This window comes from Ambystoma mexicanum, chromosome 12 (genome assembly GCF_040938575.1).
Source record: "Ambystoma mexicanum isolate Mex_15411 chromosome 12, UKY_AmexF1_1, whole genome shotgun sequence".
Lineage (NCBI taxonomy): Eukaryota > Metazoa > Chordata > Amphibia > Caudata > Ambystomatidae > Ambystoma > Ambystoma mexicanum.
This window is the reverse complement of record NC_090936.1, coordinates 236,447,948-236,520,036: the sequence shown is the minus strand read 5'-3', so window position 1 is coordinate 236,520,036 and position 72,089 is coordinate 236,447,948.

Sequence of the window (72,089 nt, the reverse complement as noted above, 5' to 3'; positions counted from 1 at the left end):
GGAAGACATATTAGAAAACTATGACTGCTATGGAGATGCTTTCACAGCAAATGAAAGCGCTATCACCGATGTGAACTTTACGCAGTACAAAACAATGTTACACAATGAGCAGCAACAGGAAGAAGACCTTCAGGCCCAACTATATAAGTACTCTTCCGACAGTAGTCAACCTTCTGTAACCGGAAGTCAAGAACCACTAGGACAACCACTAATAGCAAATGAGGCTGAAGTAGCTATGGCAGAAGTAGAAAACACCATGTATCAGTATCAAGAAGATACAGAAGACTTAAATGTACAACAAGCAAAACTTAACAAAGATCACTGCACCATTTTTGAAGACGTAACAAAAAGAATTGTACATTGTGTTCACACACGAAAATAAAGAATGTACCTGCCAAAATTACAAACCTATACTGATGTACGTGAGTGGTGAGGGGAAAACATTCTTAATCAAAATCATCAGCAAGTTCCTTCAACAATTGACAAACAACAAACTGTCAGCTGTTGTAAAGGCCCCCACAGGTTTAGCTGCCTACAACATAGGCAGTGTCACTTTACACCGATTACTACTGCTTCCAGTGGAGCAACACAATAGATTAGACTATTACAAACTTTCTGCAGAAGCTGCAATGGAATTACGCAGAGTATTAAAACAAAAGAAAATGCTACTAATAGATGAAGTGAGCATGGTCTCCAACCTAATGTTGGCTTTGATTCACCTCAGATTACAAGAAGTACTTAAAAGTAACAACGAAGAAGTCTTTGCAGGGAAACACATTATAGTTTTCGGAGATCTTCTACAATTGACACCAGTGAAAGGTGAACCTATTTTTAAAACCTTAGGCCACAAACTCTGCTGGAGAACTGATGGTAGCATAGGTAGTGTCAACCTTTGGCAACATTTCCAATACAGAGAATTAACTGAGAACATGCGGCAATCTGCAGATCTCACTTATGCCAACATCTTAAAAAGTATTAGAGTTGGTGTACTATCGCAAGAAGCACAAGTTGTATTGAAAAACCGGCACATTCATGCACTTTATGGCGATAATGCATGTGCAACTGATGTTATGGAACAAATAGGGCACACAAATGTCAATTGTATGGCCTTAATGCCAACTCTTGCAAGCTGTTTCAAATTCAATGAAACAATGTTAAATAAAGAAATGCAACCAATAATGGAAATTAGCGCCACAGACAAACTAGACGTACATGATATGACAGTACCCATGTGTGAGCAAGCCACAACAAGACTAAGGTGTCGATTCATGGAATTAATGTGCGCTGAAAATTCCCGCGCAGAGGTGCCAAAACGTGCGATTCACAGTAAAAGTGCGAAAATTGCAGTGCAAGTGCAAAAATCGCAGGGAAACCAGCGCACATGGATTCATGGAAGGCCGTGCGGGAGAAAAATATCAGATGTGCGCTGAAAAAGTGCACAGCGCACGCCGGCACACAGGATATCTAAGGGCGTGCGCCACGGCCACAGTGAAATCGCACATAGCGCGGCGCACACAACAAAAGTAGGTGGAACACGGGGCGTAACACTCGGAATGGGGAACAACTCGTCAAAATGTGGGCGTCACGGGGGAAGTACAGGAGGCAAGTATTCATGGAATCCAATAGGGCAAACCAGCGCACGGTCAAACCAGCGCACAGGCCCAAACACGTCCACCACAAGAAAGCAGGCGGTAGTGTCCCTGCCCCTGAAATAAATGTGCGCCAAAATGTGCGCCAACAAAAAGCACTTATATACAGCTATGATGAATGTCACATACTGTGGCCCTCTAAGACAAATGACGTGCAAAGGGGTACGCGACAAACACGGACACCCGCTGTGTGAAAAATAGCGTGTGCATGTATTCTGTGCTGCGCGGAAAGTCCCACACGCGTTTTGCCTAGGTACGTGTATTCTGGGGTGCGTGGAAAGTCCCACACGCGATTTGCCTGCGTACGTGTATTCCGGGGTGCGCGGGAAGTCCCACACGCGATTGGCTGGGTACGTGTATTCCGGGGTGCGCGGGAAGTTCCACACGCGAATTGCCTGGGTCCATGTATTCCGGGGTGCGCGGAAAGTCCCACACACCGATTGGCCTGGGTACGTGTATTCTGGCCTGCGCGGGAAGTTCCACACGCGAATTGCCTGGGTCTGTGTATTCCGGGGTGCGCGGGAAGTCCCACACATGATTGGCCTGGGTACGTGTATTCCGGTGTGTGCTGGAAGTTCCACACGCGATTTCAGCAGGACACGTGGATTCCGGGGTGCGCGTGAAGTTCCACGTGCAAATTCTGCAGGGTACGTGTATACCGGGGTGCGCGGGAAGTTCCACACGCGATTTCAGCAGGGTAAGTGGATTCCGGGGTGCGCATGAAGTTCCACACGCTAATTCTGCAGGGTACGTGTATTCCGGGGTGCGCGGGAAGTTCCACACGCAATTTCAGCAGGGTACGTGTATTTCGGGGGCGCCGGATAGTACTACACGTGAATTGACCGTGTGGGTCCTCCCAGGTGTTCCCTCTACACCCTCCACGGCCCCTGCAGGCAGCCCACACCACAGGGGACTACCCTGCACCCCTGCTCGTGTCCCACAGGCAGCCCATCCACCATGGCCATGCCCTCCAGCCAACCCACATGTCACCTTGCACTACTGATCACCAACGCATGTCTCCCAGCACCCCCACCCCCCAGCAGTCAGGGGCAGCTTCCACCAGGCCCCCACTCATGTCCAACTCATGTCCCCCTGCACCCCCAACCCCCAGCAGTCAGGGGCACCCTCCACCAGGCCCCCACTCATGTCCCCCTGCACCCCCACCCCCCCAGCAGTCAGGGGCACCCTCCACCAGGCCCCCACTCATGTCCCCCTGCACCCCCATCCCCCAGCAGTCAGGGGCACCCTCCACCAGGCCCCCACTCATGTCTCCCCCCACCCCCACCCCTCAGCAGTCAGGGGCACCTGCCAGCAGGCCCACACACATGTCTCCCACCACCCCCACCCCCCAGCAGTCAGGGGCAGCCTCCACCAGGCCCCCACTCATGTCCAACTCATGTCCCCCTGCACCCCCACCCCCCAGCAGTCAGGGGCACCCTCCACCAGGCCCCCACTCATGTCCCCCTGCACCCACACACCCCAGCAGCCAGCAGCCAGGGGCACCCTCCACCAGGCCCCCACTCATGTCCCCCTGCACCCCCACCCCCCAGCAGTCAGGGGCACCCTCCATCAGGTCCCCACTCATGTCCCCCTGCACTCCCACCCCCCAGCAGTCAGGGGCACCCTCCACCAGGTCCCTACTCATGTCCCCCTGCATCCCCACCCACCAGCAGCCAGGGGCACCCTCCACCAGGCCCCCACTCATGTCCCCCTGCAACCCCCAGCAGTCAGGGGCAGCCTCCACCAGGCCCCCACTCATGTCCAACTCATGTCCCCCTGCACCCCCACCCCCCAGCAGTCAGGGGCACCCTCCACCAGGCCCCCACTCATGTCCCCCTGCATCTCCACACCCCAGCAGTCAGGGGCATCCTCCACCAGGCGCCACTCATGTCCACCTGCACCACACCCCCCAGCAGTGTAGGGCACCTGCCAGCAGGCCCCCACACATGTCCCCCTGCACCCCCACCCCCCAGCAGTCAGGTGCACCCTCCACCAGCCCTCCACTCATGTCCCCATGCACCCCCACCCCCCAGCAGTCAGGTGCACCCTCCACCAGGCCCCCACTCATGTCCCCCTGCACCCACACCCCCCAGCAGTGCGGGGCACCTGCCAGCAGGCCCCCACACATGTCCCCCTGCACCCCCACCCCCCAGCAGTCAGGGGCAGCTTCCACCAGGCCCCCACTCATGTCCCCCTGCACCCCCATCCCCCAGCAGTCAGGGGCAGCCTCCACCAGGCCCCCGTCATGTCCCCCTGCACCCCCACCCCCCAGCAGTCAGGGGCACCCTCCACCAGGCCCCCACTCATGTCCCCCTGCACCCCCACCCCCCAGCAGTCAGGGGCATCCTCCACCAGGCCCCCACACATGTCCCCCTGCACCCACACCCTCAGCAGTCAGGTGCACCCTCCACCAGGCCCCCACTCATGTCCCCCTGCACCCGCACCCCCCAGCAGTCAGGTGCACCCTCCACCAGGCCCCCACTCATGTCCCCCTGCACCCACACCCCCAGCAGTGCGGGGCACCTGCCAGCAGGCCCCCAGACATGTCCCCCAGCCAACACGTCATCACAATCCAGATCCCAGGCTCCTATGCCCACCCAAATCCCACCACACGCCACCCCAGTCCAAACACCCAACCAAGCTTTACATCCATTCAAAATGGAAATACCCATTACATGATAGATAACAAATAAGCAGTATGCGCATGAGTACAAGTCCGTCAGACCCACACAATGGCAACACATGACTGTGAAAACCCACATTGTGACAGGCATGAAACCATTGAGAGAAGTCCACACATTGAAGTAAGAAACAAAAATGTATTACAGTGTAAATGAAGTGAATGAAATCTAAACAAACAATAATGGCAACAAATATCAAAATGCAGCATGTCCACAAAAATAATAAATAACGAAAATGGGAATCCAAAATAAAGAAAGAAAGAAATTGTGTCCAAAGTCACTGTCCAAAAAAGCAAATCCAAAGGGAAAGTAAAGTGAAAATCCATTGCTCCATGGTGAAAAAAATAATAAAAGATGAAGGCCACAAATCCACTGTCAAACTATGTACAAAGAGCAAATCCATGGTCCATGATCCCAACGATGTAAATGAAACCTACAATAAAACCTACCTAACTAATAACTATATACAAAAAAGTGAGGCATAGTCCAAGCGGCCCAAATTAAAAAAAAGAAATAAAACCTAACACTAATTAAATATATACAAAGGCGGCGGGCTAGTCCAGCGGCTCACTCCGTGGTATCCCAGGCCAGGGCATCATCGAACTCCTGTTCGATGTCCCGGAGGCGGTCCTGTTCCATGGTCCCGAGGGTCCGCAGGGACGCCGACATGTCCTCCTCCAACTCCCTGCGGATTCCCTCGAGGCACTCGGCCCGCCTCACGGCCCTCCACATGGAGTTCTCCGCCCTGACCATCGTGAGCCGCGCCTCTTCCGCCCGCCGCCGCTCCGCACCTATCTGCTGGCCCAACCGCTGCCACACGGAAGACACTTCCTGTCCTGGGTCCTCCTGCCCTCCGGCCGATGCCTGCCCCTTTGATGTAGATTGCCCTGAGCCATGATGCCTCCCACGTTGACTCCGCTGCTGCCTCTGACGCAACTGCCTCTGCCAGCACGACGGCATCCAGGCTGATGGAATCCACTGACGCCGTCGTGCACGTGCCCTGCCCAATGATGCCGGCACATCCTCCATCTGCTGGGGTCCAGTTGCTGTGGTGTCCACCCCTGCTGGACCTCCGACTCCCGACTGTGGCAGGGATGGGATCCCCACCAAGCTGCCTGCGTTGGTCAGGGCAGGTCCACAGGGGGCCCTGGTGGCATCTGGGCCGGAAGACGGCATGGAGAACGACTGGCGTATAGTCTCCACAGAGGAGGAGAGGGCCGCCAGATTGGCCGACACATGTATGAAACCCCCGACCACGGCCGATCCCAACTGGGCCACGTCGGCACGGTGCTCTTCGTGAGGACGTGCAAGCTCCTCCCGGGAAGCATGCACGTCATCACAAATGACACCCGTGCGCAACGCGACGCCAATCAGGACCTTCTCCATACGGCCACGGGTCCCCTCGTCCGCAGGTGAAGGGGAGTTAGATGACATGGACATCCCCCCTACCTGTGAACGGGCCTGGGATGGGGCATCCCTGCTGGTGCATGGTGGTGCAGTCACAGTGTCAGGGACAGTGACATGCACAGGCCCCTCCATGGCGACCTGTGCTGCCTCCTGCCCCTGCCGCTGGACTGCACCACTTGCACCAGCAGGGATGCCCCCACCAGGCCCCATGTGCGCCTCAGTAGCGGCCTCCTCCTCCTCTGTGGAAACCACCAACCTGGATGGCTCCACACCGTCTTCCGCCGTTGCAAGCCCCTGTGGGGGCTCACCCACCCCTTCCGCTGCAGCCATGGGGGCATCCCCGCCGCTTTGCTCCACAGCGCCGTCTCCGCTCTCTTCTTCACTTGCCGCTGTGTAGAGGGAGACATATAACACAAGCATCAGGGTACTGTACAATGGTCCCCTAGACAGGAAGCAATAGCAGATGAGTGGCACTGTCAAAGATCACTTCCATCATGTCCCTCCACAACACATGGGTCAGTGCAGGCAAAACACACGCAGTAACAGGCATGGCACATGCTATGGACATTTGCATACATGTCCAAGGGACTCTCCAAACATACAATGTTGTTATGGAACTCACATGCATCATGGGTCATGCCTATCACATGCACACACATCACCGTAGTTTCATCCATCTGGCCTTGTACACCCCAGACACAGTTGATACAAGGATAACTAGGCTGCATATGTGAATCTGTACATTGTCACAGACATGTGTCATGCATCCATGGCATTCACAAGTCACAGACACGCAGGTCAGACACACAGACATGGATACCATACATGTACATGGCATCAGAACCCATCCCTCACCCCCACCCATGTCCAGGAACAGAGACTGGCATGCTCTCATGTGTCCAATCCGCATAGGGCTCCCCATGTTGCATTTAAACACATTCACCAACCGTGTGGTTCACACATTACTGGTCTCACATGCATGACCATCATGTCCCTGCACACATACATGCGTACATGGCCTATGTCACACATACAGGCAAGCATCAGACAACGAGCACACTGCAACATGCCCTGTCTCACACAGCAATGCTTGCCCACTTACCGCTCAACTCCGGACGGGTCTGCTTCGCAAGGATCTGGGCGTGGAGCACTGGGTCTACACGTTCCAGGACCCTCAGCTTGATGGTACTCATGCGGCCCCGTCCCCCCTCCACGAGGCGCCGGGCCTTCAAGAGGGTCCTGGACCTCAAGTCCTCCCAGCGCTTCTTGACTTTCTGGATGTTGCGGGTTGCCACCCCCTCCGCGTTGATGGCAACCACCAAGTCGTCGCAGATCCTGTCCCATCCTTCCTTGTTGGTGCGTGACGATCCGAAGAGGGCATCATACTGCCCCAGGACTTGCTCCACCAGGACACCAACTTCGGTGGCAGTGAAGCTGGTGCCCCTCTGCCTCTCTGGCCGGGGGTTGCCACTGGTGCCAGATGTTGCAGTGCCTGACATGGCAACCCCAGAGGCAGGAGTGGGTGGGCAACTGGGTCCTGGGGCTGGCTGTGGAGCAATGGTATACCAGTCGGGAGTCTTCTGTTCCAGCAGGGGTGGACACAGCAACTGGACCCCTGCAGATGGCAGATGTGCAGGCACAAAATGGCAGGGCACGGTGGCAGCAGGCAGGCAGGCAGCAGCAGATGGCTTGTGGGAGGCTGCTCAGGGCTCTGGGGGCAGTAATTCAGCCTTCTGGGCAGGAGCGTGGTCTTCTGTGTGCTTACGCGTGGCCAGCTTGATACGGAGTGAGTTGGCACGTGAAAATACTGCATGTCAACGTGAAATTCGAGGAAAGGGCCTTAGCGCGTAAGCACATCAGCACGCATACGCGATTCCATTGGACCAAAGGCCCTCAGCGCGTAAGCGTGTCTGTGACGTGACGCGCGCGGGTGTTTCCCTCATAGCACGTGATGACAGAGCACACGTGGAAACACTGCATGTCAGAGTATCATTGCGTGTAATTGGAGGGGTGCGCGGGAATTCTCCACCGATTTGCTTGGGTACGTGTATTACAGGGGTGCGCGGGAATTCTCACACGCGAATTGCTTGGGTACGTGTATTACAGGGGTGCGCGGGAATTCTCACACGCGATATGCTTGGGTACGTGTATTACAGGGGTGCGCGGGAATTCTCACACGCGATTTGCTTTGGTACGTGTATTACAGGGGTGCGCGGGAATTCTCACACGCGATTTGCTTGGGTACGTGTATTACAGGGGTACGCGGGAATTCTCACATGCAATTTGCTTGGGTACGTGTATTACAGGGGTGCGCGGGAATTCTCACACGCGATTTGCTTGGGTACGTGTATTACAGGGGTGCACGGGAATTCTCACACGCGATTTGCTTGGGTACGTGTATTACAGGGGTGCGCGGGAAGTTTTACACGCTCGCCAACAACACGTATCCATGGAATTGAACGGGGCTAAGCATGCACACAAAAAAATGTGCTAATCCGGAAACACGTATGCCAGCAGGAAGCAGGCGTACGTCGACCCGCGCAGCATAAAAGTGCACGCAAACAACAAACAAGCTCAGACGCCAGGATGAATATACTGTTCCTAGCAGCAGTGGCTGTGGGTTACCAAAGGAGGAGGAGGAGGATAGTGAGGGCCTGAATTTTCACACCCAGAACCAGCCTTTTTGGGATGCCTGATGACCAGGTGTATGGGAGGTACAGGTTTCCACCTCACATAATACTGGACCTGGTGAGTGAGTGGGAGGATGACCTCACATCACCCACCCTGTGCTCCCAAGCACTCAGCCCCCTGGAGAAGGTCCTTAATGTACTGCACTTCTTGGCCACTGGATCATTTCAGCGGACAAGTGCCATAGTGGGTGGGGTGTCACAGGCCACGCAATCACGCTGCCTACACCAGGTCTTGAACATCATCACTGCACGCCCATCAGTCCGCAGGCACATATAGCTGCCCAAAACACCTGCAGAAAGGCAGGCTGCCGCCCTGGATTTCTACGGTGTGGCACAATTCCCCAAAGTGCTAGGTGCCATTGACTGCACCCATGTGGCACTACGTCCCCCGAGCACATCTATAGGAACCGCAAGCACTGGCATTTCATCAACGTGCAGGTAGTATGTAATGCCAAGGGAATCATCACCTCAGTATATGCCAACTATCCAGGGTCCACTCACGACAGCTTCATTTAACGAATGTCTACCCTAAGCCGGGACCTAGAAGCTGGGCGCATGGCGATACATGGATGCTTGGTGAGTATGACTGTCACTGCACATGCATGCATGTCAGATGCAGAGTTATGTCACTACCCCACTAATGATACCCCTCACCTCCTCACCAGGGGACAGTGCCTACCCTCTGAGAACCCACATGATGACGCCAATTCGGAACCCCATCACGCCTCCCGAGGTAAGATACAACACAGCCCATATTGCAACCCGGGGCATAGTGGAGCACACATTCGGAGTGCTCAAGTCAAGCTTTCGCTCCCTTGACCGTTCTGGCAGGCAGCTGTTATATGCGCCCACAGTAGTATGCAGGATCATAGTGGCAGCATGTGTCCTGCACAATGTTGCAACACGCCGGGGTCTGGCTGTGGACATGGTGGTGCCCCCACATCCCCAACCACATGCACGCTTGCTGCGCATGGGAGGGGAAAGGGCACGGGGTGAGGCAGCCCGTATGCAGCTGGTGGCTAATTACTTCACATAGAAATCACACCCCTGTGGAGTTCACACAGCCCTGGCACATACCATCTGATAAGCAATGATGACTCGACCTGACAATTATGATGAACAAAGGGACAGTCAACTGTCAGAACCATAGCAGCCTGAGATTGTTCATGTGGAAGTGTCACAATGTGTGCATCCCTACCTACACAAACACCACCAATGCAGTGTCATCAAAAGACACACTTCCATGCAGCAAAAATGAATACCCACTTGCAAAATACTACATGAGAAAAGGGCCATGTCACCCAACCCCTCCCCAGCACGGCCACACAACACACCATGGCATGTCATGGAATGTGAGAGCAAACAAATTAATCCCCACAACATGCCCCAAGTGTCACCAACTGCAGTGTCCCTAATGGAAACTGGACACACATGAAATGCTCACAGTAATGCAGGACCAACAACACACATTACCAAATACTTACCAAGAATACCAATCACCTACACAACCTCCAACCTACCATAAACATGACAGTACAGACTTAAAAAATTGGTAGCCTCACTACCTGATAATGCCAGCACTTCGAACACTTCCAAGTATACAGTGTTAGCGCCACGCAAGAGTGTAGATGCACTGCTTACAACATGGACTCCAGTCCCAAAGTAGACCGCCTTGTGAAGACATGAGAAATGGACCTGCAAATTAGGAGGATGAGATGGATGCAGAGGCACATATCAATACACCATGCAGTGTACAATACAACAACAATATGCACTAGGAATGTATACACAGTATTGACTACAGACTGCCCACACATCAAATGGGAGTCCAACGTCACCGTGTACGTCAATGTCACTTGGGCACACCCTTTGCAAGCCCATGGAAACGGGAAGCAGGAGGGGTGTGTGTCACACAAACCCAAGCATCTGACCCAAATTCAGGACAAGCCTGCATGTGCCCAGCCACAATACAGCATATGCCCACGGGAGCCACACAAGGCAACACACTGTCGAAAAAATCGAAAATTCAAAAAGAAAAAAAAAGAAAAAAAACAAAAATGGCCATTAATTAGGCCCATGGGGGTGGGGGAGGCCACCCAGGAGGTTTTGAGGACAGGATGCACACCAAAACCCACCTGTGTGGATCTTGCGAAAAAAAAAAAAACACCTCCATGGGCTCATGGCCTGCACGGCTACCCTATTGTGAGATAATCACTGCTGTCACTCTCCCCAGACTCTGCAGCTGCCTCAGGAGGTGGTGGCACTATGGGAAGCATCCCACGCAAAGCCGTAGTCTGGTCCTCCATGGCAGCAAGCATGCGGGTCTGGAAGGTCTGGTTCTGGAGGATAATCGTGCGGAGGTCACCATGCAATAACTCACGGGATGACCGGACCTCCTCACGAGTTGCCTGCATCTCAGCTGAGAGCGTACGTGTGAGACGCTCCAGCTGCTGTTCTGTCCTTGTGTTTGTTGAAGCCTCAAGCTCAACAAGAGTCGTCCTGAGGTGACGGAGTTCCACCCTCAGGGCTTCCGTGTGGCCCTGGGACTCTATGGAAATGGCTTCCCGCAGAGTCGCCAGTGCCGCCCGCCTGTCCCTGTTGGACGCCAACATGTCCTCCCTGTGTGACTGGCAGATGGAGTAGTCGCTCCATCAGCCTTTCTGGGGGGACAATGGAAGTGGCCACCCTATCCATGGCCTGAGCCATCATCTCTGATGATGCTGCCTGTTGGGTTGCCATACCGTATATGGATTGCTCCCATGCGGTATTGACAGGTGGCATACGGCCACCACGTCGGCGGGCACCACACCTGTCTGGGGCAAGGCGAACTGCGCCTTGCTGTGCCGGCACTGCCTGAGGCTGCAGGACTGCATTCCCCCTCTGATCTGCTGGCCCAGGAACAGGATCAGATGTTGTGGAGTGTGACCCTGCATCCGTAACCTTCAAAGGCGTACCTGCCAACACTGACATCCCCATTGAGGGTTCTACCCCTGGTGCAGGTGGGTCGGACAGTACAGAATCCCTCCCAGGAACACTCACCTGCGACGGCACATAGGTCTCATCATCCGAATCGACACCTGAATACAGCTCGGGGGAGGTGCACCCAGAGACACCCCTTGAGAGCACGACCTGCAGCAGTTGTGGGTTCTCACCCACCACCACACCACCTCCCTCACTGGTGGTCGGTCGGCCCTGAGACCCCTCCTGGGTCTGCACCATCTCCACAACCCCAGCAGTATCAAGTGCGTCATCCCCTGCAAAGACATGAAAGAAAAGAAATGGAAACAGGTATTAGCACTATGGCACACAATTAGGGCTGAGAAGCTACAGAACCAGTACTTGATTGACACATGTCCCACGTGACTAAAACCCTCCCATGCATGCACCGTTACTGCGTATGAAGGGGAGGCAAATGGCACGCATTGATGACACCAAGATGGAAGATCAACACATTTGCTGGATGCTGCCTTGCAGTGGCATCACACATTGGCCTGTGATTGGCAGGTCAAATAGCCATGCCATCACACAGATGGCATGTACCCTAGCCATAAAGTGAAGAGGGAGAGGAGGGCACCACTTGTTCATTCAGTCTAGTTTGCTCATGAAATTGCTTTTTTAATTGAAATAGTTCAAATTTTTAAACTGGAGCTGCCAGTCCAAAATGGTCCTATAGCACAGGGACATGTCTAAACAAATGATATCCAGGAAACAAAGTCAGTCCACTTTACCATAGCCATGTCAGACATGTGACAATAGGACTGAGACATGCCTAGTAAAAGTGGTGGAATGCAAACAATCTGCCTGAATAAACAGAGAAAAATAAGCAACAATGTTGTGGCAAGATGACACTTCAAGGGCAACTGGAGTGGTGTTGGGCTAGATGTCTACTGTTGGCAGAAGGGATACTGCTATACCCAAATGCTGGTGCGCAGAATGTATTGGATGAGGCAAATGGGTGACCCAAACCACTCAGGCACACACACCCTCACCTGGCACCCAAACAGAAGCCCTCACACACACACCATGCACATGGATGACACACACATGCATGTGCACTCACCGGACAATGCCTCGTAATCTGCCAGTTCTCCCACGCCTTGGATCTGTTCCTCCGTGACGTAGGTCCCAGCAACATGCTCATGTGGAGTGAGTTCTATGTCCTCTGCTGGAGACCCACCTCCAGTCACTAGAGTAGCGGCATGACTTGAGGCCAGCTTATTCTTTGCCCTGCGCATCAGGTCATTCCACCGCTCGTAGCATTCAGTAGCTGTGCGCCTCACGATTTTAAGGGCACTTATGATGTCCGCGATGGTCTGGCAGTGTGCCAGACGTTGTGCAGGTGTGGTCTTGGATCCTGCAATAATCACCATTTCGCGGTCATGTGCTGACACATACTCTACAAGTGCATTCAGTTCGGCCTCATTGAAGCTGGGCTTCCTTGACGGGCCGGACTGTGTAGCCGTGTCTGGAGCATCAGCCTCTACTGGACGAGCACTCTTCCTCTTCCGCTTGGAAGGTGGTGGGGATCCTGAGTGTCCTATGCCGCTCTGGACACTAGGGGCAGGAACCCCGGTGGACTCTGTACTAGGAGTGTGGGATTGCACACTCAGCATGGGAGTTGGTGCAGGCATTAGCTCAAGTGGGGTGGATGGAGCCGCAACTGCCCCTGCAGCCTCCCCACCCTGTCTACTCGGGTAGCAGATGACCCAGCTGCCCCTGATCCACGTGGCCTGATGACACCAACGTGCACCGGCGCACGTGGCCTAGACCTGCTGACCTGGAAGTCAGCCATGGAGTCACCCTGTGCCAGGTCTGGTGCCACAGTGGGCTGGTCCAACAAGGACTGAGCATGGATGGTGTCAGCCACGTTACCCTCAACCAGGGGCGAGGGGGGCATGGGTGTCCCTGACTGGTCCTCCACACATGAGGGCATGGGGGGCTAGGGGCACCCTGCAAGTCATGGCCACATCCCGTACCGGATCCACCACGGCCACCACTTGGGGCTCGGCCACCTTTGCCACCCTTACGGCTTGGTCGCCTCCCAACCATGGCACTGATGTTATTGTGCGTATGGGAGTCGTTGTGAACTATTGTCCTGGGCTATTGGGGGTCAAAGGGGTTGGGTACCAGATGGTAATCGTACCCTAGTGCTCTAGCAAGGCTGTATGTCACCCCTGGGAAAAGATGACGGGTCACGCAATGCACAGGCACCCCAAAAAAGGGAAGTAAGGTGCACGCAACCCCTCCTAGACCACGTGTGTGGAAAAATAAACCTGCACTACGCTGTGGCACCCAAAAACACAAGAATGAACGTATGCGTGTCATACGCAGCCTAGAATGACCTCTGAAGGGGTACGCGACACACGGGGCAAGCACAGATGTTAAATACGTGCGCGACTCACCGTCTGCCAGGAAAAAAAGCGTGAAAAAGACGCAAGTGTGCATGTTGGCAACACCCCCGCAAAAAGAAGAATTGTACGCTGTCTGAGGAGACAGGACAACAGTAGAAGGGAACGCTGTTTGAGGAAACAGGCCCAGGAAAAAGAGGAAAAGAGAAAAAGCTGTCAGAGGTAACAGGGAGTACGAGCTTGAAACGCCGTGAAGTAAATCGCGTGTGAACCGACAAGAAGTACAGATTTAAACCACTCGCTCACCACGAAAAGCACGTACAAGGAAATGGTGTTCTACACATACCTTTTATACACACGTCACAGACGCGCATACGCGCTGAGGCCATTTCCACCAATTACACGCTTTGACACTCGGACGTGTATTTTTTTTTTACACGCGCCATTCTCAACGGCCATGTGCTTGACGTCATAGACGCACCTGGGGGCCTTTGGGCCAATGAATTAACATACATGTGCTGACGTGCTTACGCGCTAAGGGCCTTTCCTCGAATTACACGCAGACGTGCTGGATTTTCACGTGCCAAATCACTACGTATCAAGCTGGCCACGCATAACCACACGGAAGACCACGCTCCTGCCCAGAAGGCCGAATTACTGCCCCCCAGAGCCCCGAGTATGCTCCCACCTGCCATCTGCTGCTGCCTGACTGCCTGCTGCCCACGTGCCCTGCCATTTGCTGCCTGCACATCAGCCAGGGGTGCTGTTGCTGTGACCACCCCTGCTGGAACCGAAGACTCCCAACTGGGATACCATCGCTCCACAGCCCAGCCCCAAGACCCAGTTGCCCACCCACTCCTGCCTCTGGGGTTGCCATGTTGGGCATCTGGCTCCAGTGGCAACCCCCGGCCAGAGAGGCAGAGGGGCACCAGCTTCACTGCCACCGAAGTTGGTGTCCTGGTGGAGCATGTCCTGGGGCAGTATGATGCCCTCTTTGGAAGGTTGCGCGCCGACAAGGAAGGACGGACTCGGATCTGGACGGACATCGTGACTGCCATCAACGCGGAGGGGGTGGCAGTCCGACTATTCCATCATGTGAAGAAGCGCTGGGAGGACTTCAGGTCCAGGACCATCAAGAAGGCCCGGCGCCTCCTGAAAGAGGAGGATGCTAAGGGGCGCCGGGGCCACTTGTCGGAAGATCAGATGAGGGTCCTGGAACGCATATCCCCAGCGCTCCACGTCCAGGTCCTTGAGAGGCAGACCTGTCTGGAGTCGAGCGGTAAGTGTACATGCATACTGATTGTAAGCTGTGCGTGTGGTGGTGTGGCAGGAGTGTGCAGGTTGCACATGTGGTTTATGTGGCCAAGTATGGGGGGGTACAGGGCCATGAGGCTGACACATGCGAGGGCTCTCATGTGTGACACATGGATGGTGCTTGTGTGTGTAGGCTTGCATGGCAAAGGATGTGGAAGAATGATTGGCAGGTGTGACATGGATGCCGATCTGAACACTGCGACAGTTGGCAGAGGTGTACACATGCATGCAAGTGTGGTGGTGTGTGTGCATGTGTAGTGCACTCCCTGTGTCGCATGTGATATCTGGTTCACCTTTGCCTGCTCATGCTGTTGTATGTGTATGGATGGTGCTGGCTGTTGCGATATGGCTGTGGTATAGCTCATGTGTGCAAGTTGAAATGACATGTGTGTTGGGGATTGTGATGCCATGTCTGAGGTTTGCCAATGCCACTCATGTACAACTGTCATGTGTTTATGAGTCCATTATACAGTGCCCTGATGCCTGTGTTTCCTTTCTCCCTGTCTGCAGCGTCAACTGATGAAGAGGGCGGAGAAGGTGCTGTGGAGCACAGCGGCAGGGGTCGCACCACCAGCCGGAGACGCAAGGCCCGGCTCCCCTCCCATGTTGTGATCTCATCGGGGAGTGAGGAGTCCGGTGCCGCGTCCGAGGCCGCAGCTGCCGAGGGGAGGTCCAGGAGGCGGAGGATGGAGTTGGACTCTTCAGCAGCAGAAGGGGTAGCTGGGACCCCACAGTGCCCAACGGAGGAAGATGGCACGGAGTCATCCAGGTTGGTGGGGGGTTTGGTGGAGGAGGAGGCCGTGCAAGCAACAAAGGGCGGGGTGTGGAGGTGGGGATTCCACTGGTGCTAGTGGTGCAGTGCAGGACCAGGGACGGGTGGCAGCACAGGCCGCCGCGGAGGTGCCTGTGTGCAATCCTGTCCCTGCTCCTGTCACTGCATAATCTTGCACCAGCAGGGATGCCTACCTCCAGACCCGTTCTCAGGGAGGGGATTGGCTTACACCAACTGGCCTTCCTCTCCCTGTGAATGTGGCTATCCTGCAACAGGTTGAGCCTGTCCAGGGTGGGGTGGCATTGCGTCAATGGGCCATGCGAGCTGACCTGCAGTCTTTCCATGATGAGACTGCATGTCTTCTCGCATGGCTCGTTGACCGCGTTGACCCACTGGGATAGCGCACCATGGCCGGATTCCTCCATTTCCTGGACCTTGTTCCGACCCCGTCCTCAACGGAACCCCCTATGCCCCAGTCGTCCTCCATGCCATCTTCCCACACATGTTTCACCTGGGTGCCCTGTGGAGCTGCCTCTGCCCGTGCGGCCAGGCTGGTGGACAACAGATCCCTGCCACAGTCGGGAGTCGGACATCCAGCAGGGGTGGCCACATCAACATCTGCACCCCAGCTGGAGGAGGATGTGCAGGCACCATCGGACAGGGCACATGGACAGCAGCAGCAGCAGCAGGAGGCTGTAGGTGTGAGCCACGATGGCTCGGGGCCTTCGACATCGGAGGGGCAGGCATCGGCCGGAGGGCAGGAGGACCCAGGACGGGAAGTGTTGAACGTGTGGCAGCGGTTGGGCCATGCCATAGATGCGGAGCGGCAGCGGGCAGCAGAGGCACGGCTCACGATGGTCAGGGCGGAGAACTCCATGCAGAGGGCCCTGAGGCGGGCCGAGTGCCTCGAGGCAATCCGCAGGGAGTTGGAGGAGAACATGTCATCGTCCCTGCGGACCCTCGGGGCCATTGAACAGGACTGCCTCCGGGACATTGAGCAGGAGTTCGATGATGCCCTGGCCCGCAACATCCAGAAGTGAGCCGTTGGACTAGCCCGCTGCCATTGTATATAGTTAATTAGTGTTAGGTTTTATTTATTTTTTTTAATTTGGGGCGTTTGGACTATGCCCCACTTTTTTGTATATAGTTATTAGTTAGGTGGGTTTTATTGTAGGTTTCATTTACATCGTTTGGATCATGGACCATGGATTTGCTCGTTGTACATAGTTTGACAGTGGATTTGTGGCCTTCATCTTTTATTATTTTTTCACCATGGAGCAATGGATTTTCACTTTACTTTCCCTTTGGATTTGCTTTGTTGGACGGTGAGTTTGGACACAATTTCATTACGGTTATTTTGGATTCCCATTTTCATTATTTATTATTTTTGTGGACATGCTGCATTTTGATTTTTGTTGCCGTTATTGTTTGTTTTAATTTCATCCACTTCATTTACACTGTAATACATTTTTGTTTCTTACTTCAATGTGTGGACTTCTCTCATTGGTTTCATCCCTGCCACAATGTGGGTTTTCACAGTCATGTGTTGCCATTGTGTGGGTCTGACGGACTTGTACTCATGCGCATACTGCTTATTTGTTATCTATCATGTAATGTGTATTTCAATTTTGAATGGATGTAAAGCTTGATTGGGTGTTTGGACTGAGGTGGCGTGGGGTGTGATTTGGGTGGGCATAGGAGCCTGGGATCTGGATTGTGATGACGTGTTGGTTGGGGGACATGTGTGGGGGCCTGCTGGCAGGTGCCCAGCACTGCTGTGGGGTGGGGGTGCAGGGGACATGAGTGGGGGCCTGGTGGAGGGTGCCCCTGACTGTTGGGGGGTGGGGGTGCTGGGAGACATGAGTTGGACATGGAGGTGGCGTGGGGTGTGATTTGGGTGGGCATAGGAGCCTGGGATCTGGATTGTGATGACGTGTTGGTTGGGGGACATGTGTGGGGGCCTGCTGGCAGGTGCCCAGCACTGCTGGGGGGTGGGGGTGCAGGGGGACATGAGTGGGGGCCTGGTGGAGGGTGCCCCACAGTGCTGGGGGGTGGGGGTGCAGGGGGACATGAGTGGGGGCTGTTGGAAGGTGCACCACAGTGCTGAGGGGTGGGGGTGCAGGGGGACATGAGTTGGGGCCTGGTGGAGGGTGCCCCACAGTGCTGGGGGGTGGGGGTGCAGGGTGTCATGAGTGGGGGCCTGGTGGAGTGTGCCCCTGACTGGTGGGGGGTAGGGGTGCTGGGAGACATGAGTGGGGGCCTGGTGGAGGGTGCCCTGCACTGCTGGGGGGTGGGGGTGCAGGGGGACATGAGTGGGGGCCTGATGGAGGGTTCCCCTGACTGGTGGGGGGTGGGGGTGCTGGGAGACATGAGTGGGGGCCTGGTGGAGGGTGCCCTTCACTGCTGGGGGGTGGGGATGCAGGGGGACATGAGTGGGGGCCTGGTGGAGGGTGCCCTGCACTGCTGGGGGTTGGGGGTGCTGGGAGACATGAGTGGGGGCCTGGTGGAGGGTGCACCACAGTGCTGGGGGGTGGGGTGCAGGGGGACATGAGTGGGGGCCTGGTGGAGGGTGCCCTGCACTGCTGGGGGATGGGGGTGCAGGGGGACATGAGTGGGGGCCTGGTGGAGGATGCCCCTGACTGGTGGGGGGTGGGGGTGCAGGGGGACATGAGTGGGGGCCTGGTGGAGGGTGCCCTGCACTGCTGGGGGGTGGGGGTGCTGGGAGACATGAGTTGGACATGAGTGGGGGCCTGATGGAGGGTGTCCCACCGTGCTGGGGGTGGGGGTGCAGGGAGATATGGGCGGGGGCCTGGTGGAGGGTGCCCCACAGTGCTGGGGGGTGGGGGTGCAGGGGGACATGAGTGGGGGCCTGGTGGAGGGTGCCCCTGACTGGTGGAGGGTGGGGGTGCTGGGAGACATGAGTTGGGGCCTGGTGGAGGGTGCCCCACAGTGCTGGGGGGTGGGGGTGCAGGGGGACATGAGTGGGGGCCTGGTGGAGGGTGCCCCTGACTGGTGGGGGGTGGGGGTGCTGGGACACATGAGTGGGGGCCTGGTGGAGGGTGCCCCACAGTGCTGGGAGGTGGGAGTGCAAGGGGACATGAGTGGGGGCCTGGTGGAGGGTGCCACACAGTGCAGGGGGGTGGGGGTACAGGGGGGCATGAGTGGGGGCCTGGTGGAGGGTGCACCACAGTGCTGGGGTTGGGAGTGCAGGGGGACATGAGTGGGGGCCTTGTGGAGGGTGCACCACAGTGCTGGGGGGAGGGGGTGCAGGGGGACATGAGTGGGGGCCTGGTGGAGGGTGCCCCTGACTGGTGGGGTGTGGGGGTGCTGGGAGACATGAGTGGGGGCCTGGTGGAGGGTGCCCTGCACTGCTGGGGGGTGGGGGGGCAGGGGGACATGCGTTGGTGGGCAGTAGTGTGTTAGGGAGAATTCTCTGTTTAGGCTGAATTTCCTAACCTAGTGAGTCTCCCAGCAGCTTTGCTGGATTTCTGGAGTTTGTTTTTTTCCATCCTGCCAAGAGTGAGACTCTTTTTCTCCCACTCTTGGACATGAATGTGTGTAATTCCTTTGAATGTCAATGTGTTCTATGGGCTATGGGGTCTTTTACTCCATAGGGTCTCATATGTTTTTCTATGTGTGTTACACCGCACCCTCCGTGCCGTAACACTGGGCGTCCTAGCGGACCTCCATCATAGACTCCATACCCGGGGACTGACTACTGTCTCCCCGGGCATGTAAAGTCACCATTGGCTTTACTAGACCTAAATTTACTAACAGAACTAGTACAAACCATCCTATTGTGGACGTGCTAGTAGGGGTAATTCGATTACTCCTGGGTCTGTTATTCGAGGGGGCACTGTCCCATCCCCCCTCGTGGAGTTTTGGCTTGTGGCAGTGGAAACTACTTGTTATATTCGACCCCTAATATAACCCTATGGGATTCTTCCCATTGTTGGAGATTAATACCTTTTTCCCGTTAATATCTAACATACCACCGGTTTACTTATCTTAAATAAGTCTATCGGATGGTATTTTCTGCCAGAACTCAGTTTTTAAAATGGCGCCTGTGTTCGTCTCTGTGACTCCTAAACCAAAGGTTGAGCCCTTTGTTCCACTTTTGGCGGGCTTCTGTACAGAGACCCTCCAAAGTGGTGCCATTCTGTCTGGGTTACCACAGGGGTGTGAGAGGGGGTTTAGGCACCCTGGACTGAGTTGCCTTGCCAACTCCGATCGCACTCTGGTGTGATTGGCCCAAGTGGTGAGCCTCCCCGCTCACCACTTAGCGTGTTTTGATTGACAGCTAGGCTGAATGAATGGGGGTCTTCTGCATAAAAGCAGGGCTTTTGGGACTGGATCTTCAGAAATCGCCACAGGACCTAAGAATCCGACGAGGGTAAATCTGAGCCGACCTGCAACGATGACACCTCCGGTGGAGCCCTGCTGAACCGACTCACCACTTCCCGACGACAGAGGAGATCTCCCTGCCAGAGAGTCTCTTCCCCTGACTGGTGGGAACAACCAGTCACCTTTGCTTTTTCTTCGCTCCAGGACGCAGTGGTCGAATTGCCCGTGCAGAGCACCTCGGTAACCGGATAGCCACTACCCCTGTACCGCGACCAAAAGGTGGTGCCTTGTGACGGAGCACCCCACGGCTGGTCTCTTCCCTGGTGGTGCAACGATCTTCAGCTTTCCTTCGACGATGAGATCATCTCTTCTCTTGGCAAAGACCCGACGTGCATCCACCACCAGGAACAACTGCCCCCGCCGGAGCTGTCTCTCCACAAACAAGGTACCGTGTCCGCCTGGCTTCCCTTTCTGCCGGATAGAGTGGGGTGTCTTAAACCTCGCCTTTCCATTGGGTCGCCTCCAAGCGTTCTTTAACTTTCTGTTCTGAACTGGTCCAACCTTTCCATAACAATTTGCGATAAAGACTCAAAGCGCATTTCCACTGAGACACTTTTTGGGACATATCGCCTTGCCTCTCTCCGAGTGGGCCTGGCCTCTGAACTTTGTGATCTGCAGTAGACCCTGCCTTACTTGCCTTGCATTTGTCTGTAAAGTATTGGTACCGAGTTGATTTCATAACCTGCCTTATTTTTCTCTCCCGTCCTAACGAATACTAGAGTGCCATCTAGGTTAAAGCATACACCTCTGTCTGCAAATAAGTGATGCCGGTGAACCTAGACTTGTCGAACTATTGTTAGGGGGATTGATCTTTTTCTTCGTATCGTAATTGTAATTGAAGTTGTTTGCCGTATTAGTGCCAGAGTGTTTTCTATAGATGTGTTGTTATAAATAAATACCTTTATATCTTTACACCAAAGCCTTGTTCCGTGTTTGCTTATTCTACTGTGTAAATTGCCCTATATTGTATACTCCACATACTGCCTAACTCTTCTTGAGGGAAGTCTGACTGCTCAGCCACAGCTACCAAGAGAATCTGTGTGGTACAGACTGCTACCAAGTGGGTTTACTGCCAAACACCTGTAGTCCTAAATCTTTTGCAGTGGTCCCAGAGGGAACTGCACAGGTTTCCGCCTAATATAGTGCAAGGTGACATGTGGGTTGGCTGGGGGGCATGGGCATGGTGGATGGGCTGCCTGCGGAACATGTGCAGGGTAGTCCCCTGTGGTGTGGGCTGCCTGAGGGGCCGTGGAGGGTGTAGAGGGAACACCTGGGAGGACCCACACGGGCAATTCACGTGTAGTGCTCCCCGCGCACCCCTGGAATACACGTACCCTGATGGAATTGCGTGTGATACTTCCCGTGCACCCCTGAAAAACACAATCTCTGCTACTTTTGCGTGTGATACTTCCCGCGCACCCCTGGAATTCACGTACCCTGATGGAATCGCGTGTGATACTTTCCGCGCACCCCTGAAATACACGTACCCTGCTGCTTTTGCGTGTGATACTTCCCGTGCCCCCCTGGAATACACATACCCTGATGGAATCGCGTGTGATACTTCCCGCGCACCCCTGAAATGCACGTACCCTGCTGTTTTTGCGTGTGATACTTCCCGCGCACCCCTGGAATACACGTGCCCTGATGGAATCGCGTGTGTTACTTCCCGCGCACCCCTGATGTACACGTACCCAGGACAATCGCGTGTGAAACTTCCCGAGAACCACTGAAATACACGTTCCCCGCTTGGCGTTTGCTGTTTGGCAGCCCTGTGAACTGGTCCAGGGTTAGCGCAGCCCTTTGCGATGATTTGGGAATTTTGAAGGCTTTTCCTTGCGCGAGGGCGTTCTTGGGGGCGTAACTGGCGCTGCTGCAGGGTCGCTGAGCCACTCTGCGCCACGGCTGGTTTTTGAGGCTAAAATCCATGAATACGCTGTGCGATGAAAAGGATTTTATCGCACGCGGCTGGCGCAGTGTATCGCACGGGGACACTGTGCGCCAGCCGCGTGCGCCACTTTTGTACGAATTTCTATGAATTACCCTGTAAATAGTTTAGAAAATTCAATCTCCAACACAGCTGGGTTGGAAAAAATATAAAAATTATGCTTAAATTGTAGAGTAATGCTTAAACGTAACCTTGATGTCGATCAATAGCTAGTTAATGGAGCACTAGGTACAGTTGTTGGCTTTCAATCATACCCACGTGACAGCAACATTCAGTTTGTCAATATTCGCTTTATTAAAGTTTCAGAAGTGAAAAGGATAGGGCGCTCAAACGCTCGATTCCTTCTCTTCAAAGACATGCTTGTACGTAGAGAGCAATTTTCTCTAACTCTTGCAAATGCAGTTACCATTCATAAATCCCAAGGTTTTACCCTAGACAAAGCATTGATAGATATAGGAAACACAGTCTTTAAAGAAGGCATGAGTTACGTAGCATTATCATGCTTACGTACACTTGACGGTCTATTGCTAATGAACTTTGATGCAAGTAAAGTGAAAGCTGATATTCCTTGCATTCTAGAATCCAATAGACTGCGTTCACTGTACACCCCTCATCTGAAACAATATCTTGTTCCAGATAAAGTAAAACGTGGTAAAAGAAAACTAAGTGAAACACAAATGCAACAGAATCCAACAGCAAATTCATCAAATTCATCAAAGAAAAGAAAAGAAGCTAAAGTTTCAGCAATTACCACAAACAAAGAAGAACCTATTAGGGAATGTAAACCAGGGCCGTCGGCAAAGAAGGAACAGAAATTCCAAAAAATGCACTCAGATACAGAACTATATAGTCCATTCAAATTTGCAAATGAAAGTGGGGTAAGTTACTATGCAAATGTAGCAATGAATATTCTATTTCAATTGCCACCAATTGTTAGCAATATTTACTTGCACAGTACAGACCAATTGTGTTTGCAAACGTTAGTGCTTCATAGAAATGCAACAAGTAATCCTGACAACACATACAGTGTTCATGGAATACGGCAAGAATTGGACGACTGTGCTGGAGTGGTGTGATTCACTCTGAACTCACAAGAAGATCCACAAGAATGTCTAATGTACCTACTATTAGTATTGGAAAACAAAAGCATACCTGTAAATGAAATCTTCCAGATTTCGCACATGTGGAAACATACATGCACTCTCTGTAGCAATGTGATACAGGAAGGAATCCCAAATGAGTGATTTGTGTATGTTTCCATAGCAAATTGTGAAAGCATTCCATGTCAGCAACTTGTACAGAATGCAAACCATGACAGATTATGTACTATTTGCAATTCAGACAATCCCTCCACCTTACTGATACAATCACATAGTGCCTACATAATACTTATGTTTCTACATTGTAATGCAGATGGTACCAAAAACAACTGCAAACTGACTGGATTCACACACGGTCAAGTGTCACTTGGAAAGAAAACCTTTACAACAATAGGTATAATCTACCATGCAGGAACTACAACCAATGCAGGTTACGACACTGCATACATTAAAAAGAAATGTGGATGGTTCAAATGTTGATCGCACCATTACTCTAAAGCAAAGATTGCCAGCTAATCTTACAAATGCGTATTTAATCTTCTTAAAGCCAAAATTTAATAAATAATGTGTCCTTCAAGATTGCCCAAAAATTATGTGAAAGACTACAAACAGTTAGAATACGCCAATAGGTATGTAACTGCCCAAGAGGATATAACAATGACACAAATAAATGGATATCACAGATTTGTAGGAACAAATGCACAGTTAGAATACGCCTACAGGTATCTAACTGTTGTTAAAAATTGGAAGGAAGGCAACAAACATAACATTAATCAGAAAGATGAAGGAAACACTCAAAGGAAACAAGGAAGTAGTTAGTACCATAGCAAAAGAAGTTTTTTTTTTAATCCGACAAGGATTTTTTTCCCCAGACCCAAGGATTAGAAAAGCAAACACAGAAACTGAGCACAATGCATAGTACACTGGTTTGTAAACTAAATAGTAGGCAAACTGTCTATTTTGCAATGTAGTAAGTTTTCATAAAATGCAAAGACTAACATACCTTTTTCTTTTGTCACAGAAATTAAAAAAGGGATACTTCCGCGAAGTACAAAAAGCATTAAAAAAAATATATGTGGATTCTGAACAAAGTAAGGAGTAAGTATATTGGCAGTCATTTTCTACACATGTGAATCTACACGTCTAATCTATGGTAGTAATATGCTGCAATGGCTGGAGGCTGGGCCTTGCATCTTCAGTGTCTAATCTACGTCCTACGCCTTACGACCAAAGTACAAAGAATATACTTCCTAGCCACAACCATTGCTGCATATCAAAACCATGGTCCTTGTAAATTAGCTGCTTATAAATTTACTGTTGGGACCATCGTCTGCAGCCATGCAGCCAAGACATTAGGGCATGCGCACAACTAGTGCATTACACTACTCCCATATTCACTTACAACTCCACTGTTTATGACTTCAGTCTTGGGTGCATGGCATTTGGGCATGCAGTCAAGACTCTGGGTCCTGGCCAGAAACACCACAGCATGTCGGAACCATTGTGCCTTCTCATTTCACTATATACAAAGTTGGTTTTGGGAGCATGGCCTTTGGCCATTCTCCCAAAATGCTACACCCTCCCCACAACCATCTTAATGATGTTGCATAGTACAAGTATACCAATAGCTGTGATATGTTGCAGTAGTTTGTAGCCACAGGCTATAGAAGTGAGTTTGAGGCCATAGAATTATCAATGTACGGGTGTACAGTAAATAAAATGCACAGTTGCTTACAACTGCAGTTCTTATTACTTTGTTCAAATACTCTGCATCCTGGCCACTACTACCACACCATATGACATCCATTGTGGCATATAAGTACACTACATACAAATGTGCTTTTGGGGGAATGGCCTTCGGCCATATACCCATGATTGCAGCCCCTCCCCACAGCCGCCTGAGTGATGCACTACCACACCATATCACACCCATTGTGCCTTGTAAGTACACTACATACAAGTGTTCTGTTTGGTGCATAGCCTGCGGCCATGCACTCATGACTGCAGACCCTCTCCACAGCCACCGGACTGATGTTGAATACTAGGGGTGTATCTGTAGCTCTGAAATGCTTCACTGTTTGTGGGCAGGGCCTAAAATCTTAGGTGTATGTTCATACATTTCAATATATGGTTGTGAAGTGGCTTATAACTGCAGTGCTTACAAGTTTCCTTTTGGGTGCATGCTTGGGTGTATGGCATACAGCCTGCAACCATGCACCCAAAAGTACACATCTTGGTCAAAACCACCGCACTAGATACAACCCATGTGGGCTTGTAAGTGAAGAGGTTTTAGCTTTGTTGTTGGGTGCATGGCCTTCGGCCATGCACTCAAGACTGCACACACTCCCCACAACCAGGCAATCGATACACATTACTATGGGTGTATCCATAGGTGTGACATGCTGCAGTGTGTGTGGCCAGGGCCTAGAGTTTTGGAACTAAGGCCTGCGCCCTTCAGCCAACAGCCATGCATCCAAGACTCTAGGCCCTGGCCACAACCACTGTAGCATGTGACACCCATGGCGGCGTACTAATGAATACAATACCCATAGGAAAAAGTAATGCAATTACGGCATGTTGTCAATTTCAATGTTCCCTAACACCATGTGTGTCCTTACAACAGTTACAAGTTGCTTGTGCACTGCACAGACTGAAATACTGCCCTTATTGGACCGCTCATTTTCTGTGCGTACAAGGTGGCCATAGAAAATACATCATGAAGAGGTTCTAACTTTGTTATTGGGTGCATGGCCTTCCGTCATGCACCCAAGAGTGCAGGGTCTCCCCACAACCACCTCAGTGATGTGTGGCAGTGGGGTTTTTTCTATAAGTGTGGTATCCTTCACTGCTTCTGGCCAGAGGCTTCACTTCTAGCTGTATGTCCATAGATATTACATGGGATGGGTGTGCAGTGGCTTGCACGTCCAATACTTACAACTTTGTTGTATGGTGCATGGCCTTCGGCCATGCACCCAAGTCTGCACACACTCCCCACAACATAGCAATAGATATGCAATACTACGGGTGTATCCACGGGTGTGACATGCTGCGGTGGTTGTGGCCAGGGCCTGCAGCCTTGGAAGTAAGGCCTTTGGCCGACGCCCATGCATCCAAGACTCTAGGCCCTGGCCACAACCACTGTAGCATGCTACACCCATGGTGGCGTGCTAATGAATATAATAATACCCATAGGAAAAACTCTAGGCCCTGGCCACAACCACTGTAGCATATCACACCCATGGCGGCATAGTAATGAATATAATAATACCCATAGGAAAAAGTATTGCAATTATGGCATGCTGTCAATTTCAATGTTCGCTACCACTACGCGTCTCCTTAGAACAGTAACAAGTTTCCTGTGCACTGCATGGACTGAAATGCTACCGTTATTACACCCCTCATTTTCTGTGCGTACAAGGTGGCCATAGAAAATACATTGTGAAGACCGATCCCCAGAACAAATGCATTGATTACCCATGTCTTACTGTCTGAACCTGTCCCAACGCTCTGTGACACAGCAAAAGAGTTTTATAAATATAGCATGTGTAAGCTGGTTTTTGCTCTGCTATCGGCGGATCCAAGATGTCGGGCGCAGCCAAACAATCTGACGCAGAACACGTCTCGCAGCAGCCAATCGGCAGAGATGTCGCATGTCTGCAGTCATGACGCGAGCCCATTAGCCAATCGTTATCTTGTCCACAGAGCGAACAGGGAAGTGTGACTGCGGAGCGGACATAGATATCACACATTTTTTTAGATATACTTTTTGGTCGTTTTAAAGAAAAATACTGCATGGATTGTCACCAAATTTACAAAAGCACGCTTGCTGGACCAAGCCCCTATACCTGCCACAAATTTCGTGAAAATCTGTCCAGCGGTTTGACCTGTAGCCATGCGCAAAGTTTTTCCCCCATTCAGTCTATGGGAAAAAAGACGTTTTGGAACCCCCTTATAACTTTTCCCCCCCTGGACCAAACATCACCGAACTTTGCAAATAAGTTCAGAGTGGGCAGTATACTTTTTTTGCAACGTTTGGTGAGGATTCGTCAAGGGGGAGCAGAGTTATAAGCCGCCTGTTATGACCAGCCCTTGGTCATAGGGTTCACTCCAAAGGACACTCAGGATACTCAGGCCAGGTACTCTTAGTGGTCACTTTTTTAGCTTCTTAGTTACAGGATCAGATGTCATCAGATAATTGAGATATCAAGAGGATCATGGATAATGAGCCCACTGGCTCCCACCACCCAGGCTCACATATTGTAACTGCCTGGGTTAGAACCAATTCAACTCTAAACATTCTAACCTCACACTCACAGCCTCCATCCTGGCACAGCATACATTCAAGCACAGGAGCCAACCCTAACACCTCCTTTCCTACAACAAACAAACTAGTCAAACTCACCAGGAGGAAGCTAACCCTAACATCCTCCTGTTGCAGAAAGAAAAATCTGGTACGACACACTGAACATGAATTCCTCGCTCCAACCATGTTCCACTTACCACCGGGAGATTGAGCCAGCAGGCTTAACTAACATCTCCACGACAGACCCAGCCTCCACAAATAACACTCCTAACCAATCAAAATAACACAATTCACCTTCTGTTCCCACCTGCCACAAGGAACCTCAAACTGCCACTTTCGAGCACTAACCGCCCACCTTGGCAACTACAACCAACACTACCAAAGCCAACCAAACACAAAACTCCTTTCGTTCCTCCCTGCCACAAAGAAACCTCGAACTGTCACTTCCGAGCACTAACTCCCAAAACTGGGAAAGACCAGGTACTGTCGTAACAACCCGAGACACTAACAACCCAACAATCTACCCGGGTCACCAGAGAACTTCACTTACAACTCATACCGCTGTTAGACCCATTCAGAAATTCAAGTAAACACAGCCACACCAAATCGTCACTCACTCACCCAATCACACCATAATTAAAGGCAACTAGCTGTCATTAAAACAAACACAACAAGACCCAGCTGCAAATGTTGGCCTGACATTTGAGCCCTTCTGAACAATTCAAAACACCCCCATAGTGAACACAGCTGAAGATGAAGCGTTGCCAAGGTTCTGAGATTGACTCAATAGCATTCCGAGAAACCACCTAAAAATTCATAAAGAAAAACACCAGATACAATATCACCTGCATCTTCAGAATTTCAAGCGAAATCCCTGGAACCTAACAACTCCATAAGGTCACCAAAACAACATATAAGCTTCACATAGCTTCAGGCACTAATCCCCTGCTAGGTGCCTCTGGGCTCCGCAGAACCACACCCAAAACACATTAAAGCTACACTAAGCTTCAAATGAACTCTGCAGAGCCACAATTTACCAAAACATCAAAGCTCCTCAAAGCTTCTGGTACTAGTCTCCTACTAGATACCTCTGAACTCCGCAGAGTCACTAACCAATTCACCCATCAGAACTCCAACAAGTTCCTTGACCACTTCTTGGTCATGCATTACAACTAAAATGTCTTACAAACCGCGCAGGGTTCCTTGACCAACTACAGGTCATGTACCACACTCCCACTCAAGTCAAAACATACACCACGACATCAAATACAGTCAAACCCGTACATAGAATGTAAAACTGCTAGTCAGCTCTGCAGTCGCTCTAGCAGAAATATTGGGTTGGACATCAATAACACAACACACACAACAATACATACCACTGCAATGCCTCAAAATTGTTATACTACGCATTGCATTGACAAATACTTTCACACTGTAAATTGCAGGTCGCATTGAAGATAACTTTTCCTAAAAGTCCATGTTGCCAAAGCACAGGCAACTCCAATGCTGAAATGCCTCAAAACGTTATGCTAAAACCAAAATGAATGTCATCACTCTGATCATGCACCCAGAACACATACATTCAAGCACAGGAGCCAACCCTAACACCTCCTTTCCTACAACAAACAAACTAGTCAAACTCACCAGGAGGAAGCTAACCCTAACATCCTCCTGTTGCAGAAAGAAAAATCTGGTACGACACACTGAACATGAATTCCTCGCTCCAACCATGTTCCACTTACCACCGGGAGATTGAGCCAGCAGGCTTAACTAACATCTCCACGACAGACCCAGCCTCCACAAATAACACTCCTAACCAATCAAAATAACACAATTCACCTTCTGTTCCCACCTGCCACAAGGAACCTCAAACTGCCACTTTCGAGCACTAACCGCCCACCTTGGCAACTACAACCAACACTACCAAAGCCAACCAAACACAAAACTCCTTTCGTTCCTCCCTGCCACAAAGAAACCTCGAACTGTCACTTCCGAGCACTAACTCCCAAAACTGGGAAAGACCAGGTACTGTCGTAACAACCCGAGACACTAACAACCCAACAATCTACCCGGGTCACCAGAGAACTTCACTTACAACTCATACCGCTGTTAGACCCATTCAGAAATTCAAGTAAACACAGCCACACCAAATCGTCACTCACTCACCCAATCACACCATAATTAAAGGCAACTAGCTGTCATTAAAACAAACACAACAAGACCCAGCTGCAAATGTTGGCCTGACATTTGAGCCCTTCTGAACAATTCAAAACACCCCCATAGTGAACACAGCTGAAGATGAAGCGTTGCCAAGGTTCTGAGATTGACTCAATAGCATTCCGAGAAACCACCTAAAAATTCATAAAGAAAAACACCAGATACAATATCACCTGCATCTTCAGAATTTCAAGCGAAATCCCTGGAACCTAACAACTCCATAAGGTCACCAAAACAACATATAAGCTTCACATAGCTTCAGGCACTAATCCCCTGCTAGGTGCCTCTGGGCTCCGCAGAACCACACCCAAAACACATTAAAGCTACACTAAGCTTCAAATGAACTCTGCAGAGCCACAATTTACCAAAACATCAAAGCTCCTCAAAGCTTCTGGTACTAGTCTCCTACTAGATACCTCTGAACTCCGCAGAGTCACTAACCAATTCACCCATCAGAACTCCAACAAGTTCCTTGACCACTTCTTGGTCATGCATTACAACTAAAATGTCTTACAAACCGCGCAGGGTTCCTTGACCAACTACAGGTCATGTACCACACTCCCACTCAAGTCAAAACATACACCACGACATCAAATACAGTCAAACCCGTACATAGAATGTAAAACTGCTAGTCAGCGCTGCAGTCGCTCTAGCAGAAATATTGGGTTGGACATCAATAACACAACACACACAACAATACATACCAAGGCAATGCCTCAAAATTGTTATACTACGCATTGCATTGACAAATACTTTCACACTGTAAATTGCAGGTCGCATTGAAGATAACTTTTCCTAAAAGTCCATGTTGCCAAAGCACAGGCAACTCCAATGCTGAAATGCCTCAAAACGTTATGCTAAAACCAAAATGAATGTCATCACTCTGATCATGCACCCAGAACACATACATGTTCATGCAAACCACTAACCACAACACATTCTGACTGTAACGCTCACCTGATTCCCACGGAGGTGCTGATCCCGGCTGGGCTGCTATTGTTTCTTCAATTGAGAAGCGTAGAGCTCGGACGACTCTCAGGACTGGGCTTCCTCTTATCGAATGTCTGACTTGCAGGGTAAGTTTTCTGCAGGTGGAAGAAAAAGAGTTAATCACCGTTTGATGGGATTCCTTCTCCCACCAATCGCCAGTTTCTCCCACAGCCTAGCTTTCTACTTGTCTCGGCGAGCTCTCACCTTAGGCGTATAAATGCTGAGCTCTCCATCCTGCGTCTGGTGCAGGGGTGCGTGGATTCCAGTTACGTCACTGGATGAGTTCAGTGTTGAGGCTCAAGTCTTTTGCGGCCTTAGTTGTGGCACTGGTGCTGGGATGCCGAAGAGCGATGCCGCCGTTACTGCACGAGCGGATGCCTGTAAGTATACTGTAGTCTTTAGGCTTTAAAAGATGGGCACCTCAATAATGTCCCTTTTCCTTTGTTTCAGGCCTCGGGATGCTGTGGGCGTAGTTTTCCGTTGCCGCTGCACGTGCCGATGCACGTAAGTATAATGTTCGTTGACCGCTTTTAATGGCACCTCTAATAATGTCCTTTTTCTAGTTTTCAGGTGCCGGGATGCTGCGGGCTTTATATCCGTTGCTACTGCACGTGCCGATGCACGTAAGTATAATGATCGTTGGCCGCTTTTAATGGCACCTCTAATAATGTCCTTTTTCTAGTTTTCAGGTGCCGGGATGCTGCGGTTGATGCGGCCGCTTCTGCGCGTGCAAAAACTGGTAAGTTAAGATGAATGCGACTGCCTTCACCCGAACCCCTTTTTAATTATGTCCTTTGCCTTTCAGGTGCAGAGAAGCTGCCGAAGAGAAGGCCGCGGTTAGCTCCGTTGCAATCACGGATGGATGAGGTAAGCGGACGCGGCTGCGAGCGAGTTGCAATTTTCTAACCTTATGTTTATTCTTTGCAGGTTTTGCCGGTAACTGGATTCCGGGATCTGGTAAGTATTGTTCTGTGTCTTTCTTCATCCACAGGTTGCTGCGCGGAAGCTGAAGATGACTCTGGACCTGGAATGCAGGAGCCGACTCGGTGAGCGTCCTGCTGCTGCTGCAGAATAACGCGAAGCACGTGTTTTCCATCGGGCGTGGTTTAAATAGCAGAGAATTGCTTCCAGTGTGTGTTCTTCCACCGGTTCCACCCAGGTAAGAAAAGAGTTCCTGAATGGAGGGAATAGTTCCTCCCAGCCCTGATGGCTGGGGACTTCAACCAGACTGGATTATTCTGGGTAAATATGCAGCATGGTCTGCCTCAGGTAAGTCCACCCAAGCATTATTACACTGTTTATCAATATGAGCCTGGCGCCTATGGCGCCGGGACTGAAACCCTTCATGAGCCTGGCGCCAAAGGCGCCAGGACATGGTCCAAAGGGCCACTGTAGGGGTCTGCTGGGTCCGGAGTAGTGGAAGACGGGTCTTCTTCCGAGGGCGCTGGCCAGTCCTGGCCCCTCTGGAGTAGCGCCCATGACAGCACCCCCCCTCAAGGCCCCTCCCAAACTTGTCCTCCCCGGGGGTTTTGGTTTATCGGGAAAGGTTCGGTGAAATTTCTGGACTAGACGAGGAGCATGGACGTGGTCATAGGGTTCCCATGACCTTTCCTTAGGTCCGTAGCCTTTCCAGTCGATTAGGTAGAATAGCTTCGATCTGATGATTTTAGAGTCCAAAATGTCTTCTACTTCAAATTCGGGCTCCCCATTCACTTGAATGGGCTCTGGAGGATTGATCAATCTGGTTCCAGGTTGCATGGGTTTCAAAAGAGATACGTGAAATACAGGATGTATTCTCATATGGGTTGGCAATTCTAATTTAACGGCCACTGGATTAATTATGGCCGTAATTGGATATGGTCCCAGGTATTTGGGGTTGAAGGTGCGAGGCCCTTTAAGCGATAAATGTTTGGTGGACAGCCAGACTTGATCCCCAACCTGGTATTGAGGGGCATTGCTTCGGTGTTGATCTGCTCCTTTTTTGTACCTCTCTTTAGCTTGTTGTAGATGTGCAGTCGCTTCCTTAAAAGCTTGGGTAATAACGGTGTGCAATTGATCCACGGCGGGTGTTCCAAGATCTTGAGGTGGATCAAGGTTGGAGGTTCGAGGATGAATCCCATACAAGATGCAGAAGGGACTCTTCCCGGTACCCGAATGAACTGAATTGTTGTAAGCATATTCAGCTATCCAAAGGATGTCCTTCCAGTTACTCTCCGATTGTTGTAGCATGCATCGTAAATATTGCTCGAGAGTCTGGTTTGTTCTCTCGGTTTGCCCGTCGGTCTGGGGATGATGGCTGGTCGAAAGTCTTACATCGATTTGAGCTAATCGACAACAGCTACGCCAAAAGTGGGAAATAAACTGGCTCCCCCTTTCTGAGATTAGTACTGACGGGAAGCCGTGTAGCCGGACGATGTTTTCAAGAAATACTTTGGCTAGGACTGATGCTGAAGGTAAGCCTTTTAGCGGAATGAAGTGGGCCATTTTAGAAAACAGGTCCACAATAACAAGAATGGTGTTGTACCCGGAACAGGAGGGTAAGTCTGTGATGAAGTCCATGGAAAGGGTATGCCAGGGACACGGTGGGATGTCTAATGGTTGCAGAAGACCAGCCGGCCTCTTCTTCTGACCCTTGTTTTGTGCGCACGCACCGCAGGACATCACAAATTCCTTTATGTCTTTTCTCCACGAAGGCCACCAGAAGTGTCTCTTCACCTTTTCTGTGGTTTTGGCAATGCCAGGGTGACCCTCAATTAATGAATCATGATAGCAGGAGATTACCTGTCTTTGTAAATCGGCGTGTGGTAGGAACAATCGTCCTTGGAAATAAGGCAAGTCATTGCTTATGGTGAAATCTTTTCCTTTTTGTAACCAGTTCAGTAAGTCTGGTGAGGTTACAAGTTGTTTAGTTTTTTCTTCAATATCCTCAATGGATTGTGAAGAAATCAGACCCACGATCCTTTGTTCAGGAATTATTGGTACAGGTTCTGGATTGGCAACGTTATCTCCCATTCCAATTCGGGAAAGAGCATCCGCTTTGCCGTTCTTGTTGCCGGGGCGATAAGTGATCACAAAGTCAAATTCAGCAAAGAAAAGAGCCCAGCGAAGCTGTCTCGAGGATTGAGCCTTGGCGGTTTTCAGATACTGCAGATTTCGATGATCGGTGATCACTGTGACGGTGTGTCTGGGCCCGAGGAGATAATGCCGCCATGCCTTAAAGGCTGATTTAATCGCTAGAAGCTCTTTGTCTGTGATGGTGTAGTTGATCTCAGGCGCCGAGAACTTCCAAGACCAGAATGCCACAGGATGCAGTTGGTTAGTCTCTGGATCTCTTTGTGATAGGACTGCTCCCATTTCTAAGCTGGAGGCGTCGGTTTCAACGATGTAAGGGAGGTCCAGGCGTGGATGTTTCAGTATTGGCGCCGAGGTGAATTTAGCCTTTAGCTCTTGGAAGGCTTGTTCTGCTTCTGCGGACCATTCAAAGCGTTTATTTTTTCTTAAGAGGGCGGTGATGGGTTGTACCACTCGTGAAAACTCTGGAATAAATCTACGGTAAAAATTGGCAAAGCCTAGCATGCTTTGAACGCCTTTCACGGAAGTAGGAGACAGCCATTTGAGGATAGCGTCTACTTTTATCGAGTCCATGTGGACTCCTTTGGGTGTCAGAATAAATCCCAAAAATTCGACCTCAGTGACATGAAAAACACATTTTTCGAGCTTGGCAAAAAGTTTATGTTGGCAAAGTTTTTTCAAGGACCGCCATAACATGATTTCGATGGTCAGCTTCTGAAGATGAGTACACAAGAATGTCATCTATGTAGACGACAACGCAGACATCAATGAGCTCTCTGAGGACATCATTCATAAAATATTGGAAGGCGGCCGGTGCATTGCATAGTCCAAAGGGCATCACTTGGTATTCAAATAGCCCATACTTAGTGCGAAAGGCCGTCTTCCATTCATCTCCTTCCTTGACCCGTACCAAGTGATAAGTTCCCCGGAGATCAAGCTTAGTATAAATACAGGAGTTTTTTACCTGGTCAAGGAGTTCCGGGATCAGAGGTAAGGGGTACCGTTTTTTTTACTGTTATCTGGTTCAGAGCACGATAATCTATACAGGTTCTGAGGTCACCTTCTTTTTTTGGTACGAAGAACAGAGCCGAGGATGCAGGGGACTTCGACGGACGGATAAAGCCATTGGCCAGGTACTGGTCTAAATACTGTCGCAGATGAAGGTTCTCAGGCTCGGTAAGAGCGTAAATCCTACTGCAAGGGGGAGTTGCACCGGGTAGCAAATCTATCTGACAATCGTATGATCTGTGGGGTGGCAAGGTGTTAGCCTGTTCCTTTTGAAAAACATCTTGGAACTCTCGATACTCTAGAGGTAATTGTGGACCGTCAGCCGTTAATGACGCTAGGCCAATGTTGGGTCGTGGATAACAAGTTGGTGTGCACTCTGGGAACTTTATCGTCTTTGCTCGCCAATCAATCTGAGGATTGTGTTTCTCCAACCAAGGAATCCCTAAAATTACTTGGAATTGAGGAGCCTTGATCACGTCGAACACAATTACCTCCTGATGCCCGTCTTGGCCTAGTATCGTCACTTCAGTAGTGGTATGGGTCACTGGTCCGGAGGCGATTTCCGTCCCATCCACCGTGGTAATGACGTCTTTAACCACCTTTGGACAAAGAGGTAAGTTCATCCTGGAAGCCAATTCGCGGTCCACATAATTTCCAACTGCTCCGCTATCAATGTATGCCTTAATTGCATGCAAACGATCCGGTTGCTCTGGGTTTACGAGGACCATTGGCATTATGAAGTGCGAGGTCAAAGAACTGGTTTTTACGCTCGGCAAGCGGACCTCTACACTTGTCGGGCGAGGTCGTTTCCCGGCTCTGGCTTTTCAGAACTCTTATCAGAAGCTCCCACTGTCTTCTTAGGTGGTTTCACCGGGCAATCTCGAAGAAAATGTCCTGAATTTCCACAATAGAGACATAGTTGCATTTGTCGTCTCCTGTCGTGTTCTTTCTGGGTTAGGGGACCCTTTAAAACCCCAATTTGCATAGGTTCGACGGCTTCAACTCCTTTGGTGTGACTTTGAGGCTTAGGGAACACTCGTGTTTCAAACCTGGATCGATCCGCCTTTCTGTTTTGTAGTCTGTGATCCAATTGGACCACCAAATCAATGTACTCTGAACAATCCTGAGGAGGATTCACTACCTGGGTAAGGACGTCTTTGAGTTCGCCACGCAAACCCCTGTGAAAAAGCGTGATTCTTTTGTCCTCAGGCCATCTGGTTTCCACGATTAGCCTATAGATTGATGCAATGTAGGCCAAAAGATCTTGATTGCCCGGTCGTAGGGAAAGGAGTTCGTTGTCCAGGGCCTGCCCCTGGGAATGCCGTGCAAAAAGTCTTTCCATATTTGCCTGGAAGGTCGGGAAATCACAAAGGATCGGGTCATCCAGTGTAACCAGAGGGATCGACCAATCAGCGGCACTGCCGCTAAGATACGAAAGCACAAAGGTTCCCTTAGTCTGGTCAGTCGGAAAGGCTGCAGGTCTACAAAGAAAGTGCAATCGGCTTTGATTTATAAACATAAACACCGCAAACCTTTTAGGGTCACCAGAGAAGCGTTCAGGCGGTGCCAATGGCACATTTCCAGGTAGGTTGATTTGAACAGGATTGGCTGAAGCCGCTGGGATATAGCTCCCTCCTGAATTAGGTAGCGGTTTTGCCCCGCTTGTGTCTGTAATAACTGTCTGGCGAGATCATCAGTTCGTCCTTTGGATATTATCAATTCCCTCCTAGGGGCATTCATTTCATGGCGGGCAGCATGAACTTCAGCTCTTAATTCCCCTAATGACTGGGCCAGTTGGTCTGTGTCGGAAGTTTCCATAGCGCCTGGGTAGGAGGTTATTGGTGGGCTTCGCGTTCTGTAATGCTCACCTGATTCCCACAGAGGCGCTGATCCCGGCTGGGCTGCTATCGTTTCTTCAATTGAGAAGCGTAGAGCTCGGACGACTCTCAGGACTGGGCTTCCTCTTATCGAATGTCTGACTTGCAGGGTAAGTATTCTGCAGGTGGAAGAAAAAGGGTTAATCAATGTTTGATGGGATTCCTTCTCCCACCAATCGCCAGTTTCTCCCACAGCCTAGCTTTCTACTTGTCTCGGCGAGCTCTCACCTTAGGGGTATAAATGCTGAGCTCTCCATCCTGCGTCTGGTGCAGGGGTGCGTGGATTCCAGTTACGTCACTGGATGAGTTCAGTGTTGAGGCTCAAGTCTTTTGCGGCCTTAGTTGTGGCACTGGTGCTGGGATGCCGAAGAGCGATGCCGCTGTTACTGCAAGCGGATGCCTGTAAGTATACGGTAGTCTTTAGGCTTTAAAAGATGGGCACCTCAATAATGTCCCTTTTCCTTTGGCCTCGATATGCTGTGGGCGTAGTTTTCCGTTGCTGCTGCACGTGCCGATGCACGTAAGTATAATGTTCGTTGGCCGCTTTTAATGGCACCTCTAATAATGTCCTTTTTCTAGTTTTCAGGTGCCGGGATGCTGCGGGATTTATATCTGTTGCCACTGCACGTGCCGATGCACGTAAGTATAATGATCGTTGGCCGCTTTTAATGGCACCTCTAATAATTTCCTTTTTCTAGTTTTCAGGTGCCGGGATGCTGTGGTTGATGCGGCCGCTTCTGCGTGTGCAAAAACTGGTAAGTTAAGATGAATGCGACTGGCTTCACCCGAACCCCTTTTTAATTATGTCCTTTGCCTTTCAGGTGCAGAGAAGCTGCCGAAGAGAAGGCCGCGGTTAGCTCCGTTGCAATCACGGATGGATCAGGTAAGCGGGCGCGGCTGCGAGCGAGTTGCACTTTTCTAACCTTATGTTTATTCTTTGCAGGTTTTGCCGGTGACTGGATTCCGGGATCTGGTAAGTATTGTTCTGTGTCTTTCTTCATCCACAGGTTGCTGCGCAGAAGCTGAAGATGACTCTGGACCTGGAATGCAGGAGCCGACTCGGTGAGTGTCCTGCTGCTGCTGCAGAATAACGCGAAGCACGTGTTTTCCATCGGGCGTGGTTTAAATAGCAGAGAAGTGCTTCCAGTGTGTGTTCTTCCACCGGTTCCACCCAGGTAAGAAAAGAGTTCCTGAATGGAGGGAATAGTTCCTCCCAGCCCTGATGGCTGGGGACTTCAACCAGACTGGATTGTTCTGGGTAAATATGCAGCATGGTCTGCCTCAGGTAACTCCACCCAAGCATTATTACACTGTTTATCAATATGAGCCTGGCGCCTATGGCGCCGGGAATGAAACCCTTCATGAGCCTGGCGCCAAAGGCGCCAGGACACGGTCCAAAGGGCCCCTGTAGGGGTCTGCTGGGTCCGGAGTAGTGGAAGACGGGTCTGCTTCCGAGGGCGCTGGGCCAGTCCTGGCCCCTCGGGAGTAGCGCCCATGACACTGACATGCCAATGTGGCTATCAACTTTAGCTCAAACCTAAAAGTCCATGTTGCCTATATGTTAACTTATTGCTGAAATGCCTCCAAATGTGTTATGCTGAGCATGAACTGGATAACATCACTGGATAACATCATTCTGATTATGTACTACATCTCTCACACCAGTCATTCAAGCAAAATCCAATAAGTTACAACTAAACATACGACAGTATGGATGATATTCCCTTTAAATATGCTACCAGCTAAAAGTATTAATCATTGTCACCAAACCAAAAGATGTACATTCTTACATTTCAAACCCTCCATGTTATATACATATAACATCAGCATGTAGTACCAACACCTTGTTGCAACTCCTGCAACTACATGTCCCAATTTGCAATGATTAGGCATAACATGTGACAAGCTCGCTGCCAATAATAACAGTGGCATTCTAAATTGCCCCCATGCGCCGCGCTCTGCTCTTACTTAATGGGTAGACCGACTGCCTCACCCAAGCACCGCACTCAATTACTGTCCACTTGGCAGCCTTGCTCCATCAACCCCCATGAAACAACTGAAAGCGCCTCTGGTGCACTTAGGTCGTTCCGTTTGAAAACGTTGAACACGCTGAGCAAACTTCCTCCCCATGTCATCACGTTGCTTTTTCCAAGGCAGACATAAACCCGCAGGTACATGCAACTGATACAGCATGCCGGTAGGAACATTTCTTTTAACAGAAAGTGTGTGTCTTCCCTCCAATGACAGATACACGCTCACTTTGCTGCTTAGTTGACAGTAACACAGCCTGTTTTAATCAAATTTTTGGGAACCCTGCCTGGGCGCTCATGCCCCCTCATGTGCCAGGGTGACTTTCCTATCAGCTGCTCCTGATCCCGCCTGGCAACGGCAGGAAACTCACGTCCCAGCGAACCTTTGGGACAAGCTGCCTTATTCAGCCCTGGGTGGCTGCCTCAAACAGCTCTGGGTTCTTCCATTCTCCTGTATATTGGGCAGCCTCTAATGACTCCTGGGCTCCAGCAGGTCACTCTCCCCTCTCCCCAGGAGTCTCCTCGGACAGGCTGTCCCTTCCAGCCCTGGGTGGTGGGTGCTAAACAGTCCATGGGGGCAGTGGGCTCTCCCTCTCTCCTTGCATTCACTTGTCCTCTTGCCTGCACCCCCCACAGCAGAGTCTCTTCTCCTCTCTCACATGACATCACACAGGTACCTGCTTCTCTTTTGCTTCACTTGATGTCCACTCCAAGGTCAAGGTCCTCCCTCACCATACCTTGGACATCCTCGTCGCCAATTGTTATGACCAGCCCTTGGTCATAGGGTTCACTCCAAAGGACACTCAGGATACTCAGGCCAGGTACTCTTAGTGGTTACTTTATTAGCTTCTTAGTTACAGGATCAGATGTCATCAGATAATTGAGAGATCAAGAGGATCAGGGATAATGAGCCCACTGGCTCCCACCACCCAGGCTCACATATTGTAACTGCCTGGGTTAGAACCAATTCAACTCTAAACCTCACGCTCACAGCCTCCATTCTGATGATGACATCAATCCTGGCACAGCAGCCAACCCTAACACTGCCCAGAAAGTGTTCTTCCTATGGAAACAGCAACTTAACCATAACTACACGGCCACTAACGTGGCCGTGTAATATATATTGAAAACAGTTGCTGTGCATAAATGGTAAAGCCAACATAATAGGTGTTATTATGTGAGCAGACTGTCATGCATTAGTGATGCCAGCATGCATACAATTTCATATTGTGGCATGGCATTTTATACTTGGCATAAAGGGTAATGCAATAATGATTAGTGTTATTAACTGGATAATTTGCCCTACGTTGAATGTCGTCTGCCAACCCCATTAACACCACTTTTCATGTTCGTTTTTCTCTGAAGTAAAAAATGCCCTATCACGAGAAGAAAGTATATGCAGACTTGTGCTACTAATTTCAGTCTGCACATACGTACTTAATGTGGCATGGCAGTTTTTTGCTTGGCATCGAGGAAAAAGCAATCATAAGTACTATTACATGGCTAGACTGACCCACATTAATTATGCCAGTCTGCATTGACTTTCTTAATGTGGCATGCCATTTTATACTTGGCATCAAGTGTAAAGGAAACATTATGAGTGTTATTGTGTAGCTAACTTGGCCTATGGTGTAAGCATGCATTTACTTTCTTACAGTGACATGGCATTTGTTAGTTTTTACTTGACGTCAAGGATAAAGAAAAATGTTGAGTGTTATGATGTGTCTAGTCTGGTTTATGTTGGTAGCTTCAGTCTAGTCATGTAATCTTTGTGTTTCATGGCATTATTTACTTTGAATCCAGGGTAAAAGCAGACATGAGTGTGATTACTTAGTTCACGTGCCTACCTTGGCCAGATATAATTTAGGTCTGTGGCATGGCATTTTTACTGGCTGGAAGTCCTAATATATAAGGACTTCCAGCCAGTAAATATTCCTGGGTTTCTTCTTAATATTTCGAAACTCTTTAGGCTTTCACTCCAACGTCAGTTCAGAAATTGCACGCTTCATAAGAAGGTACCTACTTTTCACAAGATACAGCCCCAACACTCAATACTGGTCCCTCTTGGTCTCTTAACTTGCCTGCCTGAACCAAAAAGCATTTTACACAAATGGTATTGTTGTTCCTTGTTTAGGAAGGACTTAGGAAGGACTTTGATTGACTGTAAAAGGACTATTACTTAAACTCATACCTATCTGATACATTGCAGCACCTTCAGTTTTACAAAATGTACTTTTCCAGTTGCCTTTTCTTTTATAAGGATTATATTTTGATAGAGTCTGTGGATAATTTATTACTCGACATTAATGGAAATTAGCTAACTGAATTAATGTCCTGAGAGATAAGCCTGACCGTCTCTGTCATTCCTACCATTTGAAGAGCCTGGTGAACTTGGGGGAATGAATAGTATTACCTGGGGCAGGCAGATACACATGAGGGCCTTCGCCTCAGACCCTTACAGTAAAAACCCTCTAACAGCACTTATAGCCTAAGCTCCATTAGGATCCAGATAATCTGGTGGAGAAAGACATGTTGTCCCACAATAAATGTGACTATAGGTACTACTTGTCCATAGAACTGGATGGGCAGTCACTCATGGTTCTGTGATATCTTGGCAGCCAAAAGACAGCAGTGTGGTCAGATTTGATTTTCCCTGAACAGATGGTTCTAGAAAAACTGGTCCTGGTGATCTGTGTCCATGGATACTAGGAGGTGTATCCAAAGGCTTGGCACCATTCCCTGAGTAGAGCTCGATGTGGAAGTGGCATAACGGCTGGTCTCCCTGAGGAAGTAAAACAAGGAAGTGACCTGTCCCAGTTTGATGAGTAGTTTGCTAAGAGTCATCCAAGGGACATGAATCCCAGAAAAGAAGACAGCCCTTCTTGCAACCAGACAGAAAAGGTGCACTTCCATATGGGAAAGATCATAGAGACATGGGAGTGGTCTCGAGATTTTATTATCTTCATACCCCATCACGAGGAGTAATCATGAAAAATCCAACCTTGGTATAACCTGAGAGTAAAGGGGAGAGATATGTGGCAAACGCTCGGGGTGAAAGCTGATATAGCAATATTAGAAGGTGGCGCCATCCTGTAAGGAAGCTGGGCCAAGGGCCGGTGTGTGAAGGATTCAATGGCTTATCCCACACCCAAGTCATGTGTCAAGGGCTTGTCACAATGAGCCAATCTGTGATTCAGTGCCTTTAGGGATTTATTTATTTATTTATTTAATTTTATTTATAGAGCGCTTGCTCCCTAAGGCATCAAAGCGCTATCACATGAAGGGCAATGGTATGACTAACAAAACAAAACAGTGAACAATGATCCAGCAACCAAGACGTCAGACCCAAACAGGGACATAAATAATATGAAAAGGTCAGCTGACTATAAGACCCTGCCTGAATATGGTAAACCCCAAGCCATCCTTCACGATGAAATGATAAATTCCCCACTTCCTCCATAAGACTTTGTTATATCTTGGGTTTATCTGCGGCTAGCGTGACCAGACTTTAAAATTAAAAAAAAACGGGAGGTGCCACAAACATAAAAGTAGGACTAACTCATACCCCCAACACCACCCGTTCTCCCCCGCCCCCTATGGCATATCCTCGGCTCGCCCTACCCTAGTGATCATAAAGTGAATAATAATGTCCATATGCAGCACTGCTTTATATAAACTGTGGGGATTTGGCTATAAAAGTAAGCATGTGAAAAACAAAGGAGACTTTGCAATTATAGCTATTAGAGGTCTTGGATATATATCTATCACCACAGTTAGTCTTGTGGCAAAATCAGTTAGTGCATCCAGCTGCTACTCCAAAGATTGGGGGTTCAAAACCCATCCTGGGATAACGTGTAGAAATACAAAGCAGTCCAAAAGCTGTATTTGCTAAATATTTATAGTATGTTAAATTGTCAAAGCTCACCCTCCCTTTCACCAGGACACGGCTTTTACTTTAATAAAGAAACGGTCTGGACAGGGGGCTCAATTATAAAACAGTCCCGGCCAAACCGAGACGCCCGGTCACCCCATCTGCAGGATGCGTTGGGAGGAGGAGCACCACCTGATCCTGTTGGATCTGAGATTTCCCTGAAGAGGTATTGGGATCAAGAACATCCAGAAAGAGTGAATGAGAAGTCGAACTGCTGTGCGCGAGATTTACCAGCTTCTGTTTTCCTTGAGGTGGGAATCTGAGGTCAAAGAGCAGAGTTCAGAATTACTCTTCACTCGCTCTTTCCCAAGCATATGCCCAGTGAGATCACCAGATGGCAATACCATGGTATACAGCCGTTTATAGTCAAAAAATCAAAAACAAAAAGGTCGAGTCAAAATATCGAAAAAAAACATTGAAAAAAAGTCGAATTTCTTTTTTATTACGTTTTTTCATCGAAATGGGGGGTTCCCCCTCAACCCCCTTTTTTAAAATTTTTTTTTGTTTTTACTTTTTTTTTACATGCGAGAGCCAAAATAAATAAATAAATAAATAAAACAATAATTTAACTTTTTTTCCGGCGTTATGTTTTCGATTTTTTTGTCGTTTGAATTTTTTTTTCAATATTTTGACTGCACACCGGATACAGCCAAAGGCTGGGGACTTCGCAAAGTGTCAATGTGGCTCAGAGACTGATGGAGCTCAGAGACTGATGGTGAAGCCAATGCCAGGTAGGAAACAGAAACATTGCTTCTGCTTTCAATTTTCCCACAACTGAGATTCTTTTGTTCAAGAGTGGTCCACAGGGAAGGCATGAGGGCGCAACATAAGCCACAATACCCAGAGGTTTCTAAGCATGGACCCAGGGATCGAAACTGTGTTACTCCGTGTAGTCTTGTTTCCAAGGCGAGCTCGTTGACCCTGAGCTATCCTCCCGAGCTGTTGTACTAGAAAGTGTTTCTAATACAACAGCTCTCCAAAGACTCGTCAAGGCAGGAGTATGAAGTCTCAGAGCTGTCCACCAAGGAGTTCATCACTACCTAGCGAACAATCAGGCCTTTCTCTGAAAATCTGGTGCTCCACCATTTCTCAAATTCGAAAGGGGAAGGAATTCCAAAGCTTTGAAGCCTGGACGGCAAATGTCTGACCACCCCATTTAAGCCTCTTGAATGTAGGAATGGCCAAGAGTTTAGCAGAGGCAGAATCTCTCCCAGGAACCTAAAGGGAGAGCTGATTCCTGGCCAGAGTAAAGACTGCTTTATTATATGTCTCATGTGCAAGGCACAGGGCCTTGAAATCCACACTTTTGGTAACTGGCAACCAGTAAAGCAACCAGTAAAGGGCACGGAGAGAGGGGAAATATGATCCCATTACTTGAGGTAGAACATCAGCCTTGCAGCCACCTTTTGAAAATGCTGCTATTTGCCCAAAGATATTTTTGGGAGTCCAAGACAAATGGCAATGTAGTAATCAAGGCTATTAAATATAAAAGTGTTCATAAGCTGCACTTTCTCTTAAAAGGAGAAATAGCCCAGGAAGCTTTTTCACATGTTCTGTTGTAAGAAGCAGCTACTAGTCACTTTAATGATGTGTCCATTTGAAGTCATGTCAGGGTCCAACCAACCGGTATCGTAGCAAAACATCGAAGCATTTAACTACGAATTCCACAACATGGGATTCTTAACATCGAATTCAACCGAAATTATAGATGGGAGTCGGGTTGGTGATCAAAATGAAGGTGGGGAAATGCAGGGGGATGCGGGGGAGCTGCAGAAAGGGATTACAAAAAAACACAAATTGGATGTTATGGGACTCGCAGTTAAAAGTTTGATGTGTTGCGGTATGCCAACCAAACTCCAAGTTTGGGCCTGATTTATGTAATTTCTAGCACGGTGCAAAGTCACTTTGTACTGGTCCAAAGTCACTATGCACTGCCAACAAACACCCTTATTTACAGAGCAGTGCAAAGTGTATTTTGCAGTGCAGAGTGACTTTGCACTATTCTGTAAATCAGGATGTCTGTTGGCAGTGCAAAGTCACTTTGCACCAATACAACGCGCTAGAAATCCCATACATCAGGACCTAAACCTGATGGCTTGGGACAGGCGCCAGGCACTGGCGGCCAAAAGTCCCAATCCCCCTGGGATTTCTCTGCTAGTTTATTGAATTTTTTGGGATTATAAATGAGAATGTCTGTCTTTTGCTCATTTAGTTGCAGCCATCATGCAGGTCCTTACATGTCCTATTCAGGACTTAATCTGGGCAACAGGAGTGTTGCTGGTGTTACCCAAGCGTAGGATAAGATGGGTGCCCTCAGCATCAACATACATAAGACAGTGGAATGCCATTGAAGGTTGCTGCTCAGAGAATGTCAAAGAGAAGGAAGTGAACTTGGAGAGGAAAGAAGGAGGCTGCCAAAAGGATGAGGAGGCAGGTGGGAGGCTGGCAAGAATGAATGTGGCAGGAGAAAGTTAGAGAGGAGAGAAGGAGATCAGGGAGGAAGAGAGAGGTTGGAAGGAGAGTGCAGTGGTGTGGTTATAACATAGGTGGAGGGGCTGAGGAACGAAATAATATAAATCCACTGGAAGGAAGAAAGTGAGATGGAGGAGTGTAAGAAAGACCAAAAGGTGGAACAGAACCTGAAGTTATGAAGAAGACAGGGGGAAAAATGAAAGGGACACCCCAGAGAATAAGAGATGGAGAAGCTTTGTCTAGCTGGGTTTGAAACAGAAAGTATAGAGGAATGGCCAAATAACACGCCTAAGAGAAGGGAATTCAGATGGGAAAGATGAAGAAACGTGTGGCAGAGCCTCAATGAGGTGGTAGAGCAAACAAGAGAGGAATCTGGGGAGAACACTGGAGAGGCAGAAGAGACGCAATAGCAACAAGATTGTCCTAGACCTTCGAGGAGTTAGGGAAAGGTCAGTTGTTGGGGAAGAGTGCTATGTTCCCTCACGTATTCCAGATCCAGCCGTCCGAGCAGCCGAAGTGTCCCAGAACCTGTTGGCATCTCTGGGCTCCCACCTGGTGGCCCTCAGCCTTTGCTATTGCTAACGCATTAACCTATTGCATGCTAGACCTTTAGGTCTGGGAGAAGGAGACATTTAGAATGTTTATTTGTATCCAGACACGTGTTTGCCTTATTGGAGGCCACATAGATGTCACCCTGTGTTTTGTTGACCTTACTTAATTTGGTTGAGCTGCAAACCCTAAGACCTTTTTAAAACCCTGAAGAAGCACATCTCCAGAGCATTCCACATCGAGGCAGGGATAAAGCTTAGAGGCTAGGAGAAAGGCTACATGTAGATCTGTGTACTATCTGAATGAAAGAATGACTGAATGACTGAATGATCTGATGAGCATTATGAATACACACGTATATAAACATTGTAATCTGTGTGTTTTTGATACCACTTGACTTAATTACACATCTTTCAAAGAGGGCAAGGTCTCCGTCAAGGAGACATTGTGGTGTGTACCTGCACTCCTATCTGTGAGGGCCCTGAGAGGTTCACTGGTTTCCTGCACCTCCCTTCTCACTCTCTGTGAAATCTACACACCGCGGGCCGCTGCACATGCGTACCTCCTAAAGTTCGTTGCGCATCCACACATCTTGATTGTCTATGCAAAGGATTTGATGATACAGAGTTGCGCAGAGCCATTAAGGATGGCCCATGCAAATGTACTATTGGAAAGCACCAGTGCAAATTAGTGCACAACTCTATTTCAATGCACATGCTTATCTCTCTATATCTTGCAAGATCTTTAGTAACATTGTTTCATTTTGGATGTTTTGCACATAATAATATGTGTTTGTCATCAATGTAGTTTTGGCCTCGTGTGTAGGCATGCACAACCGGTTGACCATTGCAGTTTTCTGATTTTCTCTGAATTTCTGAGTTTTTTTAGGGTAGTAACACGCATAGCAGATCTTATGTCTTAAACTCACTTGAAGAGGTGGAAATGAATTATCTTTTGTAAAATCTTTTTGTAACATTTATTTATTTATTTTTGTATAGCGCACAGCAGCGTTGCATTGTGGAGCTGTTACAGAGGTAGGTAAACTCCTTAGTTACAGTGGTAAAATACATTGAATATCGTAGCTATTACAGCAGTGGGTTACTTCGTTACAGTGGTAAAGGGCATAACTTATCAAGTGTACACTGTTTGTTCAGTTACAGGAAACCTGAGTACGCAAGAGTAGGTCAAAAGTGGGAGCACAGAGGTTAGTGGAACAACCAGGTTTTGAGGGCTTTGCGGAATGCAATGTCAGAGGGTTCGTTTCTGAGGGTAAGTGGCCAGGAATTCCTTTGTCTGGAATTCCTCTTGATTGTAAAAGGTTTAAATAAACCATTGCACAAATTTAAAAAAGTTATTTTGTTCATCTTGTAGTCTTTTTCTCACATTATTTTACTCTCTCATTCTTTTGTTCAAATACCCTTTGCCAAGCATATTTTTCTCCCTGTGCTTCCTTCACCCACGCTTTGTCAGTGTCTCGCTCATTCACTCATCCTAAGTTTCTCATTGTCACAACCTCTGTAACACTCTCACTATGTCAGTCTCACTCTCTCTAACTCTGCATGAATCTCTCCATTTGTCTGACACTCACTTTATTCTCTCGCTGTCTGTTTTCACATATTAATTCATAGGGAATTGATCAGAAGTAAACATCAAAATTTGTCAGCCACGTACTTGGTATTTATTGTTAATTGCCAATTGTGAAAGTATATATGCTTCAACTTCAGAAAGAAAAGATCCAGAACGAAGAAAATGGTTGTAACACGTGGTGGAGTTTTTAATAGTAAAACAATAAAGTAGTGGAACTTTTTTCCCTGATACTTATTGCTCACTTCAACCTTTTTTTCTGCCTCACTGGGCTGAAGTCATAAAAATTTTTAGGCAGAAATGAAATAATATATTTATTAATTTATTTGTATATACCGGGAGACACAATGCTCTTTTATTCACAAGAGAACATACAATAGATACGATTTTTCAGGAAGCAGTGAATATTCTGACGATCGGGGAAGTTTGAGTGACATTCTGACCAGGTTGTGGGGAGGTGTAAATGAAACAGTCACCATGGACAATAAATGGGTGGACATACATAGATTAAGTACAACCAACATTAGACATTTTTAAGTGCAGCTAGGTGGTACGGCCAGCTGTGTTAGGGATGTGACCAAGATGGATGAATGGCTAGAGTGGAGGCAGAGAAGGTGAGGGACAGGAGCCGGTTAGAGGCGAGTGAAAAAAGTTAACTAGAAGGCAGATGAGAGTTAGTTTAAGAGGGTAACTCAAGAGGCGAGGAGGTAGGTTTTAAGTTTGGTTTTGAACAAAACAGTGTGGACCGTTTCTCAGATGTCTGGTGGAAGAAAGTTTCCCTGCAAGTGGAGCAAAAAGAGAGAAAGAGGGGAAGCGAGAGGAAGCACAGGGAGGGCGAGGTGCTATAGTATTCAAGGAGGCAGAGTGGAGATTACGAGAAGGGTTGTAGAGTTGGACAGATGAGGATAGATACAATGGTGCCTTTCCATGGATAGATTTGTAAACAAGGAAGCGAAATTTAAATCTGGCCCTTTTTTTCATTATCAGCAATCCAACCTGGTGACGATCTGAGGATGTAGGTATGAAATGAGGGAGTTCATAGAGAGTCCTGGTAACCAAGTTAATGATCTTGTCAAGATGATAGAAATCATGGGGAGACCAAAGAGGATGCTGACACAGTAGTCCAGTTTAGAGAATACAAGAGTGGTTAAGAGATGCTTGGCAGTATTGAAAGGAAGGACGTGCCTGATTGGCCAAACATTTAGGAGGTTGAGGTGAGCCACAGTTGAAAATTCAAACCACTTTATCTCAAAATGATCCTAAAATGATAAATATGTTCAAATTAATATAGATAGGTACAATAAAATCAGTATGCTTTTAGTGGTATCCTTGTGAAAAAATCTGCTCTCTCTACACACCAGGTTGCTATTATTTGGTGTCAGCATTACCCGCAACATAATTTTCTTCTCTTTACAGCCCCAATCTAACTGGATCATCAGTTCCTTGGAGCTTGGTCCATGCTTTATTAAATGCCTACAAAATGGCAATATTTCCTGCGGAAAGTGTTCTGGTGCTTGAAACAGGTAGTTTGGACGTTCAATTAGTAATAGTGAGTTATTTTGAGTGCATCAGACTTCCAGGGCTGGGTGGAGCTTCAGGCATTCAACCATTAAGACCTTTGCTTCTGAAGGTGCTTAAGAGTTCTGAAACAATGTTAACAGAAACAGATGCTGCTAAAGGCCAAAACAGAGTTTGAGGTGTTTGGCCCTTTCTGCAATAGAGTACAGTGGAAATCCAAGTGGGGAATAACTTGGACTCTGAATACTGGGGTAAGTTACCTTAACCCCATTTGTAAAAGTATATTTTGCATGAATACCACTTGATAGTAAATATTGGCCTAAGCACATTTGCATCACACTATAATGTCACATTGAATGAACCTGAAACAGGCTGACTACGCTGCCATTTTGAGTTATCCGCAATTTGGACCGCCTCGTGCTTTCTGCCACAGAAACTGTGTTTTCGGCTCCAGCAGAGCAAAATGAACTTTGCACTGTTTCCATGCAGTCAACGTAGATAACAATGTTGAAGCTGCTAAAGTGGATTGTTTGTCCTACACTGAGAAACCTTGGAGTTAAACAAAAGCCGTACTAATCAGTAATTTAGATATCATCTGTTCCAATAGTGCCTTCCTCGTTCAAACAGCAATGTAGAATTATGAATAGTTGAACGTGCTCTTCTTTCAGAAATCTTTATTTTCACTCGTTGAAACTAAGCTGACTTTAAACTCAAGTACAAATGATAGACAAATATATGCGAGCAAAATAAGAAATGTTACCATTGTGTCTTATGTTTGGAAAATATGTGAAATATTTAAGGGAAAACAACAAACTATGTAAAGATGTTTAAACATGAATTAGTCATGTGGAAAGGCTATGAACCCTAGGTAAATGTATTACACGAAGAGGGGCTGGATGATGTGTCTGGGATTGGGGAAAACTTATATAAATACTTGTGTTTTTGAAATGTCCAGCATTCTCTCATCTCACAGTGTCTGCTTGCACATATTGCAGGGTGTTGAGAGCCAAACAGCTGCCTGTTAATAAATAGTACGCTGTACCTTTGGACTCATGACTGGCATTTTTTTATTATATGGTATTAAGACTCGATATTCTTTAATCTTTCACATTGCAGTCCTAGCAGTTAGGTTGGGCAGTGATATCAGAGGTAATATCCAGAACTCATGATGAAGAAGTCAACATTTTTATCCTCTAAGCATGTTTTTTTGAAGTTTTGGACACACTTTTTTTTAACAAGTTTTATTTATTCAGAGGGAGCATAACCAGGTTACAACATTCACAGTCTGTTTTGAGTACATAGCATGCCTCTTACTTGTAACCCCTTATTAAAACCTTCAACAGCCAGCGTGCTCCCATGGTTTTACATTACGTCCCCAACAAGTGTCCCTTTACCCCAACAACCCCACCTCCCTTTTGTCACAGGTTTCCCCCTTTCTCACCTGTCTTTGTTGTTTGTTGGAGTTCTTCGATGGAGTCTTCTTTCATAGAGTTCGGGTCTTGTATAACCCAGTATGCAGGTCCTCAGGTTTCAGCGTGCGTTCAGCGTTCTGAGTCCTGGGAACATTCAGATGCCCAGGAAGTCCAAGGAAATCCAGGAAACAGCGAAGAGTGCACATGGAAGACAAGTGCACGGAGATCCGGGATGCAAGGAGGACAAAAGGAGGGGGAATGAAGGAGGAGGAATTTAGGGGAACCGGGAACCAGGAATCAAAGGAAAAACACAAGAGAAGTACGGCAGCACACGTCTAGCCACGGCAAGCGTTAGCGTTGAGACGCGCAGGGCCACGGGGGCGTGTTCGCTTTATAGAACGTAATGTGTACGGCACGTAAACTGGTAAACAGTATTCCGCGTTCGACGGCCATGTTGGGAGTACTGCTGAGTGCAAGCCCCTATGGGGCTGGGACCAGGAAGTCTAGAAAGGACGCATCAGATGGTTCATGACAGCTTGCCTCCTCTGAAGGCCTGTTCCTCCGGGTTTGCCCGGGTGTATAAGGTGGTACCTTTGAAGTAGCTTGAGGGCGTTTAGGTTTGAGACTGGTTCCCAGGTGCGTTCACTGGGTGGATAGCCTTTCCACTCCACCAGATACTGTAGCTGACCACGTCTGTACCTGGAGTCACATATTCGGGACACTTCGTATTATAGCTGGTCGTCGACAACCACAAGGGTAGATCTTGGAGCAGACCGGGAGGTCTGGACGTATGGTTTCATTAGAGATGTGTGAAACACTGGGTGGATCCTATTCCAGGAGTCTGGTAATTTGAGTCGGAAGGCCACTGGGTTAATGATTTCCTTTATGGAAAAAGGGCCATATTACTGAGGAGTCAACTTATTAGGTCGTAAGTGTCGAGGCAGTAGTTTCGAGGATAGCCAGACCTTATCACCCACTGCATAGGAAGGATGTCGGATGTGGGAGAAGGGATGGTAGAACCAAAGGGTGGAATCCTTGGCTGCAGAAGAAGGGGCTGGTCTTGACAGCCGAGTGATCCGAATTGTTGTAGGCAAATTCAGCCACAGGTATTAAAAGAGACCAATCGTCCTGGACCTTGGTGGTGAAACAACAAAGATACTGCTCCAGGGTTTGGTTCACACTTTCTGTAGCTCCGTTGGTCTGTGGATGATAACCTGAGGACAGGGCACGTTGGATTCCTAGTATACGGCATAAGTGTTTCCAGAATTGAGATATGTATTGAGGACCTCTGTCTGATATGATCTTGGAAGGGAGTCCATGAAGTCGGAATATGTGTTCCAGGAAGATTCCAGCGAGTTCTGAGGAAGATGTTAATTTATACAGGGGTGTAAAATGAGCCATGTGGGTGAATAAATCAATGGTTACCATGATAGTTGTATATCCCCTGGAAGGTGGTAGTTCCACAATAAAGTCTATAGCAATAAATTCCCCAGGGCCTTGTTGGTAGCGTTGGTTGTAGTAGGAGACCCGCTGTCCTCTTGTTATCATGCTTGTTTTGATTGCAGACTGAACAGGCTTGGATGTACTGCTGGACGTCAAGTTTCATTTTTGGCCACCAAAACTGTCTTTGTATTAAACGGAGAGTGTTGGTAATGCCACGATGTCCTGAATGAAGGGTATCATGACAGAGGCTTGTAATCCTTTGTCGCAGTCTCTGTGTGGGAATGACCAGGCCATTGTCCTTGAACAAATACCCATCCTTGGTTTTAAGATTCCATCGATTCTTCCCAGAAAATTCCTTCCAGATCTCAGAGGACTGGGTTTGAATCCGAATGTCTTGCAGGAGAGTGATTGCTTGAGCTATGAAAATTGTATGGGGAAACATCTTTGGGAGGGATCGATCTTCAAGAGTTTCATAGTCGGTACTTCGGGATAAGGCGTCAGCAATTATGTTGTGTGTTCCAGGTACATGATGGATTTGGAACTGGTACTGGGCAAAGAAGAAGGCCCAACGGGCTTGACGACTATTCCTACATTCCATGGATTGTAGGACTTGGAGATTCTGATGATCCGTACGGACCTGAACAGGATGTTTAGCTCCAAGGAGTAGATGATGCCACTCTGTAAAGGCTTGACGGATGGCCAACAATTCCTTTTCCAGAACAGAATAATGGGTCTCGCTAGGAGTTAGGGTTCGCGAGAGATTAGCGATGGGGTGTTCTAACTTGTCCTTGAATTCCTGCTTTAAGACTGCTCCGATGGCGTAGTTAGAGGCATCAGTCTCCACGAGGAAAGGTCGATCAGTGTCAGGTTGAGCCAAGATGGGGGCTTGTGTAAATTCCGACTTCAAACGTTGGAACGCTTCATCTTGAGCTGCGGTGCAGAGGAACGGTGTATCCTTCTTCAACAATGTAATGATCGGTTGAACTATCTCCGAAAAGAAAGGTATGAATTTCCGGTACAAGTTGGCAAGCCCCAGGAAGGATTGAATCTGTTTCACAGTAGTAGGAACAGGCCAGGATAGTATGGAATTTACTTTTGAGTGGTCCATTCCAATTCCTTCTGGACTAAGGACAAATCCGAGATAGTGAACAGTAGAGACATGAAAAAGGCATTTCTCGGGTTTAGCCAGGAGTTTATGTTCACGTAGCCATTGTAAGACTGCCTTGACATGCTTGTCATGCTTAAGATGTTCCTTGGAGTATATCAGTATGTCGTCCAGGTAAACTATGATGAAGAGGAACAGCATATTGGAGAACACCCGGTCCATAAAACGTTGGAAGACCGCTGGGGCATTGGCAAGTCTGAAAGGCATGACTAGGTATTCAAAGTGACCAAAGGGTGTTCTAAAGGCTGTTTTCCATTTGTCACCTTCCTTTATACGGATCAGATGGTAGGCACCTCTGAGATCCAATTTCGTGAAGATTACGGCTTCTCTCACCGCTTCCAGAACATCCGAGATTAAGGGCAATGGATAGCGGTCCTTGAGGGTGCATTGATTAAGACCACGATAATCAAGACAAGGCCTAAGATCCTTAGTATCTGTCTTGGGAACGAAAAACAATGAAGCTCCCGCTGGGGATTTGGATGGTCGTATGGTGCCATTTTCTAGGTTGGTATCCAAGTATTCTCAGAGGGCCCTTTTCTCTGGTTCTGATAGGATGAACATCCTTCCAAAGGGAATCACTGCCGAGGGTTCAGTATCGATAGCGCAGTCTTCAGGTCTGTGAGGGGGTAGGGCTTGAACTATGGCAGTTGAAAACACATCAGTGTAGTCCTGATAGGCTCTGGGGACCTGGATAATATTTGAGACCGTGAGTGGGCCCTGCTGGTCTGTCAGCGTACCTTCAGAGGATCTTGACGAGGAATCCAGGGATAGGCAGTAAGACATGCAATGTTCAGAGCCAAGAAACAAGGATCCTGCTGCCCAGTTGATGTATGGGTTGTGCTTCTGTAACCAGGGCGTACCCAGTACCATTGGATAATGGGCAGCCTTTATGATGTCAAACTTGATCATCTCTTGATGATGGTTTATCGAGAGCTGGATCTCTTTGGTTTGCAGGGTGATTGGTCCAGAAGAGAGAGGTCGTCCATCGATGGCCTCTACAGGTTGCATGATATCTCGAGTTTCATATGGAATGTGGTGTTAGTGACCAAATCCTGATCTATAAAAATCCCCATGGCTCCACAATCCACTAATGCCAGAATGGGGTAAGTTTCTTTCTTGGACGGCGATAGAAAGGCCTGCAAGATCACAAGGTTGTTTTGTCCAGGAGAGTTCAAGGATGGAATAGATGTGGAGCAAACATCTCTCTCCCGAAGCTGTGCTCCATCTAGGATCGGGAGGTGGCATTTCCGAATGCTGTGGAGGGGCCAAAGGACATTCTCTCACAAGATGTTTATCTGAGGCACAGTACATAAACAAGCCGGTGTGGATCCGTCGCAATATTTCTTGCAGGGATATGGGTCCGCGGAAGGCCCCCAGTGGCATGGGTTCATGGTCTGTGGTCAGGGCACGAGTGGGCTCGGGTTTAGAGGGAGATTCTATAGAGGTCTTTTGGTAAGGCATCTTTGTTTTCTTCTTTTCTGCCTTCCTTTCCTGGATTCGAAAGTCTATTTGTAAAGAGAGGTCCATTAGGGCCTGGAAGAAACCTGGGCGAGCTACCCTGTCTAGCTCGTCCTTTATTTCTTCGTTTAGTCCTCTCCGGAATAGAGTAAAACAGGCCTCCGGGGACCAATCTGCTTCCTTGGCCAGTTGCTTAAAGCGTGTTACATAGGTAAGCATGTCCTGGGACCCTTGTTGGAAATCCAATAGACATTCTTTGGCACTGTAAACCTGTTCTGGGTGGTCAAACATGGTCTTTAGAGCCCGTACGAACCCATCATAATCATCCAGGGGGGCATCTCCAGAATTAACTAAGGGCGTAGCCCAGGTTAATGCATTCCCGGAGAGATGCGAAATCATAAAGCCCACCTTTGCCCTGGGGGTGGAAAAGTAGTAGGGTTAAAGGTAAAGTGCACTAAACACGAATCAAGGAAGCCACGAAGGTTCTTTGAGGAGCCATCATATTTATCCACTACTCCGCCCAGCAATACACTTTTCTTGGTCGCAGAATCACGTGACAGGACTAGTTGTTTTAATGCGGCATTCTCAGCTTTGAGATTCTGAACTTCTGTGGTTAACTCTTGCATGCCGTGCATTAGGGCTTGAACTGCAGCCTCCATGTCTGTATCTGTATCAGTTTGTCGGCGTCTCAATCTGCCACAGGTTTCCCCCTTTCTCACCTGTCTTTGTTGTTTGTTGGAGTTCTTCGATGGAGTCTACTTTCGTAGAGTTCGGGTCTTGTATAACCCAGTGTGCAGGTCCTCGGGTTCAAGCGTGCGTACAGCGTTCTGACTCCTGGGAACGTTCAGATGCCCGGGAAGTCTGAGGAAATCCAGGAAACAGTGAAGAGTGCACACGGAAGACGAGTGCACGGAGATCCGGGATGCAAGGAGGACAAAAGGAGGCGGAATGAAAGAGGAGGAATTTAGGGGAACCGGGAACCAGGAATCAAAGGAAAAACACAAGAGAAGTACGGCAGCACATGTCTAGCCACGGCAAGCGGTAGCGTTGAGACGCGCAGTGCCACGGGGCGTGTTCGCTTTATAGAACATAATGCGTACGGCACGGAAACTGGTAAACAGTATTCCGCATTCGACGGCCATGTTGGGAGTACTGCTGAGTGCAAGCCCCTATGGGGCTGGGACCAGGAAGTCCAGAAATGACGCGTCCGATGGTTCATGACGGCATGCCTCCTCCGAAGGCCTGTTCCTCCGGGTTTGCCCGGGTGTATAAGGTGGTACCTTTGAAGTAGCTTGGGGGCGTTTAGGTTTGAGACTGGTTCCCAGGTGCGTTCACTGTGTGGATAGCCTTTCCACTCCACAAGATACTGTAGCTGACCACGTCTGTACCTGGAGTCACATATTCGGGACACTTCGTATTCTAGCTGGTCGTCGACAACCACAGGGGTAGATCTTGGAGCAGACCGGGAGGAATCTAGGGGAACCGGCAACCATGAATCAAAGGAAAAACACAAGCGAACTATGGAAGCACACGTCTAGCCACGGCAAGCGGTAGCGTTGACACACGCAGGGCCGCGGGGGCGTGTCCGCTTTATAGAATGTAATGCGTACGGCACGGAAACTGGTAAACAGTATTCCGTGTTCGACGGCCATGTTGGGAGTACTGCTGAGTGCAAGCCCCTATGGGTCAGGGACCAGGAAGTCCAGAAAGGACACGTCCGATGGTTCATGACACCTTTTCATCCAAATTGTATGGTTTCAATGTCCTTTTCCTTAATTGGAGGTTTCTGTCCGAGCTCCGGAGGTTGTCCTTTGCCTGTTTTCTGAGGCTCAACAAACATGAACATTCTGAAGTATCAACGGTTTGTGAAAGCAGTTTTCTTGGTCTTTTACGAATTCCTGGAAGGGGTTCCAAAGGGCCACAAATTTCAGGTATTGTCCTGCTTTTAGGGCGCATATTTTCTCCATTGCCATGACCTCCCAGATCTTGACCCACCACCAAGCTATTATCGTGCCCAATTCAGTTTTCCACCCTTGTGCCAGTGTCAATCTCACTGGCAAAGTCACCCCGCTATCTCTTTTATGTGCCCCAAGATCTCTTTCCAGTACATTGCTGCTTTCGGGCATATCCACCACATGTGATAGAGGTTTCCCCTCCCACCACATTGTCTCCAGCACTCTGCGGGGTACTTTGCATTTATTTTATGTAGACGATAGGGGGACATGTACCACCTGTAACAGAGTTTGTAGGCTTACTCTTTGATCGCTGTGCATTTTGATGTTCTATGCTCCGCCATCCAAATCTGTCCTCATTCCTCTTCCGTGATCGCATCACCCATGTTTTTCTCCCAGTTATCTGTATATGTGAGTTTGTCTTTCGTTTGCATGCTGTCCAATAGTCTATATAGTCTAGATACACCTCTTGCAGTTGTACCATACTGCATGGTCAATTCGAGCCCAACTGAGGCTCTAGTGCCCGCTTTCTTCACCACTGCTTGGTAGAGCCAATGTCTAATTTGCGTATATCTGTATCTTGCCTTCTCCCCAATGCCACATTTTTATTTCCATTCTTCAAACAGAAGGGGGCCCCACTTTGGTACATGTCTTTTAGGGTCAATGTTCCTGCTCTCGTCCACTCCTCCCAGAATTTCTGTTGTAGGCCCGGAGTGAAGTCGGCATTGTGTGCTAGAGTGGAAAAGGGACGCAGTCCCTGCTGTATTATTTTCTTACTGAGTGCCTTGTCCCAGCTACGCCAAGACATCCTAGTGGCGTCCAGTAGCTGACTCCCTGACCCCCTGCTTCTCGAGCTCCAGTGTTGAGGGCGTGTAGTGATTTGAATGGGATGCTTGTAACCACTTGCTCTATCCCACAGCATCCGTCTAGTGTGTAATGTCCCGCCCATTTCAGCATTGATGCTAAGTGTGCCGCTAATATGTATCTCTCTATGTCTGGAACCCCTAGCCCTCCAAGTGGGGTTGGGCACCTCAGGATTTTCTTGTGGAACCTTGGCTTCTTGCCTTGCCATATAAAGGCAAATATTGCTGTCTTTAATTCTTTAACCATTCGGGTGGTATGTCTATGGGCAGAGAGCCCACCATGTATAGCATACGGCGAAGGAGGGTCATTTTTACTGCTGCAATTCTTGCAAACGAGGACAACTCTTGGGCCTCCCATCTGTGCATGTCATCCTGCAACTGCTTCCAGAGGGGTTTTATATTTGCTCCATAAAGACCTCCCATGTCCCTCGTTAAATGTATCCCCAGGTATTCTAGGTTCCCCAGGTAGTTTTGTGATCGCTTCGTCCTCCTCTGTTATGTTTAGTGCTTTCGATTTGGAGTGGTTTATGGCGAACCCCGATATCTTGGCGAACTCATTACTCTGGGTAATGTGTCTTTGGTGTCTTTCAGAAATAGCATTTTATTGTCCGCGTATAGTGCAATTTTATGTATTACCTTCCCACGTGTCATGCCCCTAATTTCCTGATCTTGTCTGATCCGCACCCCAAAGGGCTCCATTGCCATTACAAAAATTAGAGGGAAGAGGGGGCAGCCCTGGCGTGTGCCTCTCCTTATTTCAATCTGTTCCGAGCACTGCCCGTTAACCAGAAAGCACGTAGATGGGATTTGAAAATTCGCCAGGACCATCCTAATAAAGTCAGGTCCGCATCCGAACTCCTCCAGCACATGGCACGCACCTTTTAATACAATATCTCATAGGTGTATACCCTACGATGCTTCAGTTTGACATCAGAGAGCTCTCTTATTTTTTAGGTGATTGGTTGCTATATCCCTCCGAACTATAATTATCACACTGAAATTGACCCTCTAAAAAGGAACGCTGTCTGAATAAGCATAAGAAGTGGCTACCGCAGATCAATACTACAATTTTTGGGTTTTTCCCAATGAGTGGACAAGGAAATCTGCTCTGCATCTTAAGAAAAGTAGTGAAGCAAAAACCACCTTGCATTATTGTTAGGGACAGAGCAAATCTATGGCTATTTGAAAGACAAGTAGTCTCTGTTCACCATTTTAAATCTGGCTCAAAAGGAGTTTGTTTAAGGTTGACATACTGCCAGTGTTATTCTATTAAAGAATTCTGACCATATCCACACCCCTTTTCTATAGCAAAGCTGAAGGGAAGCCCTCCCAGGAGAAGCATTGCATCTTCATTTCTCATATTATTGGCTGTCATCTTCATTTGCTAAACATGCTAAACAACATGGTTTCGCATTCATAGTTTAGACCAGTTGGGGTTGATGGATCATAATGACACATATAACCACCTTGAGATAAGTCACCACCCAATCATGAGTGCCAGAATGTGACTGAATTTTACACGTTGACTCTGTGTTCACTGCTTACAGCCAGCACCTCCCTTCCTGAGCATTCTACTGTACAAGCAGGCCTTGGTGCTCTAGTGCCTTCCCTCCACAGTTTCTCCATCCGCACTACCCCACCTGCACCCCTTAAGCCCCAAATTGCTCCTTTCCTACTCTGTTGGTGTTTCATTCCCAATGCCTGATTCACCTTCTGTTTTTTAGGATGGCGCATATTTGTATGTCATCCATTCCCCCAGTGACCCAAACACGCAGCTGATCGTTTCTTATTAATTCTTATCTAACACCCGGCAATTTTCTAAGCCCAATTAGAGGACTCACTCTCTGCCTCTCTGGTTTCCCCTCTCCATTCTTCCCAGAAATTCAATATCTGATCCAATGGAGGTGGGGGAAATGTCCACCTTAGGGCCATCCTCCATATCGGCATTAAATATGGTGTAAACATCAATAGAGAACCTGTATGATAATGTGCGTGCAGAAGTAAAACATCATAGCGTCCTGCTGGACTCACTCCTTGTGGAGAATGCCTCTAGAACCTGTGATGTGAGCAATTAAATGACAACAGTATCAGAAGTTGCCTCTGTAGTGATCCTACAGCCATGAAACCCATAAATAAATAATCCTTGTGGAAACTCAGGATGGTCCAAAAGGGGAAACCTAAGGAGAAAATGAAGAACCTGGAGAGACCATAGATGATCTATTTGAGTTATGTTGTGACACCACACATGGCCCCAGGAAATAAAGCATCTAATAATAAAACGAAAAATCAGAGGAAGGCGAAGTAAAATCAGAAATCAACTTGAACATTCCTGCGATGCCTAACAATAGTGGAGGAGAGCCCTACCCCAACAGCCTGTAAACGTCTCATCCAATCTAACATCATAGATTGTGGAAAAAGCAACAGAAAACTAAAAATAATAAGCATATTCTGACTCTACTGAATGTTGTTGAAGAGAATGGGCTATATACACCCAGTGACCATGAAGAGGATATAGTGGAACCAAACGAGATATCTGAGGAAGATGACCTTGTAGCTTTACCAGATTTTGATGGTAAAACATCTAACATAGTAGCAGACCAGAATGTATCTACCTCACCCAATACCATTGTCTTCATGACACAGGAAAGGAAGACCTTTGAGCTTTGTCATGAAGCCATTAATTGAACTGACAATGACTCGATGGAAATGAGTAGACTATTATTGGTTGCTATGTTTTCAAGCACATCATGCCTAGAGGGCCTGGAATATAGAAAAGACGTGATTGTTCGAATCTTCATAACAAACAAAGAGATAGCCAAAGAGCTACAAGAGTTTGTGAAGGAGCAGCTATATTTCAAGGGTAATTATTTAAAATAAACTGTCAGGATAGCAGTTTCTCTCTTTAATTGTCTTTGACTGGGGGATAGTTGGCTCTAGAGACGTCCCTCTTCTCTCTCAACTTATCCCAAGTCTGGAATTCACCTTCCAGCCACAGATGTCCCTATCAGGCTCTTAGTCTTCTGGCAATCTGTAACTCCTATCTGTCTCTCTCCTTACTGCCACTAAAGGTTTTCTCCCCAAGTCATTGGCTATCTGACTCCCTGGGGAACGTCTAACTCTCCTTCTCCTATTGCTGGTTAGTTTGTGGGGAAATAGGGAATGGTGCCTTCTTTGACCCAGCATCACTTACGTGCCTTTCACAAACTCTCACTCCTGACCCCTTTGCTATGTAAATCCTTTCCAACTGGTATCCTCCCACCACGTCACTATCCCTTACAATCTCTCACTCCGCCTTTCCACCTCCACCATTCAATCTTACTTCCTTTCCCACTCCTGTTCTTATTAACACTTCTACTCCCAACTGTGCTTCTACTTCTGTTATTCCTTTTCCCTCCTTCCTCTCACTCTACTTCTTTGCCTCCTACTGTCCTTCTAATCCTAACTCCTCTTCAATTCTGTACCAATAGCTACTCCTAGTCTCCCACTCACTGTAGCTGTTCATGCTGCTACCTAGAATACGGTTCCCACTGCGCTACTACCCCTACCTCTCTCTACCACCTTCCAGATTACTTAGGGATATGGTGCCATGCTCACCCTCTGTACTAGCCCTTCTTTGACCCTCAAGAACTCCCAGCTATATGGGGCCCTGCACAACCAGGGATATGGTGCCCTGATCACCCTTCTCCTACTAACTCCCACTAATATCCTTTGTTTGCTACTCCCACCACCTACTGCCTCTTCTCCCAACTACTAGTACCTCTGCCACTACTAGCCCACTCTACTTCTGCTACTTCCACTCTACCTCTACTGCTCACACTCCTCTCTCACACAAACACTCTATAGACTCCATCCTTAACAATATCCTCCACACTCCAAAACATTGTCACCTTGATTGGTCTCTTGAACGTCATCCTCTGCCTCCTGTCCTCACCAAACTAACCCACACCTACACACTCACACAGGCATACTTATATATCCCACCCCCTCCCAGGATTGGCCACTTACCTTAACCAATAGCTTACCTGGCTCCAGGGGGTGTGACAGGGGACGGCCAAGACAGATATTAAAAGGGCTAGTAAGCCCCACCACTTTTCCAACATGGACCCTGTTGTGGTCCTGGGATGCTGGAACACACAAGTCCCTGCAGTGCCTTTAAAAATAACAATTATCCAAATCCCTGGTGGTGTAGTGGATATGGCCTCCATGGGGTCTTCATTCCATGAAAATCACAATCCCTGGTGGGCTAGTGGTAGAAGGCCTTCATGGGGCCTGTCTTTAGTAATTTGATCTCCTTGGTGGGTTAGTGGTGGCTGTCCTCCTCTTCGCAGGCTCCAGCTGACAGTGCCAGCTGGCCGCTCTGCTGGCCCGCTGTTGTGGGCTAGCATGGCACCCCTTTGGTGCTGCACATCCCTTGTCAGCGTTCTCTGCCAGTATTGCTGCTGAACACAGCAACCCACGGCACAGACGCTGTTGCTTCCGCTGCAGTGCTCCCCCTCTCCCCGTGGCCCAGAGGCCGACGTCGCTGAAAGTAAGGAGAGGTGGGGAGGGGGCCTGGCTACATTCTGGCACCAGTGGGGTTAGGGTGGGCTCCCCCTTTTGACAGGGCCATGGAGCTGGCCCTGTCACAAGTTAAACCTGAATTCATGTTACAAGATCAATATTAATAATTGCTAAATAGAGCAAATGTACTGTCCCTGTTATACAAGATCCCTCAACTTAGACCAATTACCTTGTTGGATGTCAACTTGGTTGGATTTATAAATGACAAACAGTTGGATATAGTTGACCTTGAGATCCCATTGAGGTTCATCCGGAACATTTAACTTGCAGAAATTGAACATTTTAGATCCATGGGTTACACTATAAGCCCATTCATGCAGGGTCGGAATTTCCAGGATACCCCTCCAGACTCATGTCTCGGGTTGGCAGGGGATTCTGGTTAGGACAGAAGGGCTGAACTAACTATAAACTGTTCCACTAAGGCTGGGGCCTCTCTCTGGAATAGCCTCCCTGCCTCTCTGAAACTTGAGGAGAACCCTCTCTGGTTCCGGAAGCACCTCAAAACCTTCCTCTTTGCTTCTGCTTTCTCTCCTCCTCTCCCCTGCTGATTGCGTGCCTGAAAACTACACTGGTTACCTGGCCACCCTCTGATCTCGGGCCCAGGTCCCCTCCCCGCCAGTTGCACACCTGCTCTGCCCTCCTGGCAACCATTGCACTCAGGTGCTGTTTCTGTATCCCTACAGCCCCCTACCAACACTTGACACCTGATGTCTGCACTTACTCTTGCACCTGCCACCAGCTGGCTGCGCTATTTATGTATTGTTTTTATTTATTGTTACTGTTATCCTATGTACTGCACTGCCCCCTCCCGCATCCCCTGCACCTTTGCCCCTCCCCCTGCCCCTCCCTCACACTTGCACGATCTCAATGTCACCTGGCCTAATAAGATTGTTGTTTCTGTCTTCCCTCTGTTCCCCCTCCCTTGCCTCATTGCGCTTTGAAACGCTTGTGTATAGGCTCGTTATAAATGCCATATCATATCATAAGGTAGGGGGTAAGACAAGCAAGAGGACAGTTAATATGAACGCACCACCCTCTGTCAGGCTATATGAGCTGGTTGTGGCTCCCTGGAGACCTCATGAATTCATGCCATCAAGAGAGGGACAGAACTTCGGCTCTTTAGCCCAATGCATCATCTGAAAGTCATCTCATGGAATTCAAGTGGGCATAGACACTTACTTACGGACACAGAGATATGTGACACCCTATGCGATTACTCAATCATTGTGTTCCAAGAAACATGGGTAACTTCACCAGTCTATTCAAATGGACATTATGGCCCTCATTACAAGTTATGCCGGTAGCCATGCCACAATTTGCGGCATGGCTGCCGGCAAAACCGCATCCGTGTCTGTGTCCTCGGAATGAGCACTTACTGGACCATTCCGAGTTCGGATGGCCCGGTAATTCCTCACTCGAGGACACGGACACGGTTCATCCCCATTCCCATTTCAGCCCCCATAGGGCTGAATTGGAATGGGAGAGGGAGTAAACAACGGGCCATTACGAGATGGCCCGTTGTTTGCTCCCTCTTCCCCTCGCGGGACCCGATATGCACACCTGGTTTTCCCAGGCGTGCTTAACGTGTCCCGCGAGGGGACCTCGTAATGTGGCGTAACGGGTTGAACGGCGCCGCAGCCTTTTACGGCGTCGTTTAACCCGTTCCGCCATGGTCGTAATGAGGCCCTATGTCTCTTCAGTCTGCAGTTAGGGGCACATTGGGATCTTCTTCTGGGGGTTTGGTGATTGCTCTGTGTAGCATTATTGGCTTAACTATGATAAAATCTCTGCCATCAAAAGACAGTTTTCTTGCCACAGAATATACATGCACATTGGATTCTATAGCATTTACTATACTCATAATTAATAAATTTTGGGATCCCGATAAATGCAATATAGTCAGCTTTCTTGATAACCTCTCGAACAATTTGGAAGCATGGCACTCAGCCACTATAAGGGACTAATTGTGCTTGTGGGTGACTTGAATTCAATTTGGAAAATACCTGAGGGGAGGCACTTACTTTAGACTCAGGGGTGAGCTACAGAAATAGACTTGCATGATTATCTTTCTTATAAAAATTGTGTCTTATGCCATTGAATGAGAAAGTCATGGGGATCTGGACAATGCTGTAACATGGCACATGGGATCCGCCACATGTTGCATTGATTTCGCCAGAGCTTAAACATCAATCCTACAGATCTAAGTCACCATCATTTCTTGACAGCAGTGTTTTCCCTATTGTAGAAGTCAGCCGAGAGGGTAGGCCTGACTTATTTATCAGTAGCCGCTGTGCTTCACAAAGCTGTATGGAATGGAATTAACATTGATACATGTAACAGAACAATACAGGGTGCCTTTGAGGAGATGAATAGGGATGAAAGGAATGTGTTTGTTTCCACATAATCACATATAACTTATTTCAAGAAATCTTCTATTACTGCTAATATCAACAACAAAAAATGCTGTATTTCCACACAAACATCTTTTTGATGCGGAAGTACAATCAAAAAAGAGAGAAATGTGACAAGAGTTAATAAATATGAAGAGCTGAAGGGTGACAATGCCTATACAACTGTCTAGATCTAAATTATGTAGACAAAAATATAAAAATTGGATGCTGCAGCATTGACACAATATGATGCAATGAGATGCAGAAGTAATGTTAGTGTCAATAACATCAAAACAGGACAAACATTTCTGGTCTATTGTTAATAGCCTGGAATACAGCCAACTGGAAGCAAGTTACATCTGATTCCATACGACAAGTGGGCTGATCTTCAGTACTTATACAAATTACTGACCCGTGCAGATTGTGAGGATTTGTGGCCAATGCAAGTGACTTACTGGAATTTTAATTTTGATTATGACGACATCTTAACTTTCATCAGAAATTGCCGGAGGTCCAGAGCAGCCATCCCGAATGGACTTTCAAATAGAAAAACGAAAGCAGTTCTAGATGTATGGGCAAGCATCCCCTGTTCATAAATGTAATAGGCTCTATGAGCATGCCAGCCTCTTGGAAGCTATCATATATCATACCAATCTACAAAAAAGGGAACGGACTGGACCTGACCAATAACTTTCTTATTACACTTATGGACTGAAAGAGTAAGGTATTCTCTTCCCTCTTACATAGAGAATTAGAAGCATGAGAGTACAATCAGGGCAGCTGGGCAGATTCCAGTAGGGTTTCTATAACCAAATAGGTAGGTCATTGAAAGGCATGATTATGGATGTTTTGCACGATATGACAAATGGACCCAATACACAACCCCTTTAATTTGGGGTTGATTGATTTCTCATTGGCCTGCGATGTGGCCAATAGAAGAAAAACTCTGGGAGAAGTTAGATAAACGGGTTCTTCCATAGAGTCTCTTAGGTATACTGGTGTACTTACACACAGACACCAGAATTAAGGTGAGATTAAGCTTGAAGGGGCACCTATCTAAAAATATCAATACATATAGAGGACTCAGGCAGCGGTGAGTACTGGTTTAATCTTTACATCTCAGATCTGGTTGATTATTTGAAGGGCTATTCGCTAGCATCTCACTGCCTGAGTAATATGCACATTCACTGGTTAGCTTATGCCAATGATGTGTTAATCCTGGGTCATAATCAGATTGGCCTGGGGGCTTTGAATGACTATGCAGCGTTGTATAATTTTAGAGTCATCACAGACAAAACTAAGATCACGAGACTCTCCAATAGTAGGAAAAAACAGGTTACAGATGAAACATGGACCAGGTTCCTATTGCAGTATCTAACGACTTCATGTATCTGGCCTTTTTAATCTATAGTAAATGTAAGAAAACATCATTTAAGCAATCAATTATAGAAAAAGTGATGGGCGTCATACCCAAAATGAAAAAAAATCCCCTTTAAATTGAGAGGATTTACAATGATACCGCCCATTAAGTACTATAATACAAAAGTAGTACCAAAGTTGTTTTATGGGCTGAAAATTGGATTGGCAACTAACTGGGACAGTTTGGCTTTTCTAAATGGGAAACTGTGCAATCAGTACTATATTTACATAATAGTTTACCCATTGTGATCCTATGCTATGACCTTTGATTTTTGGCCCTCATGTGGGACACCAAAGGGTGTCTCACCCGCTAGTCCTTGGGGACTTATCATCCAGGCAGCCAGGACACAGCCATCCTTTGGATCCAGTTCCTGTGGATTTACCAGTGCGAGAGGATCACCTGAGTGAGGGGTCATCAGGGAGTGGGGGTGAGGCGACCAATGGTGACATGCAGTCTCTCCCTTTTCCCATACACCTGACACATCCTATTTTATAGGATTCTCCAATGCCCCAACCGCCCCCCATCTACACAAACACTGGGCTGAGGAAGAGGGCTACTGACAGTAAAGAGGCTAACGCTTACATATCTCATTGGACATATCCCACTAATCCAGTCAGGCACAGTCAGGCAATTGACTTTAAATGCATACATCTGATACCAATTGCCTCCCTCACACAGATAAAAGGCAGAACATAAAGACACACTCTGAGCAAGGTGGACCATGAGTAAGAGCAGAACTTCCGAGGTGAAGGCGAACCTAATGGAGCAGTGCGACGGACCGATGGACGTGAGCAAAGGGTAGAGGACTCCAGGAGTTCCCTGTAGGAGGTCATTACCTCCAAAAGGCTGTGAAAGACACTTGGAGAAGGCTGTATCTCAGACAAGAAGACTGCATTGTGTTTCAAGGATGCCAGCGACCCTCCTGGCTGAATGGCAGTGTTGGGGAGGCAATGCCAAACCTGCGGTATTAACCTTGACTCGTGAATTAAAATTGCAAAATACCAGAGAGTAATGCACACAGCCAGAGAGTTGGCGAGCGTCATGAACGACCGGTGTGTGTTAAGCAAAGATTGAAGTTGCAACGGTATATCACACAATTGAAGGCTGCACACGTGTGGATGAGATGCGAAGAAAGGCAGACCTGTGGTGAACTTTGAATTGCTAATAGCTGTGAAACCAGTGATACTGAGTAACGGTGAGGTCTGGCAAAAAGAAGTATCCCATTCAAAAGTCTACATAATAGGTGAAATGTTTTTGTTATAATGCAATAAAGGGAAAGAACTACAAGTAGTGAAGTGTTCAAAAGTAACCCTGTGAAAAATGGGGTAGTAAAAAGTTCAATGTTGAACTTTTGTGCTTATGACTTCGAACTGCCCTGATCAAGAGACACTGGGGCATATGACACAAGAGTGTGAGTTGAAGGGAAAAGTTGTGCTGCATAGGTCTATCGTAAAAGCCACAACCTTTGAAAGTCTTCAACATCAGGAAAAGGTTGAGTCCAACATAGGGAGAACAGAAGTGTGTTAAGTTAGGGGAAGGGAACCCCTAAAGGATGTGAATTGATCTTGGGGAAGCAAACCCCTGCAGGTTGTGTGTTTGAAAGGTCTGAGACCGACTGAGGGAGAGCTAAGTGAAATTGTTGCTTTGAAAGATCCGAGCCCGATCAAGGGAAACCAAAGTGAACTTTTTGTTCAACTGTGTTTTGAAAGCTGGAAAAAGAGATTAAGGCCTTGGGCCGATCGAGGGAGTCTGATGTGAACTTTTTGTTGAACTGTGCTTTGAAAGCTGGAAAGAGAGACTTTAACGTTGAAGGCCAGGGGGGCCTCAATTCACATTTGCAGAACTGCTGTGTTTTTTTTAGAACCTGAGCCAGAGTGTGTCATCATGTCTGTGGGACCGCCGAACTCTGTGCTGTCTAACGTAGGGAGGAGAGCAGACTCAGCCACACTTATTCTTTATATTCGAACACTAAATTTCCTTTGCATACATATTCTCATTTAGACACTTTTTGAACAAGAGATAGGGCAGGTATTAGGCATTGTTAGTAGAGGCCATTCGATTTGACAGACTCAACTAGGACTGTTTTATGTATTATTTGATGATAGAGACTACTCCCATCCTAGCTATAGGGCAAAGTAGAAGTAGAAGTTTTTACAAACCCCAAAAATTGAATAAAGGTTTTACACATTTTACCTTTTGTGTCAGTGTCATATTTGTGATACCATGCCTCCCTTACACTCAGTAGCCGGGTATTATGGAACTCCCTTTTGCGATGGAGATAAGTCTTAATGCTACCATTAGATTCACTTTTTGTGATTTACATGAAGGGTAATGACTATTTGATACATAGGTACTTCTCCTGTTGTTCTAGAGGTAAGCCAATGCCCCCCATAGTCTGAGGCTTGATTCAGACCCATTTTGGGTTTTACATTTGTTTTAGCACTCTGTGCATGGTCTGTTGCTGTGCCCATACCCACTCCCTCCTGCTTCCTGATCTCTGTCTTGTTCCAACCTTGCACCGCACCCTCCTCCCCTGATTGGCCACTAGGCCCTCTTTACACATCCTCCCAGGGCAGCCCCTCTGCCTGGTCAGTCCTTCGGCTAAGGGCCTAAGGCAAAGGGCAGCTACTGGAGAAGCAGCTTGCCCCGTGTTCCAGCAGTGACTGATGAAGTAAGTATGGTCTGGGTCGGGAATGCTGTAATCACTGTATCACTGATATCTCTACCACGCCACCAACATACCATCAAATACCAATGAGCACTCACTGTATAATTATGACACTTTACCTGTAACCATTTATGTCTAGCAATATTATGCTACTCACTGTAATGCAGATCAAAGAAATGTTCCTGTAGCTAAGACACTCTCTTGTAACAGAGCCTCAATGTCCAAGGGCTGTTAGTGCACTTTACAAATACAAATAAATAAAATAAATGAATACATTTGCCAGCTAAGAAGTAGAAGTCCTATCACTATTGTACTCCAACCCTCAAGTATTGTGTCATCTACTTTGTGCCCCCATTTTAGGCATTCCTCCCTCTATCCAGGTGTCCCAGATCTTGGTGTTACTGCATTTACTGTTGTGCCCCCACGTTAGGCATTTCTCCCTCTATTCAGGTGTCCCAAATGTAGGCATTACTGCATTTACTGTTGTGCCCCCATTTGAGGCATTTCTTCCTCTATCCAGGTGTTCCAAATCTGGTTGTTACTGCATTTACTGTTGTGCCGCCATTCTAGGCATTTCTCCCTCGATCAAAGTGTCCCAAATCTAAGCGGTGCTGCATTTACTGTTGTTCCCACATTCTATCTGTTCGTCCATCTATCCAGGTGTTCCAAATCTGGGTGTTACTGCGTTTACAGTTGTTCCCCCATTTTAGGCACTCCTCCATCTATCCAGCTGTCCCACATCTAGTTGTGACTGCATTTGCTGTTGTGCCCCCTATTTGGGCATTTCTGCATCTATCCAGGTGTTAGAAGTCTAGGTGTTGATGCATTTACTGTTGTGTACCCTCTTCAGGCTTTTCATCTATTTCTCTGGTACCTCAAATCATGGTTATTAGCATTTCCAGTTGTGTCTCCATCTTGGACTTTCTTCCCAGGTGCCCCAAGACTAGGTGCCTTGTATTTACTGTTGTGTCCCCAATTTGGGTGTTTTCCCCACTTCCCAGATACAACGAATCAAGGTATTTTAGTACAATGCATGACACTGGCAGGGATATGTGCCACAGGTGGACAAAACTGAGGGGGTATGACAAAGTATCACCACTAAAAAACATACCCCTCTGCTTTCACCTCTCGCCTAACCACAACCAGACCTCTACAGCACAACAAACAGCACACACTTCACTACACTGCAACAACTAAACAAACCACAGCTACGCTCAGCGAATGGTGTAAACCGAACTAAAGCTGCCAACAGCACATTACAGCTCTCTTGTGCTTTTTTCCTGCTCAGTCCTACTAACGTACCCACCACACCTCTTGCTTTTCAGATCCACCAGAGCGCCAGGGGAGCACTCAGGTGGTGATAGTGTGCGGTATAAATATCTTTTGACATAACATTGCATAACAGTTGGGTTCAAAGTGTAATAAAGTCCTGCAATATCTAAACTGTAGTCAAGATAGCCATATTATTACCCCTGGTAAGGTCAGACTTCCACTTCCAGACTTCCACTATGGGAGTAGCGTTGGATCACTACCTGTGAGGCTGTGCCCAGGTTTAACATCTATAAAGCATTATGGAATGAGGCCAAGAAGAGAGACAATTTACCATCTTATTTAAAAAATTTCCCAAATGCAAATCTCAGACAGCACTTCATTAGACTGAAGCTAAATGTGGTGTTAACAAGAGAAATATTACACATAAGAAATAAACCTAAATATCCTAGCTCAGTGTGTAGATTTTGGAATGTTGAAAGCTAGAAAAAAACATTAAGGGCCTCATTAGGACCCTGGCGGTCCCGTAATGAATGGTGCCGGTACGGGACCGGCACCGTTCATTACGGGCTGCCCTATCACGAGGCCTGCTAGCGGGTCCCGCTTTTCACGCCTGTTCAGACCAGACGTGAAAAGCGGGACCCGCTCGGAGCCAGGATGCTAACAACGGGCCCATCATTAACAGGCCCATTGTTAGCATCATCCCCATTCCCATTTGGGAATGGGGATTGATTTTTACCAGTTCCCAGAAAAGGTCAATTACTGGGTCCGCCAAGGTCGTAACGACCCGGTTATTGCCCTTTTCTGGGACCTGGTAAAAAATCAATTCCCGGCGGCAGCCGTTCCCCTAGTAAGGGCACGGCTACCGCCTGGGTCATATTGAGGCCCTAAAACACTTGCTTTTGGACTGCCCAAACTTGTGGAAAATCGCATATCATTTCTTGAAAGGTATGTGTTTCGGGTGGAGTTTGAGTGAAGGCTTCTTTTGGGCTCGCTGCTTTTCAGGAAATGTAACCTCTTTATCACTTACGATCTTAAGATTCTTAAAACACATACAAATAATTGAATAGTCGAAAGAATAAGGGGAGAGCAGTAGTAACTGTAGACCTCATATACACCAGCATTGAACGGCTTATTGAGTGAGTGAAAAAAATGCCTTGGTTTATGAAAGTTATGCACCAGCCTAGCACTTTATAGAAGTAATGAATTTCTCCTTTTCTTATTTTTTTAGATTGTTTGTGTATTTTACATGTTTTAAAAATCCAAATGCCACTTGCAGGAAATTAACACAGTTTTGCACTTTTTGTATATGTGAATGCGCTTATATATGTGATACATTTTTTCCCTTGCATATAGGTGGAGCATATACAGTATGTATTGCATAATGTATGCAATTATGTAATTTTGTGAAAGGTTTAACTTGTGAACCAATGCACAATACAATTTTTTTTAAATGTAATTGTTAAGCACTGTTAGCACCTCTGGGGCAAGCCCTGGGGTGCTAAAGGATTTAAAACTTGATGATGCTTGCTCCAATAGCCAGTAACAGCACCTGGGCCTGGATCTTTGGCCCTGAGCCGTTACGCGCAGGTGAATCCGGCTGCATTAGGTATTATTGTTTAACTCCCACCACTGACAAGGACCCTCAGCCACCTCTTTTTAAACTACCCACAGAAAGGGATTGTTTAACTGCCTTCCCATTTCAGTTCCCCAGACTCCTGACACTAGCTGTATTGAAAATGCGGGTCACATTAAGTTAAAATCCTTTATACTGTTAACTCTGTTTTATGTATATGTGTTCAGTGTTCATTATTAAGAAACATCCCCAACACAATAACTAGGCCTTAAAAGTTATTGCTGTAGGAATCTTGGTGTGGTGCTGAGCAGGAGTGTTAATGACCTCAAAGGTGATCGCCTCAAGGGGGCGCTGGGTGCAAGTTGCAAGTATTATGGTTATGAAGCATTATTGGCCTATTAAATAAACAGTAGCTTTGACATCAAAATATCTTTGCATTTCATCTACTTAATTCTTTAATTAACCTATGTCTCATTATAATCATCATATGCTTTTTAAAATGAGAGACCATAAAAGCATATAGAAATATCAGGAGCATTTTAAAACACATATTAAAACCAAGGAATAAAATAGTTTAGATAAACACAAAAATTCACATCAAAATACAGCAACAGTTCTAAGTGATAACAAAAAGTATAAAAATCTAGTTCAAGAAACAGATAACAGAGGCTGGATGGATTTTGGTTATGAGACATCGCTTGATGTTATTCATTATCTGAGCTCTTCTCGAGCCCCTGGCTTGAATAGGTTTTTCGAATGTTCTATTTAAATCAAACCCAGAATTGTGTGTCACCATTCTGTCGTGTTTGTTCTAAAATATTACAAAACGTAGTCTTCCCTGAAACTTGGTCTACTGCTTATATAATTCTAATGTGTAAAAAGGTTGTGAGATCAGACCCAGTAAACCATGGACCTGTAGCAGTATTGGATGTGTACAGCAAGGTTTTTGCTTAAGGTGTATGAATGGGGGTTCCAGTGAACCTTTTATGGATGATAGTGGGCTTATATTCTAATACAAAGATCCAAGTCTGCTTGAATAAACTTGGCCATTT